Here is a 60,948-nt window from a genome sequence, read left to right on the forward strand (position 1 = left end):
TAAAATGTTAAAGTGGTCGGCTACAGGAAGATGAAATACAGAAAAATACGTTTGGTCTACACGATAGCGATGTACCGTAATAAACGGGTCCAGTGCGACACATGTCAATTAAAAGCCGAGCCCAGCTGTGCTCAACACTGTTGCAACCATCAGGGCAACTCGCACATACCACTTCAATGCCTTGAAAGAGGACGGGGAGCTCAACGGTGTTCCAAATGAGCGCGAAGCTGTTTGCGAATATTGCGCGACGAACCCGCAATCTCTGCCTTAGGAGGGCAGCGCCGTATCCATTGGGCCACGCGAGCATCTGGAGGAAGCTGTTTTGCTTAATATACTAAAATGTTAAAGTGGTCGGCTACAGGAAGATGAAATACAGAAAAATACGTTTGGTCTACACGATAGCGATGTACCGTAATAAACGGGTACATGTCAATTAAAAGCCGAGCCCAGCTGTGCTCAACACTGTTGCAACCATCAGGGCAACTCGCACATACCACTTCAATGCCTTGAAAGAGGACGGGGAGCTCAACGGTGTTCCAAATGAGCGCGAAGCTGTTTGCGAATATTGCGCGACGAACCCGCAATCTCTGCCTTAGGAGGGCAGCGCCGTATCCATTGGGCCACGCGAGCATCTGGAGGAAGCTGTTTTGCTTAATATACTAAAATGTTAAAGTGGTCGGCTACAGGAAGATGAAATACAGAAAAATACGTTTGGTCTACACGATAGCGATGTACCGTAATAAACGGGTCCAGTGCGACACATGTCAATTAAAAGCCGAGCCCAGCTGTGCTCAACACTGTTGCAACCATCAGGGCAACTCGCACATACCACTTCAATGCCTTGAAAGAGGACGGGGAGCTCAACGGTGTTCCAAATGAGCGCGAAGCTGTTTGCGAATATTGCGCGACGAACCCGCAATCTCTGCCTTAGGAGGGCAGCGCCGTATCCATTGGGCCACGCGAGCATCTGGAGGAAGCTGTTTTGCTTAATATACTAAAATGTTAAAGTGGTCGGCTACAGGAAGATGAAATACAGAAAAATACGTTTGGTCTACACGATAGCGATGTACCGTAATAAACGGGTCCAGTGCGACACATGTCAATTAAAAGCCGAGCCCAGCTGTGCTCAACACTGTTGCAACCATCAGGGCAACTCGCACATACCACTTCAATGCCTTGAAAGAGGACGGGGAGCTCAACGGTGTTCCAAATGAGCGCGAAGCTGTTTGCGAATATTGCGCGACGAACCCGCAATCTCTGCCTTAGGAGGGCAGCGCCGTATCCATTGGGCCACGCGAGCATCTGGAGGAAGCTGTTTTGCTTAATATACTAAAATGTTAAAGTGGTCAGCTACAGGAAGATGAAATACAGAAAAATACGTTTGGTCTACACGATAGCGATGTACCGTAATAAACGGGTCCAGTGCGACACATGTCAATTAAAAGCCGAGCCCAGCTGTGCTCAACACTGTTGCAACCATCAGGGCAACTCGCACATACCACTTCAATGCCTTGAAAGAGGACGGGGAGCTCAACGGTGTTCCAAATGAGCGCGAAGCTGTTTGCGAATATTGCGCGACGAACCCGCAATCTCTGCCTTAGGAGGGCAGCGCCGTATCCATTGGGCCACGCGAGCATCTGGAGGAAGCTGTTTTGCTTAATATACTAAAATGTTAAAGTGGTCGGCTACAGGAAGATGAAATACAGAAAAATACGTTTGGTCTACACGATAGCGATGTACCGTAATAAACGGGTCCAGTGCGACACATGTCAATTAAAAGCCGAGCCCAGCTGTGCTCAACACTGTTGCAACCATCAGGGCAACTCGCACATACCACTTCAATGCCTTGAAAGAGGACGGGGAGCTCAACGGTGTTCCAAATGAGCGCGAAGCTGTTTGCGAATATTGCGCGACGAACCCGCAATCTCTGCCTTAGGAGGGCAGCGCCGTATCCATTGGGCCACGTGAGCATCTGGAGGAAGCTGTTTTGCTTAATATACTAAAATGTTAAAGTGGTCGGCTACAGGAAGATGAAATACAGAAAAATACGTTTGGTCTACACGATAGCGATGTACCGTAATAAACGGGTCCAGTGCGACACATGTCAATTAAAAGCCGAGCCCAGCTGTGCTCAACACTGTTGCAACCATCAGGGCAACTCGCACATACCACTTCAATGCCTTGAAAGAGGACGGGGAGCTCAACGGTGTTCCAAATGAGCGCGAAGCTGTTTGCGAATATTGCGCGACGAACCCGCAATCTCTGCCTTAGGAGGGCAGCGCCGTATCCATTGGGCCACGCGAGCATCTGGAGGAAGCTGTTTTGCTTAATATACTAAAATGTTAAAGTGGTCAGCTACAGGAAGATGAAATACAGAAAAATACGTTTGGTCTACACGATAGCGATGTACCGTAATAAACGGGTCCAGTGCGACACATGTCAATTAAAAGCCGAGCCCAGCTGTGCTCAACACTGTTGCAACCATCAGGGCAACTCGCACATACCACTTCAATGCCTTGAAAGAGGACGGGGAGCTCAACGGTGTTCCAAATGAGCGCGAAGCTGTTTGCGAATATTGCGCGACGAACCCGCAATCTCTGCCTTAGGAGGGCAGCGCCGTATCCATTGGGCCACGCGAGCATCTGGAGGAAGCTGTTTTGCTTAATATACTAAAATGTTAAAGTGGTCGGCTACAGGAAGATGAAATACAGAAAAATACGTTTGGTCTACACGATAGCGATGTACCGTAATAAACGGGTCCAGTGCGACACATGTCAATTAAAAGCCGAGCCCAGCTGTGCTCAACACTGTTGCAACCATCAGGGCAACTCGCACATACCACTTCAATGCCTTGAAAGAGGACGGGGAGCTCAACGGTGTTCCAAATGAGCGCGAAGCTGTTTGCGAATATTGCGCGACGAACCCGCAATCTCTGCCTTAGGAGGGCAGCGCCGTATCCATTGGGCCACGCGAGCATCTGGAGGAAGCTGTTTTGCTTAATATACTAAAATGTTAAAGTGGTCGGCTACAGGAAGATGAAATACAGAAAAATACGTTTGGTCTACACGATAGCGATGTACCGTAATAAACGGGTCCAGTGCGACACATGTCAATTAAAAGCCGAGCCCAGCTGTGCTCAACACTGTTGCAACCATCAGGGCAACTCGCACATACCACTTCAATGCCTTGAAAGAGGACGGGGAGCTCAACGGTGTTCCAAATGAGCGCGAAGCTGTTTGCGAATATTGCGCGACGAACCCACAATCTCTGCCTTAGGAGGGCAGCGCCGTATCCATTGGGCCACGCGAGCATCTGGAGGAAGCTGTTTTGCTTAATATACTAAAATGTTAAAGTGGTCGGCTACAGGAAGATGAAATACAGAAAAATACGTTTGGTCTACACGATAGCGATGTACCGTAATAAACGGGTCCAGTGCGACACATGTCAATTAAAAGCCGAGCCCAGCTGTGCTCAACACTGTTGCAACCATCAGGGCAACTCGCACATACCACTTCAATGCCTTGAAAGAGGACGGGGAGCTCAACGGTGTTCCAAATGAGCGCGAAGCTGTTTGCGAATATTGCGCGACGAACCCGCAATCTCTGCCTTAGGAGGGCAGCGCCGTATCCATTGGGCCACGCGAGCATCTGGAGGAAGCTGTTTTGCTTAATATACTAAAATGTTAAAGTGGTCGGCTACAGGAAGATGAAATACAGAAAAATACGTTTGGTCTACACGATAGCGATGTACCGTAATAAACGGGTCCAGTGCGACACATGTCAATTAAAAGCCGAGCCCAGCTGTGCTCAACACTGTTGCAACCATCAAGGCAACTCGCACATACCACTTCAATGCCTTGAAAGAGGACGGGGAGCTCAACGGAGTTCCAAATGAGCGCGAAGCTGTTTGCGAATATTGCGCGACTAACCCACAATCTCTGCCTTATGAGGGCAGCGCCGTATCCATTGGGCCACGCGAGCATCTGGAGGAAGCTGTTTTGCTTAATATACTAAAATGTTAAAGTGGTCGGCTACAGGAAGATGAAATACAGAAAAATACGTTTGGTCTACACGATAGCGATGTACCGTAATAAACGGGTCCAGTGCGACACATGTCAATTAAAAGCCGAGCCCAGCTGTGCTCAACACTGTTGCAACCATCAGGGCAACTCGCACATACCACTTCAATGCCTTGAAAGAGGACGGGGAGCTCAACGGTGTTCCAAATGAGCGCGAAGCTGTTTGCGAATATTGCGCGACGAACCCGCAATCTCTGCCTTAGGAGGGCAGCGCCGTATCCATTGGGCCACGCGAGCATCTGGAGGAAGCTGTTTTGCTTAATATACTAAAATGTTAAAGTGGTCGGCTACAGGAAGATGAAATACAGAAAAATACATTTGGTCTACACGATAGCGATGTACCGTAATAAACGGGTCCAGTGCGACACATGTCAATTAAAAGCCGAGCCCAGCTGTGCTCAACACTGTTGCAACCATCAGGGCAACTCGCACATACCACTTCAATGCCTTGAAAGAGGACGGGGAGCTCAACGGTGTTCCAAATGAGCGCGAAGCTGTTTGCGAATATTGCGCGACGAACCCGCAATCTCTGCCTTAGGAGGGCAGCGCCGTATCCATTGGGCCACGCGAGCATCTGGAGGAAGCTGTTTTGCTTAATATACTAAAATGTTAAAGTGGTCGGCTACAGGAAGATGAAATACAGAAAAATACGTTTGGTCTACACGATAGCGATGTACCGTAATAAACGGGTCCAGTGCGACACATGTCAATTAAAAGCCGAGCCCAGCTGTGCTCAACACTGTTGCAACCATCAGGGCAACTCGCACATACCACTTCAATGCCTTGAAAGAGGACGGGGAGCTCAACGGTGTTCCAAATGAGCGCGAAGCTGTTTGCGAATATTGCGCGACGAACCCGCAATCTCTGCCTTAGGAGGGCAGCGCCGTATCCATTGGGCCACGCGAGCATCTGGAGGAAGCTGTTTTGCTTAATATACTAAAATGTTAAAGTAACGGTGTTCCAAATGAGCGCGAAGCTGTTTGCGAATATTGCGCGGCGAACCCGCAATCTCTGCCTTAGGAGGGCAGCGCCGTATCCATTGGGCCACGCGAGCATCTGGAGGAAGCTGTTTTGCTTAATATACTAAAATGTTAAAGTGGTCGGCTACAGGAAGATGAAATACAGAAAAATACGTTTGGTCTACACGATAGCGATGTACCGTAATAAACGGGTCCAGTGCGACACATGTCAATTAAAAGCCGAGCCCAGCTGTGCTCAACACTGTTGCAACCATCAGGGCAACTCGCACATACCACTTCAATGCCTTGAAAGAGGACGGGGAGCTCAACGGTGTTCCAAATGAGCGCGAAGCTGTTTGCGAATATTGCGCGGCGAACCCGCAATCTCTGCCTTAGGAGGGCAGCGCCGTATCCATTGGGCCACGCGAGCATCTGGAGGAAGCTGTTTTGCTTAATATACTAAAATGTTAAAGTGGTCGGCTACAGGAAGATGAAATACAGAAAAATACGTTTGGTCTACACGATAGCGATGTACCGTAATAAACGGGTCCAGTGCGACACATGTCAATTAAAAGCCGAGCCCAGCTGTGCTCAACACTGTTGCAACCATCAGGGCAACTCGCACATACCACTTCAATGCCTTGAAAGAGGACGGGGAGCTCAACGGTGTTCCAAATGAGCGCGAAGCTGTTTGCGAATATTGCGCGGCGAACCCGCAATCTCTGCCTTAGGAGGGCAGCGCCGTATCCATTGGGCCACGCGAGCATCTGGAGGAAGCTGTTTTGCTTAATATACTAAAATGTTAAAGTGGTCGGCTACAGGAAGATGAAATACAGAAAAATACGTTTGGTCTACACGATAGCGATGTACCGTAATAAACGGGTCCAGTGCGACACATGTCAATTAAAAGCCGAGCCCAGCTGTGCTCAACACTGTTGCAACCATCAGGGCAACTCGCACATACCACTTCAATGCCTTGAAAGAGGACGGGGAGCTCAACGGTGTTCCAAATGAGCGCGAAGCTGTTTGCGAATATTGCGCGACGAACCCGCAATCTCTGCCTAAGATGAAATACAGAAAAATACGTTTGGTCTACACGATAGCGATGTACCGTAATAAACGGGTCCAGTGTGACACATGTCAATTAAAAGCCGAGCCCAGCTGTGCTCAACACTGTTGCAACCATCAGGGCAACTCGCACATACCACTTCAATGCCTTGAAAGAGGACGGGGAGCTCAACGGTGTTCCAAATGAGCGCGAAGCTGTTTGCGAATATTGCGCGACGAACCCGCAATCTCTGCCTTAGGAGGGCAGCGCCGTATCCATTGGGCCACGCGAGCATCTGGAGGAAGCTGTTTTGCTTAATATACTAAAATGTTAAAGTGGTCGGCTACAGGAAGATGAAATACAGAAAAATACGTTTGGTCTACACGATAGCGATGTACCGTAATAAACGGGTCCAGTGCGACACATGTCAATTAAAAGCCGAGCCCAGCTGTGCTCAACACTGTTGCAACCATCAGGGCAACTCGCACATACCACTTCAATGCCTTGAAAGAGGACGGGGAGCTCAACGGTGTTCCAAATGAGCGCGAAGCTGTTTGCGAATATTGCGCGACGAACCCGCAATCTCTGCCTTAGGAGGGCAGCGCCGTATCCATTGGGCCACGCGAGCATCTGGAGGAAGCTGTTTTGCTTAATATACTAAAATGTTAAAGTGGTCGGTTACAGGAAGATGAAATACAGAAAAATACGTTTGGTCTACACGATAGCGATGTACCGTAATAAACGGGTCCAGTGCGACACATGTCAATTAAAAGCCGAGCCCAGCTGTGCTCAACACTGTTGCAACCATCAGGGCAACTCGCACATACCACTTCAATGCCTTGAAAGAGGACGGGGAGCTCAACGGTGTTCCAAATGAGCGCGAAGCTGTTTGCGAATATTGCGCGACGAACCCGCAATCTCTGCCTTAGGAGGGCAGCGCCGTATCCATTGGGCCACGCGAGCATCTGGAGGAAGCTGTTTTGCTTAATATACTAAAATGTTAAAGTGGTCGGCTACAGGAAGATGAAATACAGAAAAATACGTTTGGTCTACACGATAGCGATGTACCGTAATAAACGGGTCCAGTGCGACACATGTCAATTAAAAGCCGAGCCCAGCTGTGCTCAACACTGTTGCAACCATCAGGGCAACTCGCACATACCACTTCAATGCCTTGAAAGAGGACGGGGAGCTCAACGGTGTTCCAAATGAGCGCGAAGCTGTTTGCGAATATTGCGCGACGAACCCGCAATCTCTGCCTTAGGAGGGCAGCGCCGTATTCATTGGGCCACGCGAGCATCTGGAGGAAGCTGTTTTGCTTAATATACTAAAATGTTAAAGTGGTCGGCTACAGGAAGATGAAATACAGAAAAATACGTTTGGTCTACACGATAGCGATGTACCGTAATAAACGGGTCCAGTGTGACACATGTCAATTAAAAGCCGAGCCCAGCTGTGCTCAACACTGTTGCAACCATCAGGGCAACTCGCACATACCACTTCAATGCCTTGAAAGAGGACGGGGAGCTCAACGGTGTTCCAAATGAGCGCGAAGCTGTTTGCGAATATTGCGCGACGAACCCGCAATCTCTGCCTTAGGAGGGCAGCGCCGTATCCATTGGGCCACGCGAGCATCTGGAGGAAGCTGTTTTGCTTAATATACTAAAATGTTAAAGTGGTCGGCTACAGGAAGATGAAATACAGAAAAATACGTTTGGTCTACACGATAGCGATGTACCGTAATAAACGGGTCCAGTGCGACACATGTCAATTAAAAGCCGAGCCCAGCTGTGCTCAACACTGTTGCAACCATCAGGGCAACTCGCACATACCACTTCAATGCCTTGAAAGAGGACGGGGAGCTCAACGGTGTTCCAAATGAGCGCGAAGCTGTTTGCGAATATTGCGCGACGAACCCGCAATCTCTGCCTTAGGAGGGCAGCGCCGTATCCATTGGGCCACGCGAGCATCTGGAGGAAGCTGTTTTGCTTAATATACTAAAATTTAAAGTGGTCTTCCAGCCCAATATTGCGCGACGAACCCGCAATCTCTGCCTTAGGAGGGCAGCGCCGTATTCATTGGGCCACGCGAGCATCTGGAGGAAGCTGTTTTGCTTAATATACTAAAATGTTAAAGTGGTCGGCTACAGGAAGATGAAATACAGAAAAATACGTTTGGTCTACACGATAGCGATGTACCGTAATAAACGGGTCCAGTGTGACACATGTCAATTAAAAGCCGAGCCCAGCTGTGCTCAACACTGTTGCAACCATCAGGGCAACTCGCACATACCACTTCAATGCCTTGAAAGAGGACGGGGAGCTCAACGGTGTTCCAAATGAGCGCGAAGCTGTTTGCGAATATTGCGCGACGAACCCGCAATCTCTGCCTTAGGAGGGCAGCGCCGTATCCATTGGGCCACGCGAGCATCTGGAGGAAGCTGTTTTGCTTAATATACTAAAATGTTAAAGTGGTCGGCTACAGGAAGATGAAATACAGAAAAATACGTTTGGTCTACACGATAGCGATGTACCGTAATAAACGGGTCCAGTGCGACACATGTCAATTAAAAGCCGAGCCCAGCTGTGCTCAACACTGTTGCAACCATCAGGGCAACTCGCACATACCACTTCAATGCCTTGAAAGAGGACGGGGAGCTCAACGGTGTTCCAAATGAGCGCGAAGCTGTTTGCGAATATTGCGCGACGAACCCGCAATCTCTGCCTTAGGAGGGCAGCGCCGTATCCATTGGGCCACGCGAGCATCTGGAGGAAGCTGTTTTGCTTAATATACTAAAATGTTAAAGTGGTCGGCTACAGGAAGATGAAATACAGAAAAATACGTTTGGTCTACACGATAGCGATGTACCGTAATAAACGGGTCCAGTGCGACACATGTCAATTAAAAGCCGAGCCCAGCTGTGCTCAACACTGTTGCAACCATCAGGGCAACTCGCACATACCACTTCAATGCCTTGAAAGAGGACGGGGAGCTCAACGGTGTTCAGGCCTTCGATGCAGTCAAGCGGGGCTTGACTGAGGCGCCGATCTTGGCGGTGGCCGACCAAGATCGCCCATTCCGCGTTGTGTGTGACGCATCCGACTTCGCAATCGGATGTGCGTTGATGCAGCACGATCACGAGGGTCGTGATCATGTCGTCTACTACCAATCGCGTCAGCTGAAGCCAGCTGAGCGCAACTACCCGGTACATGACAAGGAACTCCTTGCCATGAAGTACGCACTCGCGAAGTTCCGAGTGTATCTACTCGGAAGCAAACCGTTCGTGGTCTATACAGACCACGCGTCACTGCGGACGGCTGTGAAGTCGCCGCACATCTCGCAACGGATGGCGAGATGGCTCTCATTCTTCGCAGAGTATAACTTCCGGGTTGAGTACAAACCCGGAAGACTCAATGTGGTGGCCGACGCGCTCTCGCGTCGACCTGACTACGCCACGACTGATGCCGACGTCAATGCCATTGACGCCATGCGATCGAGCACCCGAACGTCGTCACTGTTGGACGACGTGAAGGTCGCGTACGCGCACGACGCGGACGCGAAGCTCTTGCTGGCCTACGGCTCAGCGCCTTCTGACAAAGCTCGTCAGAAGTTGCCGAAGCATCTTCGTGCTCGTGCACACCGTTATCGGGTGCACGACGGGTTATTACTCTATAGTGCAGTCGACGACAACGCGGACCGCGTTGTCGTGCCCAATGACCATGACCTGCGACTCAGGATCATGCACGAGTATCACGATGCACCGACGCGGGGCATCCGGGCCGTGAGAAGACATACCTTCTTCTCACGCGGGACTTCTACTGGGCCCACCAGTATAAATGGGTGCGCAAGTACGTCCGTGCTTGCGAGGTTTGTCAACGTGTGAAGCATGCGCCTTTCGCGCAGGCTCCCTTGCAGTCACTACCAACTCCACGGGAGTGTTGGCAGTCCATGTCTTTGGACTTCGTGTTCGGTCTTCCCCCGGACAGCCAGGGGAACACGGGCATTGTGGTCTTTGTTGACCGCTTCAGCAAGATGGTACATCTTGCTGCGGTACCCGCTAAAGTGACTGCGAAGCAGACTGCACGTGTGTTCATCGACATGGTGTTCAAACACCATGGCATGCCGATCGACATTGTGTCGGATCGGGACCCGCGCTTCACTGCGCACCTTTGGCAAGAAGTGTTTACACTTCTTGGGAGTCAACTTTCGATGTCGACTGCGGACCATCCGCAGACGGACGGGCAGACCGAGCGCGTGAACCGCGTGTTCGTAAACGTACATAAGAGCTACGCTCACTCGTTCCAACACTGGAGCGAGTGCCTGCCGATGGCGGAGTTCGCCATCAACAACTCGGTGCATGCCTCGACCGGACATACACCGTTCTACGTGAATGCCATCAGGCACCCACGCCTCCCGAGTCTACTCGGGATGGTGGCTCCTTCCTTAAGTGGAGGAGGATCTACGACTGCAACGCAGCAGCCGCAGAATGCCGCTGACACTTGTACAGTGTCAGCCGCAACGACACGAAGTAAAGCCAAGAACCGCGCGTCTGTGCAGGGCACAGACACCACGAAGACGAACGCAGAGGCCGGGCCTACTGCTGGAAACACAGCTGAACGAGTTCAGCTCGGACGTAATCAACTTCATGTAGCGCAGACAAGCCGTCATTCGGTTTGTCCAAGACGCTATTGCAGCTTCTGTCGACCGACAGAAGCTGAACGCAGACAATGTTGGCAGGGGCAACACTAATGAATTCGAGAAGGGTTCATTAGTCTTGTTAGCTAGTCAAAACCTGTCTAAACATGCCGTTTCCGACTTCGGGGCGACCAAGCTCGCTCCGCGCTTCATCGGACCGTTCACTGTGCTGGCACGGCACGGCAACGCCTACACACTGGACATACCGTCTAGTATGCGCCTCCATCAGACGTTCTACGTCGGACGGTTGAAGCCATACCTGCAGCACGAGCTACCTAGCTCGGCTGAACCGAAGCAGAAGACTCGGCGGAAGCCATCGTCCTCTCCAGCGCGAAGTCGCGCTGGAGCAGCGGGTCGGGCTAATGGTCCAGCTCGGCCGGAACGATCGAGGCGGTCTGGGAGGCCGCCGCAACCTGAGGATACTTCAGAGCGCCGAACCCAGCGCTCTGGAACTACTCCACGACCGGAACTCGGTCGTGGGGAGACGCGAGATCAGGGTCAACACCAAGTTGACCACACACGGGGCGTGTTCCCACCACTACCACCGCCAATTCGTGACGCACACGGCTCAACTCGATGGATAGTTGAGTGGATTGTTGGTCACAGTATCCCGAGAACGAACAGGCAACCGGTTCGTTTTCGTATCCGTTGGAGAGGATTCCCTCCCAACCAAGATACATGGGAGCCGCGGAACGTCTTGCTCGAAGACGTCCCGGACATGGTGAGGGCATACGAAGCCCACCATGCGCTACATACTGGAACGTAATGCGAGCACTGCTGTTAACAGCACTTCAAGGGCGGGCTGTGGGTCCTGCCCCCCTGGCAGCAGCGCGCTTTGCACGTTGCCGCGCATTATGCGCAGCAGCAGAGAGGTTCTCCGCTGCTGCGCCAGGGGTCTTCAACTTCGACGTGCTCGTTCCGTAACGAGCACGCTCTCTTCGACGTCACACATTGACCAAGCGGTCAATGCTGATTGACGTGCCGGGACCGGCACGTCTAATCTTGACGGGGGGGATGGTGTAACGGGGTTACACGCACAAGTGGCTACAGTCACTTGTTACTCTAACAGATGCGATGTCTGTTAGAGGTTTGAAAGACTTTCTCGACCTTGGTGTAGACACACCAAAGGCTACATACATTTAGGATCACCACGACGGGTGGTCCATAGAGACTTAGGATTCCTATTAGCTGAAAACAGCATCTTTTAGCCAATGAGCGACATGCATAGCATTGTAATTCTGCCAACCAGCCGTTGGCAGATTCCTAGTTTAGAATATTACATTTAGAGGAAGTCAGAAACATAAAACAAAAATAGCAGTTCTCATCTTTTACCAAAACCCGCTACTTGGAGTCTTTATCTTGTTTAAAGTATACTCGTGGATCTTGAGTATACTTAACTCAAGTAAAAGAAACCTACGCTTCCTCATACACGTGAGCATACGTGTAAGCCGTAGTAGTGAGCCAAGGTAGGCCAATTACACTCTGGGCCATGCGTGGCAGACAGATAACGGGCAGCTAAGGCTCCTACGTTCCTACGTGCGTCCTCTACGCAGCAAGCTGCAGCCTTGCGTGTCTGCGTGTAGATAAGTTATTCAAAAAATGACCGGTCATTTCATATCTAACCGGGGTGATATTTTGGAAATGGTTTAATCATTTTGGGGGCTCTCAAGTGGTGATATTTTTTGTACCATTTGTCAATTCTGACCCCCCCCCCCTCTATTGTAAATCCCTTTGAACGCCTACGGCAGTGTGGGCATTCTGGTCGATTTATATATATATCGCCAAGAGCTATCCTAATGAACCAATCAGTAGCTTTATCGACCAGCTTGCATGCGTGTGGCGCAGCAAAATACCCCAGCTGGTTGATATAAGAACGGCAGGGTGCCGAACATGTTCCGGGGTAATAAGGAGTAAGGCGAGGTATATATATATTAATTCGAGGTACGTAAAGCATAAATCTCCTAATCTCGGTCGATTTAGCATTGGAAATAGACAAAATGCGTGGTGATCACTATCTTTGTATGCTACTACAATCCTCCACTTTACTTCACTCCACCTATCCGTACCCGATTCGATATACTTAAGTATGTATATGTTACTGACTCATACTGGTTCAGTCTACCCACGCATGTAAACCTTTTGGAGGGCCCAGTGAGGTACCGGAATCATACCCGATTTCAGAAAAATATACCAGTTAGATGTCAAGTGGGGTCATCTTTTGACTTGTTGTACCACGGATATAATCCGATTTGGTCTGCAATAGCAGAACTAATGTTGCTTTCTATCACAGTATAAAATGGACACTGTATACACCCTGTTAATTTTTAGCTACCCATTCGAGGGCGTCTTAGACATCTTCCCGCAGGTTATAGAAATGTGTCGAATTTATGGAAGGTGATGCTTCGATCAAGTACACACCATTAACACGTAGTATACAGCTTATACAGCCTTTACATGATATGGTAGAATTTCATGTCCGTTCGGACATATAAAATTTCGCATTACAATATGACACTAGCCCTTGGCCTATCAGAAGCCTATGTCAGACTTTTTGGGCCAATCGGCGTGCATCAAATCTCATGTTGCGCTGTAAGTAACAAATCGGACAAATCGGACATATTTTGTCCGATCCTAAAAACATATTTAATATGATCATAGTGAAAGCAAGACAATCTCATATTTTAAAAATACCGTGCTAGTTCGAACAGATATCGATTTGAGCAGGGATCTGCAATGCAGAAAGGTCGCCATCACCAAAAAGCGCTTAGTGTTCTTGCGGTTTGAATGCTGCACGAGCACACCTCAGCAGAAAACAACGCGCATCCAAACGTCATTACATAATAAAAAATATTTTACTTAAAGGTATTGTGTGTAACCTTTCTCAAGTTACGCTCTTCTTTGCGCGCTGAAGCCGATCCTTGGGTGCCGCTAGGCCCTGTGCGTTCTCCTCAGTTTCTCTAGCTCTTGTGCCGCCACGATGTCTCTCACCAGCGCTCTTCTCGACGCGCAGCAACCGCAGCAACTGCTGCCGAGCGACCGTTCCCGCGTCTTCGTTCAGTCTCCTGGTGCTGCTCGGCGCTGCGCCTAGCGCGCTTGCATTGGCGGCTGCCGAGATGCCCCTCTTCTTCTCAGTGCGCAGACCAGCGCCAAGCGCTTCCATGCGGGTCAGCCCCTCCACTTCTTCGTCTGGTTTGGCCTCCTCCTGCTCCTTCCATCTTCGTCCAGCACCGCCGTGTCGCCAGCATTGTGCTCCTCCATCAGCACCGCCAGCTCCATCTCATCACCGGCGCGCCGCCGTCGTCCACCTCATCGTGCTGCTGCTGCTTCCGCCGTACCGGGCGGGGGACGCAGCTGCCGTCCAAAACCACGTCACCGCCCAGCTTGTACAGCCGCTGCTGTCCAGAGGGACTCCCGCGAGATCACGGCCGCATTCGATGTCCTGCTCCTGCTTCTGTTGCTGCGAGGGCGGGCTCCGGCGCCAACTCCAACAGCAACAACACCACGGCCGTCGACACCAACCCTTCCGTGAGCAGCTCCACTGACTCCATTTCCGGCTCCGCCAGCAACGCCGCCGCCAACGTGGACGCGGACATCCCGCTATCCTGCACCGTGCCCTCTGCTGTCCGTGCTGCTGCCTGGCCGCCGTCCAGGACGGCATCATCCCCCCCCCTCCTCGTGCTGCCGCTGGCCTCGAGGGCCATCACCCGCTCGAGGCCCAGTCATTGTCCGCCCTGCCACCCCGCACGGTGACCTCTCCTGGGCATGCTGCCGCTGGCCCCGTTCGTCCCGCCACTGAAGGCGCACGCTCCGCCGGAGGCCGACCAGTAATCCACACGCCGCTGCCCTTCTTGCTGCTCCTGCTGTTGACAGCCAGCCCCGACAGCGGGCATTCCGCCCGCGGCTAATTGTAGTCCACGCCGCCGCTGTTCGTCCGTCCCATCCCGCTGCCGCTGCACCGAGCCGCCACCACTTGCCGATTTCCTTTTTGGGTGTGTTTTGTTTTCTGTGTGGCCACATCATTATCACTGTTAAAAATAATATATAAAATCCTAGAATTGTCCGAGCCTAATTTTCGGACATGAATTTGTCCGAAGCTGCACGGTATGAATCAAAGTCAGGAACCGAAAAAAAAACGCGAGTGCGCACGGGGGGGGGGGGGGGGTAATTTTAAATAAGTATTGCGATGTGCCCTAATACCTCCCAGCAACCACTTTCGCTAACCTGAAAGTGCTTGCAGCAAGATTTATCGAGCTGTGTTAGCCCAGGGTTGATCTAAAGCTCTCGGTTTTAGGTCCTGGTCCAGGTGGGGATGCGTTCTGTGCCGAACAATTTTAGCGATGTGATTGGCTAAGATTTCGCGCATTGTCCAGTTTTTGCTTATTCGTGTTTCAGGAGTACGATTTCCAGAACGCCAACACGAGCTGTTCCAGCTTGGGAATTTTGTGCTAGGAAACAACGGGTAGGAAAAAGGCATTATTCCCTCTCCTTGGCCCACGGTCAGGAACTTAGTGTTTTTGTGTGTGTGTGTGTTGCTGGTTAGTATATTGCTGCGGTCAAGTCAGTAGATGTGTGTGTGTGTACCGGGTACGCTGCGGGGCTATATGAGGCACTGTGGGGAGCACTGCGGTGCAGACCTATTTTCTTGCTAAGCTCATCGCCACATACACAGATAGTAGCGCACAGCGGTCGGTCAATTCAAAGATGACGGGCGGTCTGTAGCCGATCTTTTCAGAAATTACTTGGACAAGAGGAGCACACGTTCTCGAAATCACAAGCACAAAATAAGGCTTAGCAGAAAGCCCTATCCCGCTGTTTTTTGTAGAACAAGTTCTCCACCTGGACCAGGGCCTTAGGGGCTGGTCGCGCTGGCTGGTGCTGGTTCTCGGTCGGGATGACAAGCGATATGCGAAATGATATCGTATTATTTTTGCTCACTTTGGATATAACCATGACGATTCACCGAGAACCCGGGAACTCGATCCCCTTGCTGGTTCCCGGGTTCTCTGCGAATTGCAATGGTTATGTCCAAAATGAGCAAAACTAATACAGAAGTGAAAACTCGAGGCCGACTTTGTCGCTCAATCCAGCTTCCCTTTGGACCTTCTTCAATGTCTCCCGGGAAACGCCGCACACTTCGCTATTGTTGCGCATCGGGTAGATCGCCAAGTAGCGACTCTGCATCAGGATGAAGATCACGATGTACTTGTAGCCCGACTTGGAGACGGGCGTGATGGCGCCCAGCACATCCGAACACACCGACGTGTCATTGCGTGCGTTCTCCATTGCTTCCATCTCATCCTTCGTTGAGCTGAAAGGCTTCCGAGACTGCTTAGCCGCCGCACAATATTCGCAAACAGCTTCGCGCTCATTTGGAACACTGTTGAGCTCCCCGTCCTCTTTCAAGGCATTGAAGTGGTGTGTGCGAGTTGCCCTGATGGTTGCAACAGTGTTGAGCATGTCGGAGTCGAGATTAGACTCGCGTCATCGAGGCGATGGAAAGTGAACACCAGCAACATCAAGCGGTGTATGTGTGTGGGGGGGCATGTTGTGGTGTCTTCTTAAACGTCTTCAGTCGAAAAAAATTGTATCAGGACACCCCTTCCTCCCGCTCTTCGAGAGTGTGTCCGACCGTGTATTTCTGCGTGGAGAGCTTTCACTGTAGTTTTCAGTCAGACGCAATCACAAGAGCGATTCCTCAGGCTCCCCTCCGTCTTTAAGAAAGCGAGATTGTCAGGACAATAATAGAGAGTAAGGTCAAAGGTTCTTAACCCCTCTAACCCCGTATTCTGTATCCTACAGAATAAGCATTGTCACAGGACATAATATCCAGCAAACTTGTCCTCTCTTTCGAACTTCGCATATGAATGTTTGTATAGCCGGTATTGTGCACATCTTCCTGTTAGATTAGCGATGGGAAGATAAACGGGGTTTATTCCGCGGTAATAGACGGACGAGTATAAACCACCAACAGGTTTGAAAATTCGGGTGGAAGCCTAAAACCGCCGCGTGTCAGCTACTCGTACTTTCCTTCATTCCGAAACTGCGCTGTTCAAGACGTCGCAATGCAAGCTTTGTTGGGGCCCGTCGAGCGCGCTCAAGTGGCCAAGGACCATGGCCGAAGACGATCATGATGAGCGCCATTGTGATCTACAGGTAAGCGAGAGCGTGTACTTTGCTCTGTAACATTGTACTAGTGGTATATTGATTCTACGTTGCGATGTTGATTACCAGACCTGGTGATCCGACCCAGACGACGCTATGAGCTCTCGCGTGTGGCCCGATTGGCAGATCGATTGCGGAGTCAGCGCACAACCTCATCGGTTCCTACGAAGCCGGCTACAGCCGGGTCTACCGCTATACTGTAGCTGATGTAGTGGCTACTCAAGAGGCTACAGAAGAAGCGCTCCTCATGGTGTGGCTACACCGGAGACTACAGAAGAAGCGGTAAATGCTACGACGGATGTTACAGAAGAAGCTCTCCGCGTGATGAGGTTGCACCGGAGATTACAGAAGAAGGGACAGAGGCTACGACGGAGGCTACCGATGAAAGCGGCATGAATGGAGCGGCAGTGCCGGAGGCTACAGAGCAAAGCGGAGGCTGCCAACATGGCGAAGATGACCCACGGCTGGCGCGAACATTGAAGAGCGTGCGCATGTAAAGGCAGAAGTAGACGTTGGCATGAATATCATATATTGTCCTGTTTCGTACAAGAGGAACCGTGTGTAGTGCGTGTCATTACGGGCTATTGAGCATGCAAGCTCCCTGGTGTTGTTAGAGAGACAATCGTAACAAGCTTGTTAGGTGGGCTAAAGAAATCTAATGATGCGCTAATGTCAAGCACAAGGAAGAATTCGCCCAGTTCCTCCTCACTACGTCAGTTAGGAACAGGGCGATTTCTTCCTCCGCGTTTATCGCGACGTGCCGAAGATGGGTGGCTGGAGCCGAAGTATGCTGCCTTAGCAGCCTTGCAAGGTATTACCATGTAGCAGGTTTTGAGCGTGCTCTACACTCGCCACGACCAATAGAAGCTCGCCATTTCGGCATATGGTGGATACATTGAGCATGTTTTATCACTTTCGTAGCTGTTCTGTGCACAATGTACCCAGCGCTTGACCGCAAGATGCAAAAGGGCTTCCAACAGCAAATCTTTGACAGGTTTTGAAGTATACTTTAATCAAGTCTAATGATTATTCTGTGGGATACAGAATAAGGTCTGGGGCTAGAAGGGTTAATGGCGCCCATATCAAGGGCATATAATGAGTGGAATAGCTTACCGTAAAAAACGGATCCAGTGCGAAACCAGTTTTCCACTATCAATACCATTTTATGCACCGTTATTAGATTACAGAGTCGTCTAAGGGCCTTTCAGCCAATAGAAATTGGGTATCGAGACAGCTGGGCTCGGCTTTTAATTGACATGTGTCGCACTGGACCCGTTTATTACGGTACATCGCTATCGTGTAGACCAAACGTATTTTTCTGTATTTCATCTTCCTGTAGCCGACCACTTTAACATTTTAGTATATTAAGCAAAACAGCTTCCTCCAGATGCTCGCGTGGCCCAATGGATACGGCGCTGCCCTCCTAAGGCAGAGATTGCGGGTTCGCCGCGCAATATTCGCAAACAGCTTCGCGCTCATTTGGAACACCGTTGAGCTCCCCGTCCTCTTTCAAGGCATTGAAGTGGTATGTGCGAGTTGCCCTGATGGTTGCAACAGTGTTGAGCACAGCTGGGCTCGGCTTTTAATTGACATGTGTCGCACTGGACCCGTTTATTACGGTACATCGCTATCGTGTAGACCAAACGTATTTTTCTGTATTTCATCTTCCTGTAGCCGACCACTTTAACATTTTAGTATATTAAGCAAAACAGCTTCCTCCAGATGCTCGCGTGGCCCAATGGATACGGCGCTGCCCTCCTAAGGCAGAGATTGCGGGTTCGTCGCGCAATATTCGCAAACAGCTTCGCGCTCATTTGGAACACCGTTGAGCTCCCCGTCCTCTTTCAAGGCATTGAAGTGGTATGTGCGAGTTGCCCTGATGGTTGCAACAGTGTTGAGCACAGCTGGGCTCGGCTTTTAATTGACATGTGTCGCACTGGACCCGTTTATTACGGTACATCGCTATCGTGTAGACCAAACGTATTTTTCTGTATTTCATCTTCCTGTAGCCGACCACTTTAACATTTTAGTATATTAAGCAAAACAGCTTCCTCCAGATGCTCGCGTGGCCCAATGGATACGGCGCTGCCCTCCTAAGGCAGAGATTGCGGGTTCGCCGCGCAATATTCGCAAACAGCTTCGCGCTCATTTGGAACACCGTTGAGCTCCCCGTCCTCTTTCAAGGCATTGAAGTGGTATGTGCGAGTTGCCCTGATGGTTGCAACAGTGTTGAGCACAGCTGGGCTCGGCTTTTAATTGACATGTGTCGCACTGGACCCGTTTATTACGGTACATCGCTATCGTGTAGACCAAACGTATTTTTCTGTATTTCATCTTCCTGTAGCCGACCACTTTAACATTTTAGTATATTAAGCAAAACAGCTTCCTCCAGATGCTCGCGTGGCCCAATGGATACGGCGCTGCCCTCCTAAGGCAGAGATTGCGGGTTCGTCGCGCAATATTCGCAAACAGCTTCGCGCTCATTTGGAACACCGTTGAGCTCCCCGTCCTCTTTCAAGGCATTGAAGTGGTATGTGCGAGTTGCCCTGATGGTTGCAACAGTGTTGAGCACAGCTGGGCTCGGCTTTTAATTGACATGTGTCGCACTGGACCCGTTTATTACGGTACATCGCTATCGTGTAGACCAAACGTATTTTTCTGTATTTCATCTTCCTGTAGCCGACCACTTTAACATTTTAGTATATTAAGCAAAACAGCTTCCTCCAGATGCTCGCGTGGCCCAATGGATACGGCGCTGCCCTCCTAAGCTTCCTCCAGATGCTCGCGTGGCCCAATGGATACGGCGCTGCCCTCCTAAGGCAGAGATTGCGGGTTCGTCGCGCAATATTCGCAAACAGCTTCGCGCTCATTTGGAACACCGTTGAGCTCCCCGTCCTCTTTCAAGGCATTGAAGTGGTATGTGCGAGTTGCCCTGATGGTTGCAACAGTGTTGAGCACAGCTGGGCTCGGCTTTTAATTGACATGTGTCGCACTGGACCCGTTTATTACGGTACATCGCTATCGTGTAGACCAAACGTATTTTTCTGTATTTCATCTTCCTGTAGCCGACCACTTTAACATTTTAGTATATTAAGCAAAACTGCTTCCTCCAGATGCTCGCGTGGCCCAATGGATACGGCGCTGCCCTCCTAAGGCAGAGATTGCGGGTTCGCCGCGCAATATTCGCAAACAGCTTCGCGCTCATTTGGAACACCGTTGAGCTCCCCGTCCTCTTTCAAGGCATTGAAGTGGTATGTGCGAGTTGCCCTGATGGTTGCAACAGTGTTGAGCACAGCTGGGCTCGGCTTTTAATTGACATGTGTCGCACTGGACCCGTTTATTACGGTACATCGCTATCGTGTAGACCAAACGTATTTTTCTGTATTTCATCTTCCTGTAGCCGACCACTTTAACATTTTAGTATATTAAGCAAAACAGCTTCCTCCAGATGCTCGCGTGGCCCAATGGATACGGCGCTGCCCTCCTAAGGCAGAGATTGCGGGTTCGCCGCGCAATATTCGCAAACAGCTTCGCGCTCATTTGGAACACCGTTGAGCTCCCCGTCCTCTTTCAAGGCATTGAAGTGGTATGTGCGAGTTGCCCTGATGGTTGCAACAGTGTTGAGCACAGCTGGGCTCGGCTTTTAATTGACATGTGTCGCACTGGACCCGTTTATTACGGTACATCGCTATCGTGTAGACCAAACGTATTTTTCTGTATTTCATCTTCCTGTAGCCGACCACTTTAACATTTTAGTATATTAAGCAAAACAGCTTCCTCCAGATGCTCGCGTGGCCCAATGGATACGGCGCTGCCCTCCTAAGGCAGAGATTGCGGGTTCGTCGCGCAATATTCGCAAACAGCTTCGCGCTCATTTGGAACACCGTTGAGCTCCCCGTCCTCTTTCAAGGCATTGAAGTGGTATGTGCGAGTTGCCCTGATGGTTGCAACAGTGTTGAGCACAGCTGGGCTCGGCTTTTAATTGACATGTGTCGCACTGGACCCGTTTATTACGGTACATCGCTATCGTGTAGACCAAACGTATTTTTCTGTATTTCATCTTCCTGTAGCCGACCACTTTAACATTTTAGTATATTAAGCAAAACAGCTTCCTCCAGATGCTCGCGTGGCCCAATGGATACGGCGCTGCCCTCCTAAGGCAGAGATTGCGGGTTCGTCGCGCAATATTCGCAAACAGCTTCGCGCTCATTTGGAACACCGTTGAGCTCCCCGTCCTCTTTCAAGGCATTGAAGTGGTATGTGCGAGTTGCCCTGATGGTTGCAACAGTGTTGAGCACAGCTGGGCTCGGCTTTTAATTGACATGTGTCGCACTGGACCCGTTTATTACGGTACATCGCTATCGTGTAGACCAAACGTATTTTTCTGTATTTCATCTTCCTGTAGCCGACCACTTTAACATTTTAGTATATTAAGCAAAACAGCTTCCTCCAGATGCTCGCGTGGCCCAATGGATACGGCGCTGCCCTCCTAAGGCAGAGATTGCGGGTTCGTCGCGCAATATTCGCAAACAGCTTCGCGCTCATTTGGAACACCGTTGAGCTCCCCGTCCTCTTTCAAGGCATTGAAGTGGTATGTGCGAGTTGCCCTGATGGTTGCAACAGTGTTGAGCACAGCTGGGCTCGGCTTTTAATTGACATGTGTCGCACTGGACCCGTTTATTACGGTACATCGCTATCGTGTAGACCAAACGTATTTTTCTGTATTTCATCTTCCTGTAGCCGACCACTTTAACATTTTAGTATATTAAGCAAAACAGCTTCCTCCAGATGCTCGCGTGGCCCAATGGATACGGCGCTGCCCTCCTAAGGCAGAGATTGCGGGTTCGCCGCGCAATATTCGCAAACAGCTTCGCGCTCATTTGGAACACCGTTGAGCTCCCCGTCCTCTTTCAAGGCATTGAAGTGGTATGTGCGAGTTGCCCTGATGGTTGCAACAGTGTTGAGCACAGCTGGGCTCGGCTTTTAATTGACATGTGTCGCACTGGACCCGTTTATTACGGTACATCGCTATCGTGTAGACCAAACGTATTTTTCTGTATTTCATCTTCCTGTAACCGACCACTTTAACATTTTAGTATATTAAGCAAAACAGCTTCCTCCAGATGCTCGCGTGGCCCAATGGATACGGCGCTGCCCTCCTAAGGCAGAGATTGCGGGTTCGTCGCGCAATATTCGCAAACAGCTTCGCGCTCATTTGGAACACCGTTGAGCTCCCCGTCCTCTTTCAAGGCATTGAAGTGGTATGTGCGAGTTGCCCTGATGGTTGCAACAGTGTTGAGCACAGCTGGGCTCGGCTTTTAATTGACATGTGTCGCACTGGACCCGTTTATTACGGTACATCGCTATCGTGTAGACCAAACGTATTTTTCTGTATTTCATCTTCCTGTAGCCGACCACTTTAACATTTTAGTATATTAAGCAAAACAGCTTCCTCCAGATGCTCGCGTGGCCCAATGGATACGGCGCTGCCCTCCTAAGGCAGAGATTGCGGGTTCGTCGCGCAATATTCGCAAACAGCTTCGCGCTCATTTGGAACACCGTTGAGCTCCCCGTCCTCTTTCAAGGCATTGAAGTGGTATGTGCGAGTTGCCCTGATGGTTGCAACAGTGTTGAGCACAGCTGGGCTCGGCTTTTAATTGACATGTGTCGCACTGGACCCGTTTATTACGGTACATCGCTATCGTGTAGACCAAACGTATTTTTCTGTATTTCATCTTCCTGTGCTTCGCGCTCATTTGGAACACCGTTGAGCTCCCCGTCCTCTTTCAAGGCATTGAAGTGGTATGTGCGAGTTGCCCTGATGGTTGCAACAGTGTTGAGCACAGCTGGGCTCGGCTTTTAATTGACATGTGTCGCACTGGACCCGTTTATTACGGTACATCGCTATCGTGTAGACCAAACGTATTTTTCTGTATTTCATCTTCCTGTAGCCGACCACTTTAACATTTTAGTATATTAAGCAAAACAGCTTCCTCCAGATGCTCGCGTGGCCCAATGGATACGGCGCTGCCCTCCTAAGGCAGAGATTGCGGGTTCGCCGCGCAATATTCGCAAACAGCTTCGCGCTCATTTGGAACACCGTTGAGCTCCCCGTCCTCTTTCAAGGCATTGAAGTGGTATGTGCGAGTTGCCCTGATGGTTGCAACAGTGTTGAGCACAGCTGGGCTCGGCTTTTAATTGACATGTGTCGCACTGGACCCGTTTATTACGGTACATCGCTATCGTGTAGACCAAACGTATTTTTCTGTATTTCATCTTCCTGTAGCCGACCACTTTAACATTTTAGTATATTAAGCAAAACAGCTTCCTCCAGATGCTCGCGTGGCCCAATGGATACGGCGCTGCCCTCCTAAGGCAGAGATTGCGGGTTCGTCGCGCAATATTCGCAAACAGCTTCGCGCTCATTTGGAACACCGTTGAGCTCCCCGTCCTCTTTCAAGGCATTGAAGTGGTATGTGCGAGTTGCCCTGATGGTTGCAACAGTGTTGAGCACAGCTGGGCTCGGCTTTTAATTGACATGTGTCGCACTGGACCCGTTTATTACGGTACATCGCTATCGTGTAGACCAAACGTATTTTTCTGTATTTCATCTTCCTGTAGCCGACCACTTTAACATTTTAGTATATTAAGCAAAACAGCTTCCTCCAGATGCTCGCGTGGCCCAATGGATACGGCGCTGCCCTCCTAAGGCAGAGATTGCGGGTTCGCCGCGCAATATTCGCAAACAGCTTCGCGCTCATTTGGAACACCGTTGAGCTCCCCGTCCTCTTTCAAGGCATTGAAGTGGTATGTGCGAGTTGCCCTGATGGTTGCAACAGTGTTGAGCACAGCTGGGCTCGGCTTTTAATTGACATGTGTCGCACTGGACCCGTTTATTACGGTACATCGCTATCGTGTAGACCAAACGTATTTTTCTGTATTTCATCTTCCTGTAGCCGACCACTTTAACATTTTAGTATATTAAGCAAAACAGCTTCCTCCAGATGCTCGCGTGGCCCAATGGATACGGCGCTGCCCTCCTAAGGCAGAGATTGCGGGTTCGCCGCGCAATATTCGCAAACAGCTTCGCGCTCATTTGGAACACCGTTGAGCTCCCCGTCCTCTTTCAAGGCATTGAAGTGGTATGTGCGAGTTGCCCTGATGGTTGCAACAGTGTTGAGCATGTCGGAGTCGAGATTAGACTCGCGTCATCGAGGCGATGGAAAGTGAACATCAGCAACATCAAGCGGTGTATGTGTGTATGTGGGGGGGGGCATGTTGTGGTGTCTTCTTGAACGTCTTCAGTCGAAAAAAAAATATCAGGACACCCCTTCCTCCCGCTCTTCGAGAGTGTGTCCGACCGTGTATTTCTGCGTGGAGAGCTTTCACTGTAGTTTTCAGTCAGACGCAATCACAAGAGCGATTCCTCAGGCTCCCCTCCATCTTTAAGAAAGCGAGATTGTCAGGACAATAATAGAGAGTAAGGTCAAAGGTTCTTAATGGCGCCCAAATCAAGGGCATATAATGAGTGGAATAGCTTACCGTAAAAAACGGATCCAGTGCGACACTATCAATACCATTTTATACACCGGTATTAGATTACAGAGTCGTCTAAGGGCCTTTCAGCCAATAGAAATTGGGTATCGAGACAGCTGGGCTCGGCTTTTAATTGACATGTGTCACACTGGACCCGTTTATTACGGTACATCGCTATCGTGTAGACCAAACGTATTTTTCTGTATTTCATCTTCCTGTAGCCGACCACTTTAACATTTTAGTATATTAAGCAAAACAGCTTCCTCCAGATGCTCGCGTGGCCCAATGGATACGGCGCTGCCCTCCTAAGGCAGAGATTGCGGGTTCGTCGCGCAATATTCGCAAACAGCTTCGCGCTCATTTGGAACACCGTTGAGCTCCCCGTCCTCTTTCAAGGCATTGAAGTGGTATGTGCGAGTTGCCCTGATGGTTGCAACAGTGTTGAGCATGTCGGAGTCGAGATTAGACTCACGTCATCGAGGCGATGGAAAGTGAACATCAGCAACATCAAGCGGTGTATGTGTGTATGTGGGGGGGGGCATGTTGTGGTGTCTTCTTGAACGTCTTCAGTCGAAAAAAAAATATCAGGACACCCCTTCCTCCCGCTCTTCGAGAGTGTGTCCGACCGTGTATTTCTGCGTGGAGAGCTTTCACTGTAGTTTTCAGTCAGACGCAATCACAAGAGCGATTCCTCAGGCTCCCCTCCGTCTTTAAGAAAGCGAGATTGTCAGGACAATAATAGAGAGTAAGGTCAAAGGTTCTTAATGGCGCCCAAATCAAGGGCATATAATGAGTGGAATAGCTTACCGTAAAAAACGGATCCAGTGCGACACCAGTTTTCCACTATCAATACCATTTTATACACCGGTATTAGATTACAGAGTCGTCTAAGGGCCTTTCAGCCAATAGAAATTGGGTATCGAGACAGCTGGGCTCGGCTTTTAATTGACATGTGTCACACTGGACCCGTTTATTACGGTACATCGCTATCGTGTAGACCAAACGTATTTTTCTGTATTTCATCTTCCTGTAGCCGACCACTTTAACATTTTAGTATATTAAGCAAAACAGCTTCCTCCAGATGCTCGCGTGGCCCAATGGATACGGCGCTGCCCTCCTAAGGCAGAGATTGCGGGTTCGTCGCGCAATATTCGCAAACAGCTTCGCGCTCATTTGGAACACCGTTGAGCTCCCCGTCCTCTTTCAAGGCATTGAAGTGGTATGTGCGAGTTGCCCTGATGGTTGCAACAGTGTTGAGCATGTCGGAGTCGAGATTAGACTCGCGTCATCGAGGCGATGGAAAGTGAACATCAGCAACATCAAGCGGTGTATGTGTGTATGTGGGGGGGGGCATGTTGTGGTGTCTTCTTGAACGTCTTCAGTCGAAAAAAAAATATCAGGACACCCCTTCCTCCCGCTCTTCGAGAGTGTGTCCGACCGTGTATTTCTGCGTGGAGAGCTTTCACTGTAGTTTTCAGTCAGACGCAATCACAAGAGCGATTCCTCAGGCTCCCCTCCGTCTTTAAGAAAGCGAGATTGTCAGGACAATAATAGAGAGTAAGGTCAAAGGTTCTTAATGGCGCCCAAATCAAGGGCATATAATGAGTGGAATAGCTTACCGTAAAAAACGGATCCAGTGCGACACCAGTTTTCCACTATCAATACCATTTTATACACCGGTATTAGATTACAGAGTCGTCTAAGGGCCTTTCAGCCAATAGAAATTGGGTATCGAGACAGCTGGGCTCGGCTTTTAATTGACATGTGTCGCACTGGACCCGTTTATTACGGTACATCGCTATCGTGTAGACCAAACGTATTTTTCTGTATTTCATCTTCCTGTAGCCGACCACTTTAACATTTTAGTATATTAAGCAAAACAGCTTCCTCCAGATGCTCGCGTGGCCCAATGGATACGGCGCTGCCCTCCTAAGGCAGAGATTGCGGGTTCAAGTCCCGCCGTGAGTAATTGTTTTTCGGCTGGATCGGCGTTTCTGCCGAAGGGGTGCGCGCTAGCGACAGCACTACTGTATGTACCCTCACTTCCGACATCGGTTTTTCTGTCGGATTTAAAGGGGGATTGTATTTGCTTGGGTTTAAGCTGTATTTTGGCTGATTGATGTCAAGCTCATCATGATCGCAGATTCATTGAGAGGCAAGACTACATGTATGGATAGCACCAGCAGTGCGAGACGAGTTTAGCGCACATCGTACCGCAGATTACCTCGCTCCATTGCATTGGCGTTAGCTGGTCTTTGTAGACCTTCTCCAAAAGCTCCGTCCGGGCTCAGCGCGCCGAACACGACTCAGCTCCAGCCCTAGTAACATGGGCTAAGATATAGCGCAGGCACTTCGCGCTTGAGCGCTCCGTTTCGCTGTACGAGGCACTGTCGGCGCACGTGCTGGACGCGTCCACAGGGACGTACGTTTCCTGGGTGGCGTCGAGCAGCTTTCTCCTATCCGCGGCGGCGCTGCTCTTCGCCTTCGTCCCGGGAGAGGTCTACCAGGAGCTGGCGGGGTGCCACACCCAGCAGTAGCAGCAGCAGCAGCACAGAATTCTTCTTGCGTCATCGCCGTGTCTTCATCATGCTTCTTCACACTTGCCCCCGACGCTCCTCACTGCTGCCTGCCAAAATGTGAAATGAATGGTTTTGGCGCGAAAACCTCGTAACGATAATAATATATTAGCTAGGTCTTCTGCAACCTTATAAATATAAACACATTAAATATCAGAAGTAATAAGGAGTATTTGGTGTCGGAAGTGAGGGTACCAACAGTATGCGCTGTTACCCAACTATAGAGTAGCAATGTGGTCGCCACAGCTCTGATTACTTCACTGGTTGCATTTTTATTTTTAGAACAAACACAAGAAAACTCGCCCGGATATAAATCTATTCAGAATACCTTCATTTCTAAGGTTTACAACAGCGGAAGCGGCAGCCACTTCTCCGAGTTACTTCATTTCGTTTCTCAGTGAGGTACATTGATTTCACTTAGGTCTAGCTAACGACTTCCTATGTCCGTACAGCAGAAGCCTCCTTATCTTCCGTTGCCTACCAAACTCTAGCTGTTGCACCCGACCCAGCCTAGAGTAATGCCAGGATTTACACTGTGGCAGCTGCGGGTTCCGAGGTACCCTCAATTAAGTTACGAGCGATCCAATGCCCTACATCATTATGGGCGTGAGCAGCGGCAGCTGTCCACTGTGGGTTGAGGGCCTGGAGCGAGTTGGGCGCTCTTTGCGCGCTAATCTTCGAGTCCATTGCAATATTTGCAAATGTGTCAGCCATCTTGTTGTAAGCTCGGAGATGATGTTGCCACGAGAATACGCCGAGCTGCTCAGCAACACGCCGGCTTTGCCAGTAAATATCCTTCATATGCTTGGCCAATGGAGGCTGTCTCGTAGAATCCTGGCGAATGATTATGAGACTGTCACCAACATGCAGCGGCGCCCATTGATTCCGAGTTACTTCATGCTGTAGCTTTGGTACCTTCGGCTTCATCCTTTACTGTGCACTAGGTCCCTATTAGTCGAATGACGTATCAATCTAGACCAGGGGTGTGAATAAAACCACCGGACGGTGTCCCAAAGAGTCGGCGTTCCGGTGCCAAATCCTGGGGGTCCGGTACGTAATTCTGTGTTCGGGTGCTTGGCCTGGGATAAGGCTAAGGATTTGAAGATGAATTCAACCCCCGAGAAGCCGAGCCAAAAGAAAGAATCGAATAGTGTAGGGCGTGCAGATTCTAAGTGTTATGGCTTAGCGCATCCTTCTCTATTCTATGAGGTGCAATTTGCCCCGTCATTCTTTAAGGCGATTCAGAGGCAGCCGATAGCCAGCTTTCTCCATTTTTGGAATTTGTAGACACAAAATATTATTGTGATCAGCACCCCGAATGTCTAATCGGATAGTAAATCGGACAATGTTTTGGCTAATTTAGACTTCGAAGTCTTATTTATGTCGACTGATCTCCTAATTAGATCCCCCGCCTCTATTTTAGACTAGGAAATATCATGGCAATTAGCAAGCAGGCTCATGTGGCTAGTCCGATTCGCAACAGATTTGTTTGTAAATAAGGCGGAATGTCACCGTGAAAGTCGACATTCCGAGCTATTTGAGCTAAATAATTATAGCTCTGTAGGTGCCGATGTAAGCCACCAGCTTTGTAGCAATATGGAAGGTGCCAAAGCATTTAGAGGCAGAGCACTAGATAGTCAACTCGGCCGGAGCCTTATTGGCACGGACAACTCCAAACTTCGGGCTATATTGGCCCAAAGGCGTTTCGGTAGTTCTTGGCTGCCGACGCTAAATTGGACAGAGTCGAGCCTCGCCAGCTTGTCCAAGCAGGATTACACACTCCTGTTTGCTAATCGATTTCGCTTTTGTAGCTAGTATTATACCCTTATGTACGGAAATTTAAATCCGATTTAAGATAAATTTGCTACTGTAGCTAATAAGGCGTGGACATTCCAACCGCGTTTCACAATACATTGCATTACAATGAGCTGTCACGATTAATTGCAGTCTGTTTCAAAGATTTTTCTCGCGTTAAGCATCCCGTAACTGTACTGGTCTAGAGGCTGATGATAATTACACCGGACGAGGCTTTGATTACGATTCCCCTAAATCAGCCCTAAATAAGCAGGACGAGGATGGAGGTCATGCCGCAAACGCAAACTCGATATACAAGTGAGTAAATCGTATACGCAAATAAAAGTAAGTAGTTTAGACACAGTGAGTAGTATAAAGTGAGTGAGTAGTTGACCGAGCAGTGTGACGGTAAGGGGCTGGTCGCGCTGGCTGGTGCTGGTTCTCGGTCGGGTGTTCCAGAGATGGGCAGGGGTAGGTGAACTACTATGGCGGCGAGTACTGGAACCGATTGAAGGAACCTTTGTGCGGCGACAACTCTCTAAAGCTGTTTCTATTGACTTCACGTTTCGTAACGGAAACCGCAAGGCAATGTAGAGGTGGATTTACCCCTTCCTCCAGCGCCATCGCCTCAGTATTCGTCGCAGAACTCGGGTCGGTCAAAAACTAAGCGGGCATCTGGAGGAAATTCATCGAGAGTTTGTGAAATTGGTGAACGAGCGCTTTGAGAGTGGGGTGCGCTGGAGGGTACACCGCCTGCACTTCCGCGTTAATATGGACGAAACGGCGGTGTGTTTTTAGATGACGGCAAATATACGACGATCAATACCACTAATGCTCGCACAGTACCTATTCGCGGGAGCGGATCAAACTCGAGACGCCTCACAGCCTGTGTGACGTGCACAGGACGGCACTAAGCTGCCTCTTTTCGTTGTTTTCAAGGCCAAACCCGGTGCCACTATCGAGAACAAGCTTGACGAAATATGTCACCTAATGTATTTGGGTGCTGTCAGGAGAATGGGTGGATGGGCGAGCGGGGTTGCCAAATTTGGCTGGAGAAGGTGTGGAAACCTTACGCAGCCTCGCATCCATCGTCTTTGCTCATGTTGGACGAGTTTAAATGCCACGTGCAGGCATCTATCGTACAAAGTCTAAACGATCTCGGGACTGGAGTGGAAATAATACCGGGCGGGTACACCTGAGTGCTACAACCTTGTGATGTCGGTATTAATAAGCCTCTGAAGGACAACATCCGTGCCCAATATAATGCCTGTTCTGTTACCAAAATGGATCGCCTGCGAAGTGGCGAAAAAGCGCCTGTCTCCGAGCGTGAGGACATCACAGCATGGCTTCTCAATGCATGGAATGCGATCACATCGGACACGATCGCTAGGACCTTCTCGTCTATTGGCTACGGAGTTACCCAAGCACATAAGACGCTGGAGAATGCTCAGCAAGAACATGCGGAGGACACCCAGCTTGAAGCGAATGCAGACAACGAAGGTGAGATTGAGATGCATAATTTAGTCATTAGGCTTTAAAGTGCTCTTCAATATCAGCGAGCATTAGGCAGCGAACAATATCTTGATTTCGTTCTGAGCGCCGGCGCTTCTGGCTGTTGTCGTATTTGCGAAGGTCCTCCACTACTGTAGCCATTTTACTCGCGTATGCTTCTTTCATGCGTAGTGTAGGAACCCCACATGACATGTCTGTGAGCCTGACCGGATGACATTAGCCTTGACGGCGTACTGAAAACTCTCTCCTTCCCCTTGGACTACTTCCGCTCGAAATGCAATGATATCGTCGACTTAAGTTCCTACCCGCAGATTTCGTGAGCTGCGCAACTACGACCGCCCCCCCCCCCGTTGTCACACCCCACCACGTCGACGCCCGAGGGTAGAGGGAGATCAGCCCTCTCCTACATTGCAGAGAGTACAGAGAGTTTGGACGTTAGTCCAGGTGTGGTTACAGCTTATACAAGTCCGCGCAGCATAGCCTTACCATGTCTTCTTCCCCCGTCCGATCTCCATGTGGTGATTATGATTCGGACCCAAAGGATATATGATTGGTCAAAATGCGATTGGGGGGGGGGGCAACTCATCGTCGAATGCGGTAGTTATCGACCTCAAAGGGAAGTTTTGTATGGGTTGTCTGTTGATATGTCATATTGTACTACCCTTATAATAACCGTCGTTGATCTTACTCATCTATAGAGTCATACTGCAACGTTCCTGGGCACTGTATTTTTTATTATATATTTATGCAACTTAACCCTTTCGTGACCAAAAGGTGCATTTTGCCCCCCTTGAAACCTGCCATGACGGGGGGGCAAAATGCCCCCGTTGACAGAAGTTCAACTACGAATTCACCTACTTTTCAAACGACCAATCATAGCGGATCGGTCTCCCCCACCCCTTGAATAGATTACGCTATGTGGTAGACATAACTGTAAAATATGCATTTAAGTACGAAATGTATGAAGATTGCGTCAGCAAAACCCCATAAATTACGAGTTGTAAGTGACGACGCACACGTGGTTTTGCAGTTCGGCGCAGGTCTCATCTCCGCTGTCCTGACTACTCCCGTCCGCACCCAAGCATTTCAATACAAATACTAAGACATTTACCAGTGCTTATCTGGACCTGTCATGCGCACGACCTTCAGTTTCGAAGACGACATGGAGCTGGTCCAGCTTGCCCGCTCCTACGTCGATAGAGGCTCCAGAGTCTCGTGGACCGACATCGCGCACCGCATGCGGCGCACAGGGCACACTGCCACCGCACTGCAAGGGCGCCTCCGTACGCTGATGCGCACGTGGGGGCGCGACATCTCCCGCTCCCCCCCCCCAGCTTCTTCACGCAAGTTCGGCGGCCGCGAGGACGACCACCAGACATCACACGACAGCTGCGGGGACGTGCCACCGCGCCGACCTCCTCGACATCATCAAAGGTGCTTTCCAGTGCGGCGCCAGCGCGTGCCCGTGATCAAGCCGATTCGACGGACGAGTTGCTACGAAGTGCTCCTGGGCGTGCTGCTTCGTCTACGCCACCTAGGTCGCGGTCGAGCATGGAGCCATTGTCGGCTCTCCCCCGGGTTTTATCCGCCAGTGGCCCGCCATATCAAGCTGCACCCACCGGTGTCTCGCCCCGACGCGCTGACAACGATACTGAAGTGCCGACGCCCTCCACAGAACGCCATGTTCCTCTGGTCGCGGAAGCTGCGAACGTCAGCATGCCCTATGGGTTGCTACGGTCGTCAAACTCGGATCATGGCACGAATGATACGCCCAGCTCAAACGATACCGCGGAGTCAAGCTGTAACGACGGTAAGCTGGACGCCTCAGCAGTTTTGGTGAATGACCGTTTGCCCCCGTTGTCTCCGTCAAGTGTTGAGCAAGCTGTCACGACCATATTTGCGGATATCCCCCGAGAGGTGATTATGAATGACCAAAGCAAACCCCATCGCAACGCCGGTGAGGTGATGCCAGAAGGGATAAGCGCCCTGTTAGCTGAAGTGGGTCCTCTTGACGGGCGAGATCTGTTCTTAGACATTGGAGCGGGGATCGGCAACGTAGTCGCTCAAGTTGCGCTGGGGACGACTGTGTACCAAGCGATTGGAATTGAACTACGTGAGGACATTCACAGCTTGGGAGCGGAAATGATGTGTAAAGCACGCACGCAACAAGACTACGTGAGCGTACCTCGCTCTTCCGCAATGACGTCGCTGCTGTGCCTATTGCGTACACTCCACCGTTCGCTGACTCAACGGTTGTCTACTGGAACAACGTGCTCTTCGACACTCCTGTTATTGAGCACGTCAAAGACCAGCTCTGCGGAATGACTATGATTCGCTTTCTAGTGAGTTGCTTGAACATGTGTCCACGACATCGTGAGTTTTGTCAAAGCTCTTTCTGTGCGTCATTTACGCTGCACAAACAACTTGGTCTTCCCTGTAGCTGGAAAGCAGAGCTGCAACAAGTGTTCATTTACAAGCCGAAGTAGTTCGTGCGTCGTGGTAATGGTACATGTCGATCCGACCCAATTTTCATACTATAATCAAGTAACATGTTCACGTTGAAGAAGTTTCATTTGTTTAAAGCTTTGCTGTAATTTGCATACTTAGATCAAGATACTTACGCCTCTTACAACACAATTGCACGCACGACTAGAAGCCTCTGTGTCGCGTGTGTCCGTGCCGTTAGCATTGCCGTTGTGCTCTTGTTGCTCACGTTTCAGCTTATACAAGGTTGAACTCGTGCGCACCTTGCCAGTGCTGGAGAAGAGCTTGTTTGGTAGGTAGAAGCGGTGGTACTTCTCCCAGCATGTCCACGTCGTTTAGAAACATGTGTACGGCTTGTTCGAAACGTGGACGCTCTGGCAGAGGCAAACATTATGAAGGACGCAGACGTCCGTCACCTCCGTTGCATACCTGCCTTCCGATCTGCATACTACACATTTGCGGCGCTTGCGGTTCATATCCGTGTAGAACTGCTTCGAGGCTACTGCTGAACAGCGCTTTTGTGGACTTCCAGTGTTTCGTGTGTCGCCATTACCACCTGCGATCCAAACCGTGCTAGAAGGAGATGTTTGCTCGGGTATATCTTCTCCTGAGCTTGTGTCAGTGTAGAACATTTGCCGCTCACTTGGTGCTTCTTTCCACTTTCCTGACAAAAGCTCAGAAATCAGTTCGACGACGAAAGCGCGGTGCGGGTCCCGCTCTTTAGACATATCCACAGCCAGCTTTCGCGTCAGATATGCACTAGCTCGGGCGACATCGATCAGAGCTAGGCCCAACTTCTTGTGCCATCTTTTGAAAGAGTGGCCGTCCGCCAGCGAGAAACGAGCACGAATTTGGTCCAGACGGTCGACCCCTTGTATATTGGAATTGTACTCCTTTATGCAAGTTGGCGCTGGGAATGAGCGCTTTTCAGTCCGCACTTGGCGTGTCACCTGTAGTTTGTGTTGAGGCGTCCGCGTTAGAGACCACCGTGACAACAGCACTGTCATACCATGATGCTGCTACCATTGTGCGATCAGCCGAAACACCTTGGCGAGACGTTCCACGGGCACACTCTTTTTTCTCCAACATCACATGTCGAGGAAAGTGAGAGCTTGTTTTCCGTACGGTTCCTCGAGCGTACAAGCCTTTGAGTCGTAGAGCAAGAAGGAGCTGCACCGAAGTATAGTAGTTGTCTGAGTTCACAATTCGTCGGGTGCCGTACAACGCCCGCACTACTTCGAGTACGCACTTCCGAACCGATGACGACTCAGCCATTTCTACGCTCAGTGCCCGTATCTCCTCTGGAGATATCACGCCGTCCAGACGCTCCGCAATATCACTGACACAGTGCAACCGAAAATTCAGCGAAATCCAGGATGTAGCGCAGCATAGCATGTAGATCCGAAAATGATACTTTCCTGTCGGCTTCATAGGATTGTAGACAATGAGCGGTTTGCCAAACTTCGAGCGACATGCAACGCTTGCTTCATCCAGTGCAACATCGCGATCTACTTCCACGTACTTTGACCCAGTCACTTTCAGCAGATTCAACAGCGGGCGGATCCTAGCAGCCTGGTCGGTGTTACCCGTATTTGCTTCAACACACTGAAAGCAGAACGCTTTCCGCAACTCCTTAAAGCGTCTCAGCCCCATAACCTTGTCAAGTCCGACCGAGCTACCACCGAAAATCGAATCCTCCACCTGCTCGCCCCAGTAGTTCGAGTACTCGCCCTTGTTGATCAAAGCCATGTAGAACAAAATACCAAGAAATGTCATCAACTCACTCAGTGAGAATGGCTTGGACAACGGAATATTGTGCAGGCGAGCGTAGGAATTTGTTTCACCAACAACTTGTTGCCAAAATGATAGTGGTATGTAGGCGAAAAAACCTGCCGATGCTGAGTGCTGGAAGATGTGCTTGAACTCGGGTCGCAGCCGTGTCTTGGTGGTCCCATCAGCATGCTGGTAAAGATCGGAGGGTGCCGAGCATTCGTTCCCAGGCTCAAAGCGCATATTTTTGATTGCTTCAATCTCTTCTAGCGTTGTCGGTAGCTCTGGCGGGGGGGGGGGGGGGGGGGGGGTCGAAGGGCTCCATGTACTCTTCAAGCAACTCCATGTCAGCGTCAATGCGCACTTCTTCACCGGCATCGACTTCACAAAGCCGACCCCATCCTGGTCCTGTTGAATTGCCATGTAGGGAGCGATAGTTTGCATTTCCCCGTTGTACAGCGCTGAGATTCAAGGTTTCCACGTGGTTCTGGAACTGCGAGTCCAGCCAGGTTATCTGGAACAACGACTGCTTCAGAATTCGGCACACTCTCCCCACCAGGTACGCGTTCCCCACGCCGGCGTACTTCTTCTTCTGCGTAATGAACCCCTCCTTCACCGGGGAAAACGCCACGAGCGTATCCACATACATCGATAGAATAGACGGGAGACGATTCTGCCTGGGGGGTCGTGAGGCCGTCCTGTTCGGAGAAGGCGTTGCTGCCGTGGCACTCGTCGGATCCGGTGCAGCGAATGGTGCATCGTGTTCCCTCGTGCTGGTCACAGCGGCGGTGTTCGTGCATGCGCGGGGGTAACGTGTCCGTGACCATAGCGTTCTGGGTCAAGGCGGTGTTCAAACAGCGTCTGGTCTTACCGCTTTGGTTGGTCGTGCTGTCGACACGGATACCCCGCTTACGTTTAGGTTGAGCAGCGGCTGCGGTCGCATCCTTCGGCTTGTTCTTGGAACCCTTGGGCCGCCCTCGTTTCCGCCCAAGACCAGCACCTGGGTTCATACCTCCGCCTTGATGCGCTTCTGCACTGCCACTTGCTGGCGCAACCGTAGCCACACCTATAGCGCTGCTCTGCGACTCACCAACACGATGCTGCGACCGTGGGTAGCTTGCGGGACCTTGGACGGGTGCGGGCCTGGCTCGTGGGGCCTCAGAGGCGTCGGTCGGTTGGTTGAAGGTGCTTGACGTGCCAGTTGAGCAGGCGGCAGCAGTAGCATCTTGATGGATGGCTGAATCCGCATGTGCTACGCGGCTACGCTGGCGTGCGGCGGCAGGTTCGTTCGTGTTGAGGATATGTACTGATTCCCACGATAGTCACTATGGTTGAGGCGTGTGCGCGTATTGCAGAGTGGGTTGTTTGTCCTATGATGGCAGTGAGTGTGCCGGAGGTTTTCCCATAGTGGTGGAATTGTCCTAATGAGGTTGTCCACTACAAGACTCTTAGGAGTGCGACTACACTGTAAGGCAGTTACATTAAGTACGAGCAAGAATGCTCAGTCGAAGAAATACACGTGCCTTGCAGGTAGCCGTTGCTGCCTGTCGATCATCACTTCCGTGTTGCTGCTAGTGAGCTTCCAGGCCTGTCCAAAGCTGCAGTTCCCAACAGGTTATGAGCCCAAACATGCTCTAGCTGGAAGCTCACATACGACATGGTGCTGCTGCGTGCAAGATGAAGAAGCAGAGTCGAGGTCTGGGTTGGTGCTTCTTTTCGGAGCGGAGGATGAGGATACGGATGTGGCGGCTGCTCAATGGTGAAGACGCAAGTTAAATTGGTGATAACATCGACCGCAGGACAAGGGCTAATGACAGTGAAGAGTGTCGATGAGAAGACGTGTATACGTGCTGTGGTGAACAATATGATACGCAAGGAAGAGTTCAAGCGTGTGTTCGGATGGTCCAAGCGTTAGCAGATGCGAGTACTACCTTACAAGTGTGGTGGTGTATGCTGTCGACGACGCGAAGAAGCCGATGAGCTGTTGCCATGCTAGACGAAAACACAAACAACATACTCAGCTGAGGCGACGACGAGATGAAGAGCGTGTGGGAGACGCAGATTGTGTACGTGGAGATTGTCGACACTGGCAACAAGGTGAAGCAGACTTCGAGGCTCAAGAGATCGACTGTGGTGGAATGCGTGAGGAATCGAGCGCTGGTGCCCTCGACATTATTCGCGTGGGGCTTCAGACCCAGCGCTGGTGCTCTCGATGGTAAGTGACTGTGGCTTCAATATGGGCGTGAAGGCATTATGCCGGTGAAAAGCGAACGGCATGTGTCAGTGACAGGATGGAAGCTTGCCGACATGAAGCGCAGCGCCTCGGTGATGAAATAAAAGAATACCAGGGATAATATGGATGCAGTATGCAGTTCGGTGTAACTATTGCGGGGCGAGCTGATGGTTTTCCCACGCCCGATAGTTAATGCCGCATTCCGTCGATCCAAACTATTGGTGCATGCAATGGTAGTGGTAACCTTCCGACCAGGTGTTGTTTATTTTTCCGCTAGTAGCTGGAAAACCACCCGCGTAGCACCAACGGCGGAATGACCAGTGGCGGGTGCAGATCATTAAGTAATTTGTGGTTTGCTGCTGATATGGTACTGGAGACAGAAGGCGCAGGACTGAAGTGCGTTTTGTCGTTGGAGGGTGTGAGATTGGTACAGCACGTTGTGGAAGGATCATATCATGCCCGCAATCGTGATCAGTGTGGCGTCATGGCTGTTGTCGTGGAGGATGCAGTGAGCGGAGAGTTGTTGGTGTGCGTGAGGCTATGCTCTCTGGAAAGGGCAAATGCTAAGGTTGGTTGGCTACCCTCTTAAATGAGCGCCTGTGTGGTGACGCTGTGGCCTGCCTTGAAGATGAGATGTCAGACTTAGTCCGTAGCGCTAGCGGCAACTCAGGGTACAATGCAACTGCGATTAGTGTTGCAAAGGATTATGAGTTTGCGAACGCAGAGGCCAGAATGTATTGCGGCGAAGATGAAGGTGATTATGGTGGTCCACCATATCCATTGATGGACGCAGTCAAGTTCAGCGCAGTGACGGTGGACACCAGTGGCTGTTTATGCTGGACGCGTCCGGTCCGCACAGTGACTACCTACCAAGAGCCAAGAGCAGCGAGAGAAGACGTGCTGCGGCTGTAATCCTATTCGCGAAGTAAATACGACGCGAGTGCACTTTGCGCAGATTACATCAAGATGATGAGAGGGCCGTTTACCTCAAAGGAAGTAGATCTCGTGTCTAGCTCGCGATGCGGCTGCGTCGGAATGACGAGTCTTCGCAAGATGAAGGTGTTAAGCGGCGTCGGAAGCTAAGTGGTCCGTTTTGCCGTGGTGATGGCAAGCGTGGTCGTGTGAACACTAGGGACCAAGATGATGGTTGCAGGACCCACCTGCCGTTGCGAGCTCCCAAGTGACAAAGGTGAACTGCAGGAAAGAATCGACAAGTTGATCTGCAAAGGTTGATATGAAGACCACAGCAGATACATGGGCGCCGAACCCTATCCAATTGATGGCTCCACGTAGCGTGACGCTACAGCATTTATTTCGTGAAGCAATGCTAGTTGCTATTGCAAGCGGCTAAAGTAACGTTTCGAAATGTTGTTGGACTGGTGTGGTCGAGGCCAGGAGTGGTTCATGTGGGATCTCATACTGAGCGATTGGTTCGTAAGACCAGTAGAAGCACAGCAAACAGTGGGCGGTGCCCGGCACCGACTGCAAGAACGCCCGGTACAAAAGGAAGAAGGGATTTTGCAGAGCTGGCGTAGTTGACATGGTCGAGCGCTGTCAAGATTTGTGAATACTTGGTCAGGTGGGGCCGAGTCCGGGCCTTCGCTCGCGCGATCAGCGGATGCAGAAGAAATGATGCGCGATCAACGGATGCAGAATAAATGATGTTGTGAAGCGATCAGCTATGGAGCTGTGGATACCGTGACCTGCCAGGTGGGGCAGATACTATGCGAGATGCCAGGTCCGGTGGTGAGAGAGGTCTAGGCCTGGTGGGGCTCTGAACTCGTTCCTGAGAGATGAAGTGACAGGAGTAGCGAAGCAGCGGGCGGCGCGTGGCACCGACTGCAGCCAGCCATCATCATCGCTGCTTGATGGACTGGCGAGGAGTGAATGCCAAATAAGTCTGGCATTGAAATGTGACGATGTCGCGATAAGCTAGCTTGAAGTTGAAGTAAAATGAGCACGCGGCACTTGCAGAGGACAAGATCGACTGCCTCGCTAAGATTGCGATATCAATGCACTTAGTGGCCGATGAGTTCCCGTGAACCAAATATATGCAGATGCTGCGCGTGGTGTCGGTTGCATTGACCAATGCTAGCTACTCGGTGAAAGTGCTGACAACCAGAGAATGCAGTAAGTGGTGTGTGACACCGACTGCAACATGGCCAGTGTGTAAGCCTCACGCGATGAAAGGCGAACTTGACGCAGCAGTGAAGTAGTGAACGGACTCACTCGCGAAGATTCACATCGGGATACGGATATGTGTTAAGGCTGGATATAATTCGCCATGTGCAGAGAGCGTGGGTGACAGCTACATGTAGAGTGCTGATCCACGAGCGAACATTGCCAGCGGACCACCTGAGGGTGAGTTGAACGCGCTGGGCAATATCGTCGTGTGAGACGGCGAGCGTTGGGTACGCAAACAAAAAGAACGGCGGGCGGTGTTTGACACCGACCGTAGTGCGACCACTAACTACAACTGTGGATGGTGCTTGACACCAGCAGTAAGATGTGGGCAGAGAGGCACACATACAGAGAGGACATGTGCGAGGCACTGATCGAGCTGTGGGCGGTGTTTGACACCGGCAGTCTTATTAGCACTGGTGTTGACGAATACCAGTCAGTGGACCACTTCTAAGGCTGTGAGTTGTCAGTGGACCTTGAATGCGAGCGGGCTGAAACGAATGCGCTACGCGAAATCGATGCTCATGAAATATGCACGAATGAGTTGAAAGTATAGCAGTGGGTGGTGCATGGCACCAGCTGCAGAGCGAGAACGCGAGCGACAAATGTTGCAGCAGTGGGTGGTGCAAGACACCAGCTGCACTTTGAGTGAAAGGTTTGATGAGGTCTCCGATGGAGTACCGATTGCCTCGATGAGAGTGCATCCTACGAAATGGTTGAAGGAGCCTTGTATGGTGCCTCGCCGCACCTGCTAGAGAGCTTCTGATGTTGTTTTTAAAGAAAGAATTGTTGATTGAGCTCACGAGGAGCTGAGGCATGTCATGCCCAAGTAAGGGATGTTGGCAATGAGATATGGCTTTTATCCCGAAGGGTTTTACCAGATGACGGAAAATGTGATCGTGTGTGTGAGAGTTGGCGGAAGAAAGATGACGTCGTTCATTCGACCGATTGCAGCAGTGGGCGGTGTTCGAAACCGGGTGTAGTACTGCGGTAACAACTGCGAGAAATGCCAGCCACACAGTGAACTCGTTGATCAGTCGATCGATCACCACTAGCTTCTCGAGCTCCAACGTGAAGTGCTTAACAGCGTTCGTTAGCTGAGTTGCAGAGAAGGCGTAGCGTGGGCATGCAAGCATTTAGTCTACCCGCTGTGATGGAATAGGTGCAGATGAGCTGCCAAGGTGCCCAAAAGTGCTGCAGAAAGTTACCACAGACGTGGATGCTGCAGAAGGCACTGTGTGGTTAGACCTGAAAGATGAATGGCTGATACTTTACTGTGAATGCTATGGAGGTGATACTGGCTGAGAGCCGGAATATGCAAACGCAAGCGGCACAGCAAAACGCTGGTGCAAAGGAAGAAGGTCAGGCAGGACCAAGCGCCAACGTGACAACCAGTAGGTGGGGCTGTTGAGGATATGTACTGATTCCCACGATAGTCACTATGGTTGAGGCGTGTGCGCGTATTGCAGAGTGGGTTGTTTATCCTATGATGGCAGTGAGTGTGCCGGAGGTTTTCCCATAGTGGTGGAATTGTCCTAATGAGGTTGTCCACTACAAGACTCTTAGGAGTGCGACTACACTGTAAGGCAGTTACATTAAGTACGAGCAAGAATGCTCAGTCGAAGAAATACACGTTGCCTTGCAGGTAGCCGTTGCTGCCTGTCGATCATCACTTCCGTGTTGCTGCTAGTGAGCTTCCAGGCCTGTCCAAAGCTGCAGTTCCCAACAGTTCGTGGCGTCCGGCACTTGATCGGTGGACCCCAGGACGCTTTCCGACATTACAGACCCGCTCCTTTCTCGCTGAAACTTGAATTGTGAGGGAACCCGACACGTAGACGGCAGTGCATTGCGTTCTTCGATACCTCATCAAGTTTCACAAGAACTAATATGATTGATTAGCAATTCGTCTGTCAAAAGTGATACAACGGCTTATATGGGATATTAGCTTTGTTCGAAGCTAATTTTGCATAGTGAGCTGAAGTTATATACACATGTACCTTGCAATACTGAAACTAACGCAAATGCTCATTTAGTGAGAGCTTACGGACATTCGTTTTGGCAATGCGACCAAGGCTGCTGAACGCTGGCTTAAAAAAACGTCGGGCCGGGTAATACTGACAAGGCACGTAGATTGTGAAGGCTGCTTGCTTACCGGGCTAGCCAGCGATGCCGAAAAGGTTGTAGCGTCTGTGGAGCGCTCCCCAGTAGGTTGGAGAACTCGAGAGGCTGACGACTTCGCGCCATTATCTACTATAATTCCATTAGATAATGGCGCGAAATCGTCAGGACTCTGACGGGGAGTAGAGGTAAGCGTTCAGCCGACCGCGTGATTGAAGCTCGCGCGTAAGATTCAAAGTGGGACTAAGATATCTTTCAGTGATGGGCATGGGTTACGTGAACATGTTGCTCTTCGCGCAACCAATCACAAATCTGCCTTCGGATTTTGGTTGAAATAGCCTCAGTAATAGCCAATGAAGAAAAGGCAACGAAGCGTCAATTTGCCCCCCTTCACCATCTCTGTTGCACGATGTGGAAGAGCCACCCTTCGGGTCAAGTACCGTTATTTGTGAAAGGGGGCAAAATGTCCCCTTTGAAAGGCAAGTATCCTAGTTTACTATACCATAAAAAATCAAGTGAATATGCCCTGTTCACGAAAGGGTTAAGACCCAATGGTTTGCAATGCCCCTAGCGGACCACATGGTCGCTACGGAGAGGGTCTTAACGGAGCAGTGCTATCAGTCTGAACATTGACACAAATAGGGCTGTTTCGTGCAGTGCCCGAAAGTGCACGAAAGTACTTTCGTGCAAATTCATCAGCCCTTTATTACGGGGATAGCCCATAGAGACAAAAATTGCGTTTCTCTACTAAGTACGATTAAAACTCTTGAAATTACAGGCATAACCCTACCGAAACTGGTGCACGAAACAGCCCTAGACACAAATGTTCACATAGGGCCTATTAACCCCTCAACACCCACACGTTGTAGATACACCAAGAAACATGTTGTACGTACAACATGTTAAAACATGGGCGGAATAGCTGCATAAGTCAGGCCATCCCGCAAAATGCACAGGGCTTGGGTTCGGCGGACCAGATTACAGGGTATAAACGGATATAAACTGTGCGATCGCGTGCTAGAGTAAATACAAAGCGATGCCGTTGCTACGTCGATTCGATTTGGGGTAGAAAGAAACCGCTACTGAATCGACAACGATTCCATTACTTGATATTTATTGCGTGTATTGTGTAAGTTGACTGGTGGTGTATTACTTAATGAGTATCATATGCTTGATTATATGGGTCCGGACCCGAGTCATTATCACACTTGTGACCTAAACGCAATATTTATTTTTGGTATCGAAACCACATTTTCACAAGAGCACCATGGCGAAGAAGAAGAAGGTAGGTATCTCCATCCGCGCTTATGCTGCATGACAGCACGGCGCGAGACACAGACCCCTGTTCGGCAGGAAGCACGCCTTTCACGTCAAAATGATAGTGCACTTCAAATGCTCATGGAAGAGCGAGAGCAAGCCCTTCAGAAGGCTATCGACAGTCGACCAATTAATACAAAACGGAAGTACGAGGGCTACCAAAAGGAGTTTGCAGAGTGGAGCCAATCGATGGGTTTAGCGATGGTGTTACGGTCACTGGTAGCAAGCTTCATCTCTTTTTGGACACCCAAGTCGTCGGCAGAGAGTCGAAGAAGAAGAAGGGTAAAGTCATTGGCGCCTCAACGGTGTACGGCTACGTCAACGCTATTGTAGACCTATACAATCAGCAGGTCGCCAACAAGATGAACGCTAACGATCATCCTCGCACGTATAAGGTGAAGCAACTGTTGTCGACTGTCCAGGCAGAAACTACGTCGACACGAAAGAAAAACTACACAGATCGCGGCGTGGGATCGCTGCTGGACGGCTATCAGTCCGAGGCTCAATTCACTCAGATTTGTGATACTTTTTTCGTTTTGGATGATCTCATGGGGAGGGCTGCGTTTTTGGTATCGCATTTTGGCTTACTACGAGGCGAAAACATTCATGATCTGGAGCTGGCTGATATGTTTTCAAAGGAACTTGACAAGGAGGGTTTTCAGCCGTGCATTGCGTTGGTCCTGCTAATCCAACATGGGAAAACGAATACGTTTGGAAAACTTCAGCATGTCGGCTTCATGCGCAATAAGGCTGTTCATTTATGCCCTGTTGGAGCGGTTGCTTTCTACTTGTTTGAGCGCTTTTATCTCAATAGTGAACCATTTCCCTCCTTTCGGAGATCGGAGGACTGGTATGACATCAAGTTCCTAAGTGGCCGAGATCGAAATAAAGCTATATCCTACAACACTCACAAGAAAAGCTACGAGGCTGTTTTTGATCATCTCGGCCTTACGTTCAATAAAAAGACTCATATCAACCGCCAACAGGGCGTACGACAACTGGAAGGCGCTGATGTCGACATCTCCCAAACTCGCCGACATGGCCGATGGGACCTTGACACCGTGGAAGCAATATAGTCCGCTCCTCTGGCGCGAGAAGCGATTCGTGCTCTGTCAGGACCCCCCACGCGCACGTCTTTATTATTTGGAACGCGCCATTGTGGACCCACCCAATGACCTCAAGCAACAGATTTTCCCTGGGCTTGAAAGTTACAAACAGAAGCTATTAGATGGTGAGTGGGAATGCAACCTCGCCGCTCGAGGGTTCATTGAATTGTTAGAATTCTTACGCACCGTGTTGCTTCAAGACGCTGCATTTTTATTTGACGTCCTTCCTGCTCGACTTCGCCGCCATCCGATCTTCGGTGGATCATTTCAACAATTCCGCGCTCAAGCACTTGCTAGCGCTCAGGCGACGCAGCACCCGGTGGAAATGCAGCTTCAGCTTGCCATGCCAGTTCTGTCGCAACAAATTAGCACGCAGCACGCAGCAACTATGCAGCGGTTAGAATCTCAGCACTTGGCTCTCGTTGACATGGTGAAGCAATCCCAAGATCAGCTTGCTTCATTTCTCCACGGTGACGTCCTTTACCGACTTCTTCCCTTATCTAACAACGCAGTTGGAGCTGATCCAAACCAGCTTCCTCTACGTGACAGCACTCCTGTGTCAACCTCGGTAAACGCAACGCTACAGCAACATTCACCTCAGTTAGAACCAGTCACAGTTCCCCAGTACAACATGAGCCCACGAGTTTCAACCGTACGAGAGCTTTGGACAGAGTGGCACCATGGCCTGGCTAGTCAGCCTTCGATCGAATACCTGGAGGAAACATTTGGCACAAATGGAGAGCGTCATCAAAAGAAGCGAAATTCTTTTCCAGGCGTCGATGTGTCATCAATCACGTACGTAGCTTCGTGAATGGCGGTCTCTCTGTCGACGATGCGATTGAAAGAGCTGATACTGAGAGGGGGAACAAGAGCATCGACAGTTATTCAAAATGGCTTCGCAGCAAACAGCACGATGACTTACATTTGCAGCGTAATGCATTCGACAGTCTCATTGACATCATTATCTGAACTGCAATACCAACATTTACATCATTAAATTAGTTGCCATAACTCGTTTCAGTCCCGATATGAAAGCGCGCTTACCTAACAAGGCCAGTGACTACGGCCTCGATGGGGCTGCGCACTAGCTCCTGAATGATGGTCACGATGGCGATTCAAAGCCCAGGAAGCGCAGGTACGGCCCGTTCGCGTTCTCGTCGTACGTCTCGACGACGGTCGGGGCGGTGGCGTTCGACGTAGCGTAGGGGGAAGCGTTGATGAGCGCGCACATATCGCTGCCTTCAACACGCGTCTTGTAGCTCTTAGTGCGGTCGCTCGACTGGTCGGATATGAAGATGCCAACAGAGCTGCAGTGCTCGATGGCCATACCCAGATCGTGCCGCTGCGCACAGCACGTCTTGAGCAACAGGAAGAAGGGGATCCTCACAAAGGTACCGTCATGCTGACGACGAGGCTCAGCGTCACCCTGTAGGCGTTGTAGTGCTCCAGGACATCGTAGTAGCTGCCCTAGATGTGCATGACCTGCTACTAGAGCCACCACCACAGAGTCACAATTAGCGGCGTCGTGTGTACGACGACCAACAGTACGTACCGACGCGTGCTCGGCGAGCAGGGTGGGCAGACGCGGGCACTCGAGCGCCAAGATGCCCGACGGCACGGGGTACGAGCGACGGGCAATGGCAACCTTGAGATGTGTTAATGGCGCTCGGAGAAGGTTCGCCCCAAATTTGTTATTAATACTGCCAATCAAATCGTAGTATTTGGGTCATGACCCACCAACTGGTATCTCGAGGTAACACGCCAAAAAGCGGCTGTTATCCCCGGATATCAGGTCACTGCGTCATGACCGAGTCATGACTTTTTGCTTTTTACTTGCAACTAACTGTGCACGTTATAGAGGGCCCAAGGAAGTGGTGTAGATAGTGTAGCAAGAACAGTTGTGCCAAGTTGAGCGTGAAGCGTGTTCTAGCGTAGATACCGGCCATCCTCCTGGATACTTTACGAGGTAAAATGATGTTTTGAGAGGGAATTAGAAATAGGATAGTGAATCGACTGGTATTTAGCCTGCAATGGAAACAGATTTGAGGGGATATACAAAGGTCAGGTTGCGCATATGTGTGTGGACCTCTGTAATAAGGTGGTAAATGATGTGGAGGTGATAGTTCAAGGCTACAACGCGCTAGGTTTATGAACGGTTTCACTTGATGCGTCGTCGCTTTAGTGGTGTAGTGCCCAGCGATGAAGCGGGCACGTCGGCGTCGGTGAAAGAAGGCGCCGAGACGAATGCTGATGGATGCGGATGATGAACTCGACGCAGTTGATGAAACGCGACGCGATTGATGGGGGCGACGCGCGGCAGAGGTCGACGGAAAGTCGACGCGGGTGATGGGCCGCGAGACACAGCGACAGAGTCCAACTCGACGCGTAATCATCCGACGAGTCGACCAGCGCCCCGTCTCTGCAAAACGCGTCGACCCTAATCCCCGCCGAGCAAAACCCGCCGAGCAAGACGCGCCGAGTAAGACGCACCGAGCAAAACGCGCCGACCAAAACGCGTCGAGGTAAGATCTTGATTACGCCACGCAAATCAGGTTGAAGGACGGCAGTGCAAGCACGACAGAAGTAGGGATAGACACAGAACGATAGGCTTAGCAAGCAGTAGTACAGAGTAGCCAGTAGCAAGGACATAGGATAGGGTAAGGACTCAGTCCAAAATTTCTCTGAACCACAAAGACCTCCGGATCTCCTCGGTTCCAGGGGAACCACCAAGCGCCAGCAAGTAGAGCCGCCTCGATGTCGCGGCCCCCCGTCGTTTGCTGGTTCGGGTGCTCACCCCCTCAACCCCGTGCTGGAACAAAGGCACGTTAAACGTACACCGTTTAGGTGGGCGCCCGATAACGCGCTACCTAGGCGAAGGACCGCGCTGGCCTGATAACCGCCGTGCACAAGACCCCCCCCCGTGTAGGCCCGATAACGCCACACAAGCCCCAGGAAACGCCGGCCTGATAGCGCCGCACGCCCGACGGGAACGCCGAGGAAACGCTGGCCCGATAACGCCGCACGCCCAAGGCTCGACGCCCTACGACAAGGAACAAGCGTCAACACAAGAACCCCCCAACTCTGAAGCCTGCGAAGACTTGGGCCCTATATTCGAAGATACGCTACTCCAACAACCGGGAATAATTTGCTCGGCGCGACCGCTATCCAGACGCGCCGAGTTTGTGCGAGATCGCATTCGCGAGATTTCTGCGAGGGCGCTACTCCACAATGGTGCCGCGACCCGGGAGTACTACTTCGAATGACGGGCTAACGATCCAAGAGGCATCGGAGGCAGGTGCGCGGTCGGCTGGAAGGTCGCCGACTGCAGGAGAGCACAGTGAGAGACCTGTCGCGTCGTGGAGCTCTGAGGGAACTTTCACGACAGGCCACGGGGCCAGCGACGACCAGGAGGGCTACGAAGAACAGTTTGCCGTTCCCTATCTGGCTCCCGACGAGGGAGCGGCGAAGGGCCGCGACGTAAGTCGCGGTCCTACTGGTCGGAAGCCTGCAAAGGCCGACGACCAACAACAACCCACCGCCAAGGCCGCCGCCAAGCGCAAGTCGCCCAAGAGGAGGAAGAAGAAGAATCTGCGCGCGTCGGACTCGGCGGAAGCGTCGCTGTCCAAGCCGCAAGGCAAGGACGCGGGGCGCCAGTACACCGTCGAAGAGGTGCGGTACGTCGTGGCGCGCACTGAGCTCTTCCGGCTGCTGGAGCAAGACCCGATCTTGGTCTTCCTCAAGCCCATGCTGATGAGCAACTTCACGGGCCCCTTCGTCGCGCCGGACTTCGATAGTCTCACCAGCGTCGCCCACGCCGCGCCGATTCTCTTCCAGATGCTGCGTGATTCGGGATTCGTGCTGGGATCTTTCGAGATGGAGAAGCTGTGCGACTGGGACCTCAAGTCCTGGTTGCGCGCGATTCGCGTCGTGCAGGAGCCATTGACGATTCTCGCCGGATCCGTCAAACAAGACGCGACGAGTTTCTCAGCGGGCCAAGACGCGCCGAGTTCCTCGACGGGCTCAGCCCAGACCTCGACGACCACGCCCTCGCCGCCACCTCGATACCAATCGAGTGTGGACTTCAATAGCAGCTTCGAGTCGCGCAAGCGCAAGTCTCCGGAGAAGCTCTGCGCGCCGGATTCAGCGGATGGACCGCCGGTCAAGGCGAGAGGCGATGACACGGGGAATCAGTTCACCGCGGCAGAGATGAGGTATATGCTTGCTGGAGTGGAGCTGATCCGGCTGCTGGAGCACGATCCGATCCTGCGTTTCATCAAGCCCAACGCGATCAAGTTCACGGGTCCTTTCCGGGTGCCGGACTTTGACATGCTCACGAGCGTCACGCGAGCCGCAGGGACACTCTTCGCGATGTTGCACGAATCAGGCTTCGGCTTGGGCATCACCGAGAGGACGGGGGTGTATGACTGGGACATCGAGTCGTGGACACGTACGATCCGCGGCGTCTTGGGACAGTTGACGGTCCTGGTCGGATCCATCCAACGCAAGGTGACTCCGCCTGGGACGGGCCCAATCTCAACGCAGATGATAACTTCGTCCCAGGCTGAGTCGAGCGTGCATTCCACGTCGAGGTCCAAACCCCGACGCGACGTAGATGACGAACCCGCCGACTTGTTTGACGTGGACTTCGGGATGCCGAAAACCACGGCCGCGACCTCAACCACGACTTCACCGGAACTGGACGAGGTTTTCAACCATCTGAGCGAGCCGCCGCGCGCTACGTCGTGAGGTCACGCCAGCGCGTATCAAGGTTCTGCCGGATCTGAAGGAAGCAATTCCTAAGGCGCTGGAAGAGGCGAGTACGCGCTCTACGATAACTCAGGCGTCGAATACCCATGTCTCTGCGGTTCATGTCGAGCCAAGAAACTCGACGCGAAAAAACTCGACGCGTAAAAACCCGACGCAGAAAATGTCGACGCGGGACGCGTCGAAGGAGATGCGCCTGCAAGGACTTGGTAATCACGCCGTGATGTCCGTCGCAGTGCCGGTTGCGACGACATCCAGGCGACCGTTGGGCACGGCGCGGGCCTCTACGACTCCCGAGCAATCGCGTTACGACGCACGAGTGCGGCCGGTCTCACTCGACGCGCTTAAGCAACTCGACCCAGGACAAACACTCGACGTCCGCCTGCGCACCAGCCGAGATGCACCGCGCCTGTGGGTCACGCGCAGCAAAACGTGGGTTACAACCATGTTTAAGACTAAGATAGAGCGACAAACATACCTGCGGGTGACCAACGTCACGGACGAGACAATAACGCTCGACGCAGGCACGAACGTGGGTTGGCGGACACCCTCCGATGTGTTTCCGCCTGCGCCCCGCTTCGTGCTGGCGACTAATCGACAGTACCAAGATTGCCAAAACCTTGCGTATGAAGTGACCTGCGACGAGGACGAGACCTGGCGTGACGACGAGCTCGTCTGGCCCATGTATGGATGGCCGACGTACGAAGATCCGGAATTCGACGCGCGTCGAGGTGAGCTAGAGGAAGAAGTTCACGCGGATAGCAAGCCCACATCGTACCCAGTAGTCGCTGTGAAATCACCAACAGCGGGGCTGACCTGTGCGCCAGCGGTGGAGACGTCGTCGGTGAGCAAGTTGCAGACGCGTGGCCACTCGACGCTGTCGCGCGTGGTGTTGAAGACACGGGTCGACGTAGTAACGACGTGTGTACGGTCGGACCACGGGTCGCAGAGAAGCGACAATGCGGGGCGCCCAGCTGAAGCGTCGCGAGTCGAACAACCCGTCGAAGGTGCGTCGGGCGACGAAGCGCGAGGCGCGCCGTCCAGCGGAAGGTCGCAACAAGGCGACGGGGTGCGACAGTCGAGTGAACGCGCGCAAGTTGCAAAATCCAACAGGGACAAGTGCGACAGTGTGAGATGTGAGGGATGGAACGTCTCGGAACCATCCCAGAAGCAGTCCCAGAAGTGCGACACCGTGAGACGGACCGAATGTGACACCGTGCGACAGTTGGGCGAAGGGTCGCCCATGAGACGGACGGAATGTGACACCGTGCGACAGTTGGGCGAAGGGTCGCCCATGAGACGGACGGAATGTGACACCGTGCGACAGTCGAGCGAAGGGTCGAGGGGACGCGACGACGTGAGACTGACCGAATGTGACACTATGCGACGGTCAGTAGCGAGGTCTCAGACCTGCGACGGTATGCGACTTGGGGACAAAGCTGGAAAATGGCGTCTTTGGCGACATTCCGCCCTCGAGCCCGTGAAGAACAAGCCGAATGTGAACTTCGACGTGGTCGACGAGGGGCCTGACGGTGGCGGGACTGGAGGACCACCGGGGTCTGCACCAAAAGAGAGGCACCGCGCCATAAACCTGGATCGATTGGTCAACCCTGAGCAAGATGCTGGTCCGAATTGCGCGATCTATCGAAGTGGCGGGTACGCCGCGGCGGGGCGAGTGGTGCGATTTCCTGTGGACAAGCCCGAATGCCACGGCGCGCCACCTGGAGGATTGCTGGCGAAGGTACCAGCTGTCACTCGACGGATGTCCAGTAAACTCAATAAGTCTGCGGCCCTGAAGATGGCGGGCAAGGCGGGCGACGAGCCACGCAGCCTGCAGCTACACCGACTTCGAACCTGTGACGCACTACACGTACAACCGCGTTACGGCGTACGTCGAGGCAGGAACACGGGGCCCGACGCACTTGTTGGATGCGTACGACGAGATCAAGAAGACAGCGCGACGAATAACTCGTCGCAGATCCGGTGCGCGGAGACGATGCACCGCCGAGAGGTCACTGGGATCCTGGGGAACGCGGTCAACGCTCCGCGGCGGCCGGTTGCACTGGCGCGATGCACAGGGCGAAGGACGGTGCCGACTCGGCGAAGACTCAGGTGGGGGTCATCCAGCCTACTACAGCGCAGAACGCGTCGAGCCCGAGCGCGACGAGGGTGCCAGACCCACGTTGCACGACGGGCAGTCGCGCTGACGCGAGACGCGGGACGAGCGACGGTGACGCCAGCGCAGCAGGGGCAGGGGTGTTTGTCATACAGCCGGCGGGTCACTCGCGAGAAGACATCCGACCCCGGACGTTAGATCTAGAAACAGCGTCACCTGTCAACCTCGTCGCGGAAGATTGCGACGCGAAAAAACTCGACGTGGAAAATCTCGACGCGGAACGCGACGCGAAAAATCGCGACGAGGGAAACTGCGACGAGGGAAACTGCGACGAGGGAAACTGCGACGAGGCCAACCCTGTCGTCAACGTGCCGGAACGAGACCGGCCGACGCCGAAGAACCTGGATTTGGGGCGCGGGACGGCATACGTCCTCGTGGTGACGATGCACTCGGCTTCTACACGCGCGACGAACCCCAGAGGCAGAGCTCCAGGTGTCCTACAAGAGCTGGCTGCTCAGAACCCGTCGAGCCTGGTCAAGACCCCTCCCAGAGCGGCTAAAGGCGCAGAGAGTCATGGCCCTGGGCATTTTACGGGGCGCGGTGCGCTGGATGAAGACGCGTCTTGCGTCGGATCTGGTTGTGCATTCAAGTTTTTGGGTGGCGTGTGGGTCGCAACGAGAAACACGTCACGCGACGGTGCCCAGTCAAAGCGCCTAGGGCTATGCGTTCGACAGCACCGCCGACTCGCGCAGGTGAACGCGCTAGAAGTCGACCAAGGTGTACACGTCGCAGATCGGACTCGGGGCGGAGTCGCGACGACGGACACGGTTGAAGTCAATTTGCCAATACGGTATTGCTTGGATTGCGACAGCCCCGGTCTCCCCCACGAGCTTAAGCGCATGTCCGACGCACTGGCAGGATGCGAGCTACAACGTCATGAGTGCAACGCGACGGGAAACTCGTCGCAGACCCGGTGCGCAGAGATGCTACACCACCGAGAGGAGATCGTCAGGAAACCAGATGCCACGAAACACGGTCAATGTCGTGCGACGGACAGTCACGCTGAAGCGAGACGCGGGGCGATGGGAAGTGCCCCCGACGCGGCGAGAGCGCAGGGGTGTGGCATCCAGCCCGGTGCAGCGCGGAACGCGTCGAGACTGAGCGCGACGAGGATGTCAGAAGTTCTAAATCGCGCGACGGATAGTCACGCGAAAGTGAGACGCGGGGCGATGGATAGTGGCCTCGACGCGGCTAGGACGCAGGCGGCCGGCAACGAGCCTGCTGCAACGAGGAACGCGTCGAGCCCGATCAGGAGGCCTGTAGCAGTGTCGAAATACGTGGAGGGTCCAACTTCAGTACAGCCCTCAGAGTGCGACGACGCGATAAACAGAAACCCACCTTGCGTCGAGGCAGATTGGGAATTCGAGGTTGCGAGGAGGGTGTCGGACGCCGCGAGTGACTCGTCGCGCGACGGAACAGAGTCGACGCGCCGAGGGATATGCATCCTTCAGAACTGCCGACTCGCGTAGGTGAACGTGCTAGTAGTCGGCCAAGCCGGGGACGACGCAGATCGGACCCGGGGCGACGTCGCGGCGATGGACAGGACTGGAGTGAATTCGTTGATGTCATATTGCTGGGATCGCGGCAGAATGGGATCTGCCTACGGGCTAGAGCTCATGCTCGACGCTGTGCCGCGAGACGCCCCGTGTGTGAGCACGTACGCTGTACGTCTTGAGACGGGCTGCACGCCTTGTCAATTTTCGGTCAAGGACGTTTCCAAGTTGAGGCCTGTGCGCGCTATGATCAATGGGACGACCCCGTCGAAGGGGCCGGCGACTGCCGCGACGAGATGCCGCTAGAAGTGAGCCGGGACACTAGCACTGTAAAGAGCGACGGCGTTGCGTACTCGAAGGTCAGGGACAAGCACGCCGAGACGGTTCGCGTCGTGGTAGACTTGGCGCTCTCCTTCGGTTCGCGCGCGACCGAGATCCGCGGTGTACGTCAAGGGCGATAATCGCCGTCGGAAAACTACCGCACCAGTGCGCCGAGCCCAAGCGACGGACGCTACAGATCGGACCGCGTGCGCAGATGCGGCGCGTCAGGTTGTGCACCAAAGCGCAAGGCAGGCCGAACGAATCGCGTCGCGAGACGAGTAACTCGCTTTACCAACTGTCTTTCGACTTCCGCACCTCCAAGCAAAACCCCGTTGAAGAGTTTCCGTCACACGCCGCGACGTGTTTGGCGATGTCAACGAACGGACCGTTTGACTCCACCGATACGTGTTTACTGGAGCACAGCCTGACACTCGCTCTGGACGAGGATGCTTCCGAAGGGGAGAAGTCCTTGGAGCTGCATGCCGGTCGGGCTTCCCGACATGGCTGCGCGCGCCGCGAGTCCGACGTGACCTGGAGAGGCTGTACCGACGAACTGGATCTCAACTGCGGAAAGTGGCGGTGCGACTTCTCGCGACAGCACGCTGGTCGTTACCGTCTTGCGGCGATTTCGCGCGAGGACGTGGGGCGGCTGAGCCGAGCCCTGGTGGGTGAGCGCCTTTAGTGGCGCGGTGGAAGTTGGCAGGGTGGCTGCCGACAGGTGGATAGGCGGAGAGCCTCGACTCTGGGAATGGCTGGAGCGAGGGGTTGGATGAGGAAAGTGTGGAGGACCAGCCTGTTGCTGATGATGAGATGGCGGAGGGCCGTCTCATAAAAGATGTGAAGAAGTGGAAAGAAACGAAGGAAAAGAGCAAGGCCTACGTGTCGGAGTTACGGCTGCAGCGACTACGAGCAACGACAACGTGTGGCACTAGGGCCCCTCAATGGGGTCCATGTCAGTGAACGCGACGAGGTACGTCGCCACTTGGTCTGAGGGCGGCGCGCTTGGGCGTCGTTGTCCGAGGCCTCGGACTGGAACTGCGTTGTGACCTGGCGCGTTCGATCGACAGCAGCAGCCGAGACGAAGGCGAAGACGATGGAGTCGAGACCGAACTGGGAGGCCTGCACCCGTGACGCGTTGATTCCTCGGCTCCGCTGTACCGCGGTCGACGGACACCCGCTGAAGCTGGCGGCGGAGTAGACGCCGGACCTGGACGGTGCGTCGGAGCCCGATGAGTATCCGCGGTTAACGAGGTCTTAGCCTCAGGACCGGAAACGGGAGCGGCAGAACGCACGCTGACACCCGTACTCGACGTAGTGGAGGCGAGACAGGAGCAGCGGGAGCCGCCGCTCGGCTTGACTCCGCAGGCCACAGCGTTTATCTCCACCGCGACAGAAGCTTCACGTCGACGGATCAGGTCGTAGGTGTCAATGTGCCCGCCTACGGACGTGACGACACCGGCAAGACGTTCTGGAATTCCATCGCGCACGTGCTACGCCATCTACCAACCTCGACGCGCTTCCCGAAGCACCCGTCCTCAAACCGCGTCATGCTCGTCGCGGTCCTCGATGGCCACGTCGTGCTCGTCCTCCAGCTCGATTACGTGTGCGCTGGAACGGTGGACTTGAGCGCTCGCGGCATCTCGCCGCTAACCCCCGCACGCGACGTATTCCCAGCTGCGCGAGACGTGGCCTGAAATTCGCCGATTCCTCCAAGTCGCGGATACGCGTCGCGCCCTGCCGGAGTTGTTTGGCGTGGGTCACAAGGAACGCGTTATTGCGCCGAAGGTCTACTAACAGCGGCTCGTTGAACGCTGCGCCGACTCGGCTTCCGCACGGCTCTGCGTGGGCGCATTACGGATAAGGGTGAGATGACCAACAAGGGTAGTGCGTCGCCGTCCGAGCGCGACGGACCTGGTCTCTCTCGGTGACGGCGGTGTTGCACTCCTTTTTGGAGAGCCGAAGCTTGACGCACTTGGTCCCTCGCGATGCTGGAAGCGTCGTGCGCTTGCTCGACGACCGCCAGGGCTTGATGCGCGCGGTCTCGCTCGGCAAAAGCTACGCCGCGTTGCTGCTCTGCAGCTGCGAAGGATTGCTGTGCTTGATCGCATTCCGCCACGGTAGCGCCGAGTCGCGATTGGACCGGGGAGAGGCAGCTTGGGCTACCGCGAGCTGATCGGACGGATCAGGGAGGCGAGACCGATGTGCACTGCTTGCATAGACGACGATGTCAGCGCAGCCTCGAGGTTGCCCGTGTCGGGCCCGCTCTCCTCGACGCAGAAGTCCTCAGCGCGAACCATGATGCTTGAATGGCAACGAAGCGGACGGAGACGACAAAGAATTCGACGAATCGAGATGCGGCCAACACGCGGGGCAGGTTCTGCAACGACACACCCACCTGGGGAGTGCGCGTGCGTGGCAGCGGGACGGATGTGGTGTAGTACCCAGCGAGGAAGCGGGCACGTCGGCGTCGGTGAAAGAAGGCGCCGAGACGAATGCTGATGGATGCGGATGATGAACTCGACGCAGTTGATGAAACGCGACGCGATTGATGGGGGCGACGCGCGGCAGAGGTCGACGGAAAGTCGACGCGGGTGATGGGCCGCGAGACACAGCGACAGAGTCCAACTCGACGCGTAATCATCTGACGAGTCGACCAGCGCCCCGTCTCTGCAAAACGCGTCGACCCTAATCCCCGCCGAGCAAAACCCGCCGAGCAAGACGCGCCGAGTAAGACGCGCCGAGCAAAACGCGCCGACCAAAACGCGTCGAGGTAAGATCTTGATTACGCCACGCAAATCAGGTTGAAGGACGGCAGTGCAAGCACGACAGAAGTAAGGATAGGCCCAGAACGGTAGGCTTAGCAAGCAGTAGTACAGAGTAGCCAGTAGCAAGGACATAGGATAGGGTAAGGACTCAGTCCAAAATTTCTCTGAACCACAAAGACCTCCGGATCTCCTCGGTTCCAGGGGAACCACCAAGCGCCAGCAAGTAGAGCCGCCTCGATATCGCGGCCCCCCGTCGCCTGCTGGTTCGGGTGCTCACCCCCTCAACCCCGTGCTGGAACAAAGGCACGTTAAACGTATACCGTTTAGGTGGGCGCCCGATAACGCGCTGCCTAGGCGAAGGACCGCGCTGGCCTGATAACCGCCGTGCACAAGACCCCCCCCCCGTGTAGGCCCGATAACGCCACACAAGCCCCAGGAAACGCCGGCCTGATAGCGCCGCACGCCCGACGGGAACGCCGAGGAAACGCTGGCCCGATAACGCCGCACGCCCAAGGCTCGACGCCCTACGACAAGGAACAAGCGTCAACACAAGAACCCCCCAACTCTGAAGCCTGCGAAGACTTGGGCCCTATATTCGAAGATACGCTACTCCAACAACCGGGAATAATTTGCTCGGCGCGACCGCTATCCAGACGCGCCGAGTTTGTGCGAGATCGCACTCGCGAGATTTCTGCGAGGGCGCTACTCCACACTTTCGTGCAAGATGCCGTGCAAGTCACCCTGCTTTGCACTCCCTTAGAGGTCCTTGCCCAGTCTCTTAATAAAAAAGCCACTGACTTCTCATCAAAAGTCCTTATCACGGTGTATCTACACCATGTACATGCTGTTTGTACAACATGATAAACGATTTGACGAAATGGTCATGTCGTCGTTGTACACAGTCGGTACTCGAACTTATACGAGACTATAGTAAAACTAAGTGTTGCGCGGCTTTAACATGCTGTACGACTATCATGTTGGGCGAGAGTACCGTGAAATAAAAAGCAGGTAAAAAACAGCTTGGGCGCTGGGGGGTTAACCCCTTGAATGCGAGAGCCTGGACCGTACATGTTACCAGAAAATCCTTAACGTGTACAGTTCACATTAAGGATTTTTGACTTAAAATTTGTATCGAAGTATACCAGCTTGAAGTCAATGAGGGGCAGGCGATGTATCCTTTCCTTCCCGCGTCATGAACAAAGAAACTTCAGCAGAACAAAGACAATCAATATAAACAAAGCAGGTCTGGGCGCGTGCCAACAGATAATATATTCGATGCTAGAGGCCAATGAACGCCGCCATTCAATCTCTCTCACTTTCAGACTTTCCAGCTTCCAGACAGATCTCCGCCACTTACATCGAGCCGACCTCACCGCGTTGTGGATTGGTAATCGGTAGGCAAGATTCACCGACCGCTTCCGCCTTATCTAGCTCATGTAACTAGCCTTTTCGCCCCCCCCCCTTTTGCGCAGTCCGATATCTGCTGAACGACCAAGATGACTCTCGATGCGTTTACGACAACCAGGCTAGCGGGTTCAGCGCATTTCCGTGAGCTAAAGCGCAATGTAAGGCATGTTGGAGCTATCTGGGCTACGTTTTGACATTCTCTAACCATGTGTGCTTTTCGTGTGATATGTTTAGCCGCGTAGCATTCAAGGCGTGACTCCCACTGCCGCGGGCTCATTTAACCGGTATGTACACGTTAGAGTTCCTAAATATCACGTATCTATAGCTAATAGTGTATGCGATCGCGCCGTTTCAGTTTGATTCCACACGCACTGGACAAACAGGGCGACGTACGTACGACCGGTAGGACCGCGACTTGCGTCGCGGCCCCTCGCGGCTCCCGACGAGGGAGCCGCATCGAGAACGGCAAACTGTTCTTCATAGCCCTCCTGGTCGTCGCTGGCCCCGTGGCCTGTCGTGAAGGTTCCCTCAGAGCTCCACGACGCGACAGGTCTCTCACTGTGCTCTCCTGCAGTCGGCGACCTTCCAGCCGACCGCGCACCTGCCTCCGATGCCTCTTGGATCGTTAGCCCGTCATTCGAAGTAGTACTCCCGGGTCGCGGCACCATTGTGGAGTAGCGCCCTCGCAGAAATCTCGCGAATGCGATCTCGCACAAACTCGGCGCGTCTGGATAGCGGTCGCGCCGAGCAAATTATTCCCGGTTGTTGGAGTAGCGTATCTTCGAATATAGGGCCCAAGTCTTCGCAGGCTTCAGAGTTGGGGGGTTCTTGTGTTGACGCTTGTTCCTTGTCGTAGGGCGTCGAGCCTTGGGCGTGCGGCGTTATCGGGCCAGCGTTTCCTCGGCGTTCCCGTCGGGCGTGCGGCGCTATCAGGCCGGCGTTTCCTGGGGCTTGTGTGGCGTTATCGGGCCTACACGGGGGGTCTTGTGCACGGCGGTTATCAGGCCAGCGCGGTCCTTCGCCTAGGCAGCGCGTTATCGGGCGCCCACCTAAACGGTGTACGTTTAACGTGCCTTTGTTCCAGCACGGGGTTGAGGGGGTGAGCACCCGAACCAGCAAACGACGGGGGGCCGCGACATCGAGGCGGCTCTACTTGCTGGCGCTTGGTGGTTCCCCTGGAACCGAGGAGATCCGGAGGTCTTTGTGGTTCAGAGAAATTTTGGACTGAGTCCTTACCCTATCCTATGTCCTTGCTACTGGCTACTCTGTACTACTGCTTGCTAAGCCTACCGTTCTGGGCCTATCCTTACTTCTGTCGTGCTTGCATTACCGTGCTTCAACCTGATTTACGTGGCGTAATCAAGATCTTACCTCGACGCGTTTTGGTCGGCGCGTTTTGCTCGGTGCGTCTTACTCGGCGCGTCTTACATCGGCGCGTTTTGGTCGGCGGGGTTTAGGGTCGGCGCGTTTTGCAGAACCGGGCGCGCTGGTCGACCCGTCGGATGATTACGCGTCGCACTGGATTCTGGCACCGTGTCTCACGGCCCATCACCCACGCCGACTTTCCCGTCGAGCTCGGCCCTGCGTCGCGCCCATCAATCCGCGCCGCGCCGCGTTCCATCAGCCGCGTCGAGGTCCATCACTCGCGTCCCGGCGCCTTCTTCCTGCGGCGCCCGGAGCGCCCACTTCTTCCGCGGGGTACTACACCACAATCGGGGCGACCAAGCGCACCTGCACTCCCTTTAGGCGCGCGGGTGCTCCCTCACTTTCACATCGTTGAATAGGCCCTCGTTTACATAGGCACCACGAGGCGTAGCAGTGCTAGCACTATTGGTAGGCTCGTGTCGTGGCTGAACTCTACAAGCGACATGGGATTTGGCATCACTGCGATTGTATGTAAAGTAGCCGCGAGACGGCCAGGAGCGAGGGTGGGAGCGGTATGAAACGCTTTTTAGCTGTTGTATGATGGGGCAGCTCCTCGCTAGGGGACATGTAATAATGTTTTGAGCGCTTATATATATTAATTCATTTTTCGTTGATATGCACGACATCATACATGCCAGCGAATTTGGGACATGCAATAACATTTGACACAATGATGCAATAACATAGAACATCAATTTATATTAATTGAGAATAAGTTGAAATAATATAAAAAAACTAACTGCGGGGTGGAGTGACGTGCTTCAGCGCGAACTCGAGGCGCTGCGTTTTGTGCTGCGGCGTTGGCCACAGTTTCAAACATGAGAAGCGCAGGCGCAATATGTCTATCTTGAGGTAGCGCTCGAGAGTGGTGCGAGGAACACCAACCGCAGCGGCCAGGCTCTGCTGAGTCTGCCGCAGCGGCAGCGGAACCGCCTCCAATGTCCGGGTGGAGCACACCGCGAGGCCGGTGGTGCAAGGGCTCGAGCAACACCCCAGGGGTGCCGCGCTGGTTCCAGATGCGCGTGCCTGTGTCTCAGTGACACGAGGACTCGCATGACTCGGCCATTTTATGCGTCGAGAGGGAGCCTCTCATTTAGGTCCTTGCCGGCGAGGTAGAACCTGGTCGCGAGCTTCTTCTCCGCGGTGAGGTTCGGCTGCTGGAGGTGGCGTCCCATCTTGATGGTCTTGATGGCGTGTGATGGGCTGTTGTCGGGGGGGGGGGGGGCTTTAACCACTCAATTTGTCGCGCCAAAGCCAATCTAATCCAATACTAATATTGACCAAGTAAATTTTAGTGATGTTAAATAAAAACCTAATGTTGTTTCTTAGCTGGGCCAGAGGCGTAGCGTCTTGCTCTTCCCACTCGCTGGCGCGTTGTTCGTCTCGTTCGATATTTATTTTTAGAATTTCGTTTTGAGGTCCTTAATATAAAACTAATTCGGATTGGGGTCCGCTCAAATCAGTAGGCGTATTTGTTTGTGTAAAAACGGAAATATACCGTGTTTTGACAAAACAAATCTATGGGGATCTGTGTACTTATGCCTACGAAGCGTACCATTCGTACCTTGTGATCTCACCGTACACAGTTCCTTGCCGTCGGCTGTGCCCGTATGTATCGTATGACTACTACGTACGAATGTGCCATCCAGAATCGGATTTAGCTGAGACGCCTAATCTCACTTGCCAAACACTTTTGTTTCTAACGCTGCTGGTCGCTGACAGCCGTCCGCGTGTCGATAGGGCGCTTGGTGATCTGGGATGTGGACGCCACAGGAGTCGCAGCATCCCCTTCCTCTGGAGACGTATCCGCCACCCCCACCTCTTCAGTCTCCGACTCTTCCGACTCAGCATCATCGTCTTCAGTTCTTCTTGGGTGAGGATCTTCACCCCTCGACTTCAATGAGTCTTGCATACTTTCTTCTAGTCGGGCTGTAGGGCGCGGGATCAACCTTATCAGCTCCTCCAGCACCTGGTGACAAGCCGTAATAATGCAGAGCTGGGCAACGATATACGTATTACCCGTATATTGGCTGCCATGAGCCCCTGATCATCGATAACACGCTCGTACAGGCCACGGTGCTCAGCCGATATGCTTCACTGCAAAGTGCGCTGAGAATTTCCCGGTCTTCATTAGCCTGTTACGATTCGTAGCGGGGAGACGACGCCTGAACTCTTCCCTATATCACCTTGCGTTGATTTGAGGGGCAGCTTGGTTTGGTTGGGCTGCACGATTGATGCACGCTGTATCCAGTTTAAACCATGTGTCTGCTTATTATTAAAAAAAACTATTAGTATATTTCATTAAGATGCGCGGTCCCTAACAACCTGTATTTTTATATGTATCTTGCGCACAATGTGCGATTCGGGTACAGGTACGACATTGCTCATACGATATAGCATGTATTGAACATGTTTCTATTCCTATTACTACTTTGACTTGGAGACGGCTTACGATTCAATAGCGGGGTGTTATCTCAGTTTAGAATCTCCCCTTTGCAGATTCTATGGAGAGGCGATGGAAGAACTAGATTCAGGGACGCAAATCCTTGTCCAAACAAAACTTTAAAGTCGCTGTTGCTGCCGGCTGCACCTCTGTACGTACCCGTTTTAACATGACACCAAAACGTCTTACTTTCAGTATGATAAAACTTCCCTCACATACAAGTTAATTCATCCGATGGGGGCGCTGAAACCCTTCGCGTTCAAGGGCTTAAAACATTATCAAAGGTTCAACATCGAAGGCTATAAAGCAGAGCTGCAAAGGTGCAGGAAGTGCAGAGGCTGCTCAATGTTCAAAACGCTTGGTGTTATCTCTTCGTGCCCCGCTGAATAGGGCTGGTTTGACCATACAAAATTCTATACTAAACTTGCGTCCTTACCGATGTGGCAAATCATGTTGCAGAAACTGATCAAACGTGAGAGATTACCACCCCGTCTTTATCGAACTCAGCTATAATCAATGCAAATGGATTAGATATCAACCGTCCATCACCCCTTTTCGTGTCACACTGAAAAGTGGACTTTATCA

The 60,948-nt window shown here is 52.3% G+C and overlaps 10 protein-coding genes and 1 non-coding gene across 11 annotated transcripts; 5 read left to right on the forward strand and 6 right to left on the reverse strand.

Moving 5' to 3' along the window:
• Positions 1–15,820: 15,820 nt before the first annotated feature.
• Positions 15,821–16,237, reverse strand: PHYSODRAFT_532312 (hypothetical protein; the record flags this gene model as incomplete). The annotated part of the gene is made up of 1 exon (XM_009540160.1): positions 15,821–16,237. The coding sequence occupies one exon, from the start codon at positions 16,235–16,237 to the stop codon at positions 15,821–15,823; it is 417 nt and encodes a 138-aa protein (XP_009538455.1).
• Positions 16,238–16,907: 670 nt separating this feature from the next.
• On the forward strand, positions 16,908–27,015 carry PHYSODRAFT_341809 (hypothetical protein; the record flags this gene model as incomplete). The annotated part of the gene is made up of 4 exons (XM_009540161.1): positions 16,908–16,933; positions 17,069–17,192; positions 17,272–17,435; positions 26,826–27,015. The coding sequence occupies 4 exons, from the start codon at positions 16,908–16,910 to the stop codon at positions 27,013–27,015; spliced, it is 504 nt and encodes a 167-aa protein (XP_009538456.1).
• On the forward strand, positions 26,374–26,446 carry PHYSODRAFT_t1548. Its single transcript has one exon. It is a non-coding gene; the product is annotated as a tRNA-Arg (tRNA).
• A 567-nt stretch (positions 27,016–27,582) lies between the features above and the next one.
• PHYSODRAFT_531838 (hypothetical protein) lies at positions 27,583–27,981 on the reverse strand (the record flags this gene model as incomplete). Its single annotated transcript, XM_009540162.1, has 1 exon — positions 27,583–27,981. One exon carries the CDS (start codon positions 27,979–27,981, stop codon positions 27,583–27,585), a length of 399 nt encoding a protein of 132 aa, XP_009538457.1.
• A 3,511-nt stretch (positions 27,982–31,492) lies between these two features.
• Positions 31,493–32,920, forward strand: PHYSODRAFT_353125 (hypothetical protein; the record flags this gene model as incomplete). Its single annotated transcript, XM_009540163.1, has 3 exons — positions 31,493–31,707; positions 32,232–32,507; positions 32,531–32,920. The coding sequence occupies 3 exons, from the start codon at positions 31,493–31,495 to the stop codon at positions 32,844–32,846; spliced, it is 807 nt and encodes a 268-aa protein (XP_009538458.1). The 3' UTR covers positions 32,847–32,920.
• Positions 32,921–35,077: 2,157 nt separating this feature from the next.
• PHYSODRAFT_375656 (hypothetical protein) lies at positions 35,078–35,263 on the reverse strand (the record flags this gene model as incomplete). Its single annotated transcript, XM_009540164.1, has 1 exon — positions 35,078–35,263. A coding segment is annotated over one exon (186 nt), but the record flags the coding sequence as incomplete, so codon positions are not given.
• A 9,408-nt stretch (positions 35,264–44,671) lies between these two features.
• On the reverse strand, positions 44,672–45,374 carry PHYSODRAFT_251912 (hypothetical protein; the record flags this gene model as incomplete). The annotated part of the gene is made up of 3 exons (XM_009540165.1): positions 44,672–44,995; positions 45,122–45,269; positions 45,367–45,374. 3 exons carry the CDS (start codon positions 45,372–45,374, stop codon positions 44,672–44,674), a joined length of 480 nt encoding a protein of 159 aa, XP_009538460.1.
• A 1,423-nt stretch (positions 45,375–46,797) lies between these two features.
• Positions 46,798–48,315, forward strand: PHYSODRAFT_341814 (hypothetical protein; the record flags this gene model as incomplete). The annotated part of the gene is made up of 1 exon (XM_009540166.1): positions 46,798–48,315. One exon carries the CDS (start codon positions 46,798–46,800, stop codon positions 48,313–48,315), a length of 1,518 nt encoding a protein of 505 aa, XP_009538461.1.
• Positions 48,316–52,537: 4,222 nt separating this feature from the next.
• Positions 52,538–53,005, forward strand: PHYSODRAFT_532201 (hypothetical protein; the record flags this gene model as incomplete). The annotated part of the gene is made up of 1 exon (XM_009540167.1): positions 52,538–53,005. One exon carries the CDS (start codon positions 52,538–52,540, stop codon positions 53,003–53,005), a length of 468 nt encoding a protein of 155 aa, XP_009538462.1.
• A 1,477-nt stretch (positions 53,006–54,482) lies between these two features.
• Positions 54,483–57,163, reverse strand: PHYSODRAFT_341816 (hypothetical protein; the record flags this gene model as incomplete). Its single annotated transcript, XM_009540168.1, has 2 exons — positions 54,483–54,990; positions 56,868–57,163. The coding sequence occupies 2 exons, from the start codon at positions 57,161–57,163 to the stop codon at positions 54,483–54,485; spliced, it is 804 nt and encodes a 267-aa protein (XP_009538463.1).
• Positions 57,164–58,987: 1,824 nt separating this feature from the next.
• On the reverse strand, positions 58,988–59,832 carry PHYSODRAFT_341817 (hypothetical protein; the record flags this gene model as incomplete). Its single annotated transcript, XM_009540169.1, has 2 exons — positions 58,988–59,104; positions 59,641–59,832. The coding sequence occupies 2 exons, from the start codon at positions 59,830–59,832 to the stop codon at positions 58,988–58,990; spliced, it is 309 nt and encodes a 102-aa protein (XP_009538464.1).
• Positions 59,833–60,948: the final 1,116 nt, after the last annotated feature.

The sequence above is a fragment of the Phytophthora sojae genome (genome assembly GCF_000149755.1).
Source record: "Phytophthora sojae unplaced genomic scaffold PHYSOscaffold_14, whole genome shotgun sequence".
Lineage (NCBI taxonomy): Eukaryota > Oomycota > Peronosporomycetes > Peronosporales > Peronosporaceae > Phytophthora > Phytophthora sojae.